We start from the raw sequence: 62,665 nt of genomic DNA, 5'->3' as shown, positions 1-62,665 counted from the left end.
TGATTGACATATTTCACCGGTGTTCTTTTTCAAATGTACACAAAGGATTCATATTGGTTTCTGGTTCTTTCATTATTAGATAACTGGATAATAGATGGTTCTTTTTGTAATCGATTTTCTTCTAGCAGGAGCGTGCGTTTTGTTGCAGATAACGCAGGAAACTGTAGGTGTCGCTTCTACTAGGAGACGAAACCCTGCGCTACAAAAAGCACTCAATTATCCAGTTGTTTTAATTGCAATTAAACTGAGTGCGTTCATAAACAATAACATAGGAACTCTGAATGCAGATACATACTTCGTCGGCAAAAAAATTATATTTTTGTGGGAATTTTTAAAAATGAAAAAAACAGACGCCCATCTGAGTCCTTTGCGTACATAGAAAAAGAATACGCGTGAAATTTGTCAATTACCATTAAAATCACCAATTCATTTCCAGCTCTTTCGACAAAAATGAACCCAAGCAGCATTTTTAGTCCAAAATGTAGGCCAAAGCGGTTGCCATATATAAGTATTTTCGTCACTATGGGATATTTACATGTTTTGACTTGTGATTCGAAATCCACGCCTCAGATTAAAAACAAATCGACACCTACTATGCCGCTTTGAGAGAATTTCACTGTTCCTATGTGGGCGAATATTGGAATAGCGGACATTTCAGGGTGAAAAAAGTCGATAAATCAAGTTCATAATTTCCCTTGGAAGTTATGTGTTTTCTTAATTCTGGACGATTTCTGGGATCTGAAAACGTATATGGTCCCAATGTTATGAATCGACACCTCACATGACGTCCTGAGAGAATTTCACTATTTATGCCCCCCATGGCAGCCATATTAGAAAGAAGAGGGGGTTGAGGGGGTTCCCCTGGCCCCTTATAGGGTATAAGCCATTGCAAGTCTCACATTTGCGATTTATGTCTTGAAATTTGGAATTTACGCCTCAAATTACATAGGAATGGACACCTACTATGACGTTCTGAGAGAATGTCACTATTTATGCCCTCCGCGGCGACCATATTGGGGGTAGGAGGGGGTGAACCCTGGCCCTCCATAGGGTGCAGTGGCATTGTAGACCTCCCTTGTAGGTTTTCTGACCTAATTAACATAAATGAAGACACGTCATTCGACAGTGAAAGGTGCATCTTGGGTAATTATCATTAAAGTTGAAATTTTGGCCGCCATCTTGGATTTGACGGACCCTAAGGGGTTGAAATTATTTTTCGACACCAGATATGAATTCTACGACCAAAATTACATATAAATGGATACCAAACTCGACAATATTCTCAAATTTTGGAATTTTGACCCCCGGGGCGGCCATTTTGGGCGCCATCTTGAATTGGGGGCACCAGCATCATTTTTGGACTTGACAACATCGAAAATCGGATTCTACACGAAAAAACGAAGAGAATGATGTATCATTCAAACTTTATTACACAAGCTGCTCACAGGAGTACATCTGCAACCACACTAGGCGTCAGGAGTTTGTCACCAGATGGTGTTTTTTGGACCACTTTGAGGGCCTAGATGAGGGTGATGGCACAGGCTAGAAGGCGGCAGACAAAGTTTTTCTAGTCACCCTGGGTATGATCTTTAATAATAGACTTGTCTGCTGAGCGTCAGGAGTTTGTCACCAGATGGTGTTTTTTGGACCACTTTGAGGGCCTAGATGAGGGTGATGGCACAGGCTAGAAGGCGGCAGACAAAGTTTTTCTAGTCACCCTGGGTATGATCTTTAATAATAGACTTGTCTGCCGAGCGTCAGGAGTTTGTCACCAGATGGTGTTTTTTGGACCACTTTGAGGGCCTAGATGAGGGTGATGGCACAGGCTAGAGGGCGGCAGACAAAAATTTTCCGTTTCAGTGCATGCAAGGCTATCGATTTAGGGGGTCAAAACACGTATCCCGAGTTTGTCACTCAAAGTCGTCTGGCTCTCGGACTATAGGGGAGAGGGCCGGCGGAGGAATGGCCTCCAGAATTCCACTCGATCTCCGCCAGAAAATGTAAAGGATTTTTTCCAGTACTTTGTTGATTCAAATGATAAAGGATAAATGTAATGACTATACTAGTTCCATCACAATCCTAATATACTTAATCGATTGAAAATACCCGAAGATATAGTTCAACTTTAAAGTTAGGAGTGAAATTAGACTCTTTGCGCATTCATTTTAATAAATAATCAAAATAATTATATTTACTAAAGTGACGAGTTGATATGACTTGATTTTTACCCTGTATATGGTGTTTGTCCAAATAACTGACAAAGGCATAGGGTAATATTTATGTCATCTTTGAAATTTTACTCAATACATTTTCCGATAAAAGCAACTCAAATTGGTCATTGAGAAGTTTTCATTTCCAAAATTCATTGATTCTTTTTTATTTTTGGACCTCTACTGCCCCTTTGAAGCTGAAAAATTACCCTGACTCCTTTAGTGAGGTGCCTTTCGCAGTTACCGTTTCCTTGGGACGGGGCGGGGCTCTCTCGTTCCCGTGACAACCATATACGATAAATTAGTAAAAACCGGCTATTCATCGGTAGTAAGATAATGATTAGATATAATTGCAATTGAACGACTTGGAGGACATTGCGCATTTAAGTGCAGTTTTAGAAAAAATTGAGATATAAATTATTTTAAGTAAAACAAGACTTAATGCATAGTCTGTAAAATTCGCTCCCACATTCCAATTTTTAAGCACCAAAAGTCAGTTTGAACTTTCTTTCACGCCATAAGGATCCACGTAACACAAGCAACGTGTATCGAAAATTCGAACACTTATAACTCTAAACAGCAAAAACTGCACCTTTGCGCCTTGTCCAATAGTTAAATTGGACAAACACGAACAAACAATCGAATAAGTGAACAACAAAATACTGCACACAATTTTCTTTCACTTATTTCTTCCTCTCTCAGTTGGTCCTAGAGGTCTACGAGGAGCACAAGGACTATACTTTATACTGCATTTCATATTGATTTAGTGAATATTTTTTCCCACTTTCGCAAGTGAGAATTTTCCCTGGGACAAATTTCATGAAGGCATCCCGTACAGACGAGACCTAAGTTGACAAAAATTATCATACTATATTATTATACATTATATTAAATAACAAAAATTGCCGTGTCCACACCAAATTCGCCCATAGGGGACAGAGATTGACATAGGGCTGACTATTGCATCTTGCATTTGACCAGGGGCATGATACGACTATTCGACCACGTGGGAGCTCGTGGTGCCTACACTAAAAATTGAAGGCGAACTGAAATGCCGTTAAAAGAATCTCGTCGAGATGAGGCGATTCAAACAAAAGTTATCAAGTGAGTACACACCTAATTTGCTGACGAAGACCATACAATTTTATGGGGGATTGGATATTTTATAATAAACATTTCATCGCCGCTTCTGTCCATTTTAGTTTCCTTGCCCCTTTGAATGATGACAAGCGGGACAATTTTTCCTTCTTTTTTTTAAACTATTCCAAAACTGTTTTGGAGAAAAAAAATTAAGAGTGAATGTTTCTAAAGAAATTAATGAAAAGAGGTGGCAGAAGGAGAAGCAGCAAGGAGGACAATGTATGTGATAACGAAAATTAGATGACGTTATCAACATGTTCTTCCGAATTTCCACACTCATGAATTCCCACTCAAAGGTTGAGTGAATTGGCAAATGAAAAAATAGTTTGCATGTTTTTTCTTACTTCCTTCCTGTTTATGCATATCGAAAAAAATACCGCAGCGGTAATGCCTTGCTGGATCAGATCCTTGATCTTCATTACTTAAATTTAAATAAACCGCCAAAAGCTAATAGGTATCGAGCGCTCTCTAGTTAAAAAATTAAAAACTTCAGATATGACAACGTGTTTGCACCAAAATCCACTGATAAGGATTCACAGTTGCATCAATCACCGAGATGAGCAAGCAATCTTTTTGTTTTGGTCAAATTTTTTCCTGATTTATTCTGAAAAACAGTTAAAAGTCGTCTAATTTCCTAATTAATAGAACAGATAGTGAATTTTTGCAGTATCACAATGGTTCTCGAAAGCACAATGATTTGGTGAGTCATAATTCTCTCCTATTTCTTGCATTTGAAGCTCTAAGTGTTGCAAATTTCTGTGGTCAGTAGGGTACTCTAAATCACTGATTTTCCGCTCCAGGATATACGTTTTTACCTCGATATTTTTGTACTAATAATGGTAGGAATTTAACCCACCTGCAACCAGACCAGAGGTACAGCAGGCATTGACTCCTTTCGCATATAGAATCAAATGTTTTTCCGAAGCGCTAGTCACGCCGTGAATCCCAGCTGACCATGATGAATGACGTTTTGAAGACAACACAAAGTCCAATGTTTATTCCAAAACTCAAGCCAGTATTGCTAAGCTTCTAAGGTATCTATTACCTCATCAGTAACATGACCCTTTGGATTATAAGTTCACATACCAAAATCAGTAATAACCGAACAACTCTGATGGCCCATCGACCTCTTTGTCGATTCATCTCAATCTGTCCATCTTTTTCTTTAGTCTCCACAGTGAAGAGGAATAGTTGATTAGAGATAACTTGATTCCAATTGGAAAATTTAAGTAAGGATAGATGTGCTTATTGTATGCTTGTGGGTTTCCCAGGGATTTTTTCCAGGGCAAGTCTTTTGCCAGTTGCACTGAAAAATTCATTTGTTGGGCAATTGAAGCTAAGGTGTCTTCCTAAATTTTAATCATTAATCAGAAAGCTAGATTTTTAGAAATACCTATACGTATTTGTAGCCTCTCTATGAAGCGCAAGCCAGATCAGCTAACCTATTTTTAGGAAGTGAAAAGGATGTTTCAAAGAATTTGCACTGAGGAAGATCCTGTTTACGCTGATTCAGCTATTTGCCCTTATGTCTACTTTAATCTATCCCTGGATTTTCTATGGGGTAATTACTTCCTGTATCTGATATGTAGTTATTGGACGTTAAATCAATGTCGAAAAGCTTCTCTTCAGCTTAGAGGTTATACTACCCTGCTTCGGACAAAGCCATGAACGATTGGTAGGACTCCTTATCACTCAACCGTTCTAAACTGATTCGTTAGAGCATAGTATTGATCAGTAAATGATAGTAGCAGTTGTTAGGCATTAATGATTTCTTTGGTTTATCCATTGGCTCAGTCTGTTAAAAAACTCAATCCACGAAAAGCAACAATGGTGAATGGGGCTGAGGAGTTAGTGAAACACTCCCAGCCATATACTCAAGTACTTGAGTAGTGTAGCCTAATGTATCGTGAATAAATCTTTCTGAAATCATTTGCAATACATTGTTTTTTTAATCTCATGTCTGATCTTTGTTTAGTGTTGACAATAGCGACTTCATGAGGAACGGTGATTTCATCCCAACTCGGTTACAAGCTCAACAGGATGCTATTAATGTCGTGTGCCATTCAAAAACTAGGTCAAACCCTGAAAACAATGTCGGTCTTTTGACTATGGCCAAGTAAGTCTCTCCTCTTGACTGTTCATTAGTTTAGGCAGTTTATTTTAAAAGAATTGTGTAAGTCAAGAAATATCAGAATTTTCTCAAATGCCTTATTTTTCCCGGAAATTTCTAAGTACCTATTATGTTTTAAAACTGTAGGTGAGTTTCTTTATTTTGTAAAAAAATATTCACTTTAAACTCAAACTGATGGGAGTGAGTGGTCTTCTTTTTTAATCATTTAAAGGCGGAGATGAATTTTAAAATACTCAAATCAGTTTGTCCCGTATGATTATATACCTTCCACCACTTTAAAGCATTTTATTTTGGAGGCATCTAAATTAAAAGCGAGATCACTTCTAAAAAATGCAACTCTGAATATTCATAGCTTACTTTTACCACTGACCACCATCATTAAGCTGTAAATTTAAGTTCAATATATCAATCTCAGTGTTATTGATGCATTTAGTTCTTTTGACAATGATTTCCTCACTCATTGCTTTTTTACCCTATATCATTGCCTGATTTTATCAAAATCATGTCATTTATCTCAATTCCTTGTCATTACGCTTAACTATTTTTTGAATGGTATTTTTTCAGTGTCAAAGTAGTCTCGTCTCTTACCTCTGATGTTGGAAGAATTTTATCTAAGTTACATCAAATCCAGCCTGATGGTGAAATCAACTTTTTAACTGGTATCCGAGTAGCTCACGTAAGTTCACTTTATCATGCTATATTACTTTTAAGCTGGAAAAAAATGGCACAAAAAATGGGCGATTTTCTATTTCTGGGGTAAAAACAGTTGTGTTTTCAAAATCTGAAATCTGTTCAAGCGCCGACTAACACTTTTAGTCAAATTTATCCTCTTGTCAAAGTAAAATTTTTAGCAACACTTTTGGAGATTTTACAGCATGTTTAATACATTTTACGGTCTAGGCCACATTTTCAGCTCTGGTGGGACATTTTGGAACTTAAGGATACTGAAAATGCCTGATCTCTTGATTCAAGGATCATAGTAAATGTGAGGCCATTTTCAGAAGTGATGGCCTTTTTTTACTTAATAATTTAAAACGTGGAAAGTATCATAAAATTTATTGAAAAATTGGGGAAAGACGATAATTTAAAGTACCAGAATAATCAAGGGCATGAAATTATTAGTTTGCACATCTTAATTTTGTTTTTTCTCATTTACATGTTTTCCCCCTTCTTACAGCTTGCTCTGAAGCACAGACAAGGAAAGAATCATAAGATGCGCATAGTCGTCTTCATTGGAAGTCCAGTCAATCTTGAATCTAAAGAAATGACAAAATTAGCTAAGAGGTTGAAGAAAGAAAAAGTCAATGTTGATATCGTCAGTTTTGGTGAAGAGGTAAAGTAGTAGTAAAATTTCCTTTCTTCAAATTTGTAGCATCAACAGATTGACCAGAAACAATGCATAAAAATCTATAGAATGGGTTTTAGATGATCACCCCTCTCTATGAATTTCATCCTACTCTTTGTTAAATTTAAGTAAATTAAATGAAGGGGGAACGTTTGACCCTTATCCCCTCCTAATTACCTTTGAATTCAATGGGTCTGTTGCAAACTTCAAACAGAGCCAAAACCAGAGTTGTTTCCCGAGGAATATTTTTCGAAAAACAACAAGAACATTCCCAAAGCCTAAAATTCCCTAAGATATAATTCAATACATATGAGTCATCCTGGTCTCACAATTCCATTTGTAACTTAAAATGACTGCTGTTATGTGAAGCAGTTTTTGGATTAATAACGAACAACATACAGAGGCCACTTATACAACATCTTGACTTCCCTGCTTTCAGAGTGACGTTTTGATAAAAAAAAAAAGTATTTTGCCGGCCATTTACAGTTTTGTGAGAGTTAGGGTTCCATCATGAAAGGGGCTCATGTGTATCAAATTAAGTATGTTCATGCCCCAGAATTTTTTTGAAGTTCAGATTTTGCTAATCATCTTGGTTTTCAAGCGATTTTCCATGAAGGAAAATGCCAATTTTCCCTCTTGGTGTAGTTTGAAACAGACCAATTCCTTCTCTTTTATTCAAGAACAGTTTTGGTCTTTATATGTTGATGCAATGATTACCAACTGAAAATTCATAAAAATTAAGTATTAATTAACACTAACATCAAACTTTCATGATTTAACTTTGATGAAGCATAAATGTGTCAGCTTACATTGCTACATATGTATGTCTACAAGGGATGAGCTGATACTTTCAGAATTTAAATGATGTTTAGCTCACTATCTGAGCAGATTCTGCGGAGATTCTTTCCCTTTTCAGAGATTTACCATAGTATTTTGAAACATAACTTTGAAATGAAATCCTTTTTAATTTTTCCAAGGCATAATTTCCTGTGTGATATGAATTTCTTTAGTGTTACTTGCCCCTTTATTTTTTGTAATTCTCAAATCCCTGCGCATGGATTCCAGCTTAAGAAGAAAATTCCAAAAATCATTTTTTCATAATTGCCTAATAGAAGATTTGATTCTTTGAGATTCAATATGAAAGCTTCTCAAACTGTAAATGTATGCATTATTTCCTTTGTCTATGTTCTAGATTTCTAATAATGATGCCCTTTCTGGATTTATCAACATTCTAAATGGAAAGGAAGGAGGTGGAAGTCACCTAGTCACAGTGCCCCCACCACATCTTTCAGATGCTTTAATTTCCTCACCAGTCATTCTTGTGAGTATCCATTTATTACTTGGTATTCAGTGGTATTACTGGTATTCGTGGTATTACTCGGTTTCTTCTAGTTTCAAGATACCTTACATTCATTCTAAATATTTGTCTTTCAACAGTTTAAAAGAGAAGATTCTTTTAGAAGGAACCACGCTTTTTAGAGCTTTTTAGCGGCTCTGGTGCTTGCACTAGAGCTGCTATTCCGGACGGTCCCAGCTGGGGAGTATCATTGGACCATGTTACATTGGAGAGACCGCGCGTTGGTTGATGGGAATCGGCGCCATTTTCTGCTGTTTAGGGGGGACTGCTTTTATTTTAATTGATATCTTTTTCCTGTGAGCGAATGCTATGTTGTGTAGTGTATTTTTGGAATCATGGTGATACTGGCAATAATTCAAAACGGGTCTGTGCTTTAATCTCGCACTGGAAAAAATGTACTTTACGTTTAAAATTTGAAAATTCAAATCTATAAGTTTTCGCGCTTTTTTCGAAGAATGCCGTGGTTGGAGCTTCCTAGTCATACTACTCGACATTGATAGCAAACAAAGGTTACCTAGGAAACCGTAAACGCGTAACAACTACCGTCGCCAGAGCCGCTTTCCGACGCGAATGCGTTGGAGCTTCCTGCTTGTTTTAACTTGTAAATGCATTACTTGCCATATTTTACATAGGTTGTCAAGGCAATACTAAAATATTGCAGTAGCCCCATTGTCAAATCACATCCAGAAAACTTTAAGACAAAACATTTTTAGTGTACCCACCAAAAACTTCGATGCTTGGAATAGTTTTTTATAGTTTTCAGAGATTTTTTAACTTCAATTCAGGATATTCTAACAGCGCACTCTGCAAATTTTTTTTCTCGCTCTGATCAAAACTTGATGTTGAAGCATCTAAATGCTCTGCAATAACTCTTAAAAATCTCTAGAGAATGTTTTTTCATTGAGAATTTTTCAGCCATTACCTAAATGTTCTGGTCGAAAAATTTTCCTTAAATTTAAAAAACTGTCTATTCCATGATTGTTTTATGCAAATATTAATGAATTAAGTTTTCTCTCTAAATTTGATGGGTGGCTACAAATTCAACTGTGATCCACTGAAAAATGGCAGAGAACCATCCCACCCTTGTGCTTTGCCAAAATCCCATTAGTAAGGTTAAAACATTTCAGGATGGACCAATGAGGGTGAATTGTATAAAATCTTGCTGTCTTGAATTATTACCTAGTTAAAATATAAGAATGACATTGATGGATTTTGGTCGTTTTTGCAGACTGCCGGCCTGAGAATCTGATATCGATGTTGGCAGCTTAAAATAAATTCTCGTGTCATCACAAATATGACAAAGAAAAAAATATATATATATTGAGAGAAAGAAATATCTATCTTCAGGGGAAAAAATTGTGCAAAGAAATATATATAACAAGGAATCTTATGATCTGCAATTGTCTTCATTGCATTGCATGCTAAAACGGTGGTAAACCATCATTTCTAAGGATTACATACAGAATTTGGAGGACACTGTAAAGTTATCCCTTTCCTTAAAAAAGGGTATGAATCATCAGGGGAATGTTTCTTTTTTTGCTTCAGAATGTGTATAGAGTGTCTCCTCATGAATGTTGAGATACTGTGAACTCAAAGTCACCAAAAATTGATGACTTTTAATCTTGCAGATACTCATTTAATTCAAATATTTACATTTATTTTATTTCAGGGTGAAGATGGTGCTGGTCCAAGTGGTTTTGGTACAGGCGGCTATGAATTTGGAGTTGACCCGAACGAAGATCCAGAATTAGCATTGGTATGTATCCAACTGAATCGGTAACATTATATTTAAAATTAAAAAAATATGCCATTTAATCTACGATTAGTAAATATGCCCGTTTTTACTCTATTTGAGAAAATTGATATCTTTAATGCAATATACATATCCACTTATTTTTTTTATGAATTTTTCATTTAATGAACATGATATCTCATCTAACATTTTGTTGGTGCCAAGCACCAAAGCACGCTATTAAATAAGGTTGTTTTTTCCCCTTTTAAATTGATATTCTCTTGAACTTTGTTGGTGATGAATATTGAAACCTCGTCTTTTGATAGAAAAAAAAAAGAAAAAGGAAATTATGAAAGAATACATTCAAAATTTTTGATTGGCAAACAAAGAGAGTTAGAGAGATCTTAGATACAGAGAGGTCAGTTGACCCAAAAATCATCATGTCTGCTAAGATTATGTCTTCTTAAAAAAAATGATTTAACTTTTCTACCTACAGGCATTGCGAGTATCAATGGAAGAGCAACGTCAAAGACAGGAGCAAGATGCGCGTAAAACAGAAACGCAGACAAGCACGGAAACAAATAAAGAAGGTTAGTTCTAGATGATTAGTTCTGGTTTATGGTTGTTCAAATTGTTTTAGATTTTTTTTATGTTTTATTATACATTGATAGATTATTCTAGACCGCACCAGAGATGGTTAAATTTTTCAGTTGTATAAGGTGGTAGCTTTAAGATTTTTATGGGAGTTTTAACTTTTGAAAGTTTTAAAAGAAAAAAACTTGCAATATTTTTCGTAAGAAAGAAAATTTGTTTCTGAATTTTTTCTATTCAGATTTGAGGGTTTTCAGTGGTCTAGAAAACCTGGAAGGTTCTATAATTTATGGTGACCCGGAAAAGTCATGTAATTTTGTGAATTGGGCACCAGCTCAGCAACTTCAATCGGTGCCATTGATAGAGTGCAAATATCCTCAAAGTGCCTTTTCTCATAAGTTGAACCTCCAGAAAGTGGAGATATTTAAATAGCAAAAGGCAGCATAATAAGGAGCAAAGAAGTTTAGTTTGATGGCCAGGGAATATGAAAGAATTCAAACATTTTGGAGTGAATGAGAAGTGTGGGAATTGTAAAATGAAGAAGAGTGGAAACGTTGAATTCTCAAGCATCATGCATGAATAATTTAATTTACTGTAAGCCAACCCAGAGAACATTTATGCTTTAGTTATTCCAAATTAGACTTCATTGATTTTAGCATTACTTTCAATGGTAGTGTTTTGCAACATGTTTGTTTGCAATTCTTCAGTTAGTTTGAACTAATTTTATTGTTTTAATTTTGACTTTTGTGAAAAGCTCAAGTAAATTTTGGTAGACCAAGATTGAAACAATCAAATTTCATACTATCAAGTGGAGTTTTTTAAATGTATTTTATGCAGACTTTTTTCTTTACAAAATTTTAGGAACCCAAAGTGAGTTAGAACGCGCTCTTGCCATGTCCCTGGATCCACCTTCTCCAGCTGCTGCAACTGCTGCCAAACCAGCGAACCCTGTGTCTCTTCAATCTTTGGACTTCACCAACATGTCTGAGGATGAGCAAATTGCTTTTGCTATGCAAATGTCAATGCAAGAGTCGCGTAAGTTTTTTTTGCTTCAGCTAGGAGCGCAGTTTTCATATCATAATTTAAGTAAATACAGTTCGATATCACATTTTGTCGGTGAAACTGCAATGGTGTGTATCTTTGGGAACTTGATTATTCAGCAGAGCAAAAATTGTTCGCATACCTATTGTCTATTAATATTACTAGACAGGGAATTAATTTTAAGGACTAAGATGCATTTTCGGGCCATAGCATTAGTTTAAAAAATATTTTTGATGAACTGTCAGGAAATCTAGTAGAAACATCAAGATTCGCGTTTTCGGCAGTAAAAAATTATACTGTATCTCAAGAACGTTAATTTATCATTACAGCTCTGAATCAGTTTTTCACCTATTTTGATCGAATCAAGACAGGACAAAGAGTACAATAGAAAAAAAAAGTGTTTAAATTTACTTAAAAGCAAGCTTTAATTCCAACAAATCGCTTCAAGTAGGCTTGATGTTGGGCTCTAATTCCAATGAATTTTTATGATAATTTTACTATTATAATTATGTAGTAATTATATGAGTCATGATATGCCCTTAATTTATCATTTCTTTGTTTTAATTTTGTGCAGAGGAACCTGCTGGTGAGTCCTCATCGTCGACTACAGCTGCAAAGAAAGAGGATGAGGAAATGGATTATTCTGAAGTCATGAGTGATCCCATGTTCCTACAAAGTGTGTTGGAAAATCTCCCCGGAGTCGATCCACAAAGTGAAGCCGTACGTCAAGCAGTTGACTCACTCACATCCGACAAGAAAGAGAAGAAGGACACGAAAGGTGGAGATAGTAAGAAATCAGATGATGCTGAGAAAAAGTAATATATATTCTTGTTTCTTTTTACATAAAATATTAGTTTGTAATTTTTAAATTAACCAATTCTACATTCATTCTTCATAAACATTGAAGGGCATGATTATGTCTTTGAATTGTTCATTGAAATCTTTACATGGAAGTTTTTTTCTGATTTCATCCTTGAATTTTTTGTTCGCTTATTTAATAAATTTTCTAGAAACTTCCTTTATTAAGTCATCAATTGAGTCCAGGGAGGACAGAAAAATAGTATTTTGTACCAAACCAAACTCTTTTTGAGGCAGGGGCTACCTGAAGTCCGCAGGATTGCATTGGATAAAATTCGGACATTTCAGTCCCCCATTCGGTCTTTTTTGTATCTTTTGTATTTACATAAGAATAAAAACTGTTCTATGAATGAGCTGTTAATTTGATATGTTTTTGTCCTTACCTTTAAAATTTGCTCCCCTCAAAATCGCCTTTCACATTTTCTTGAACTAAATTTAAAAAAATAAATTAACAAACAAACAAAAATTAAAGTACCGTTAAAGTGGTATGAAGTCTCTTTAATACTACCAAAGTTGAAGCATGTTTTCAGTAATAACAACAATGAACACATTTTTGTATCAACAAACGTCAGTGTATTTTATGAAGTCTGTATTTGTAGCAGCTCATAACATGTTGTTCTCAGCAGTATTCTTGCTATTAAAGATAGTATGTACTTTTTCTCTTGGACCTAGGATTGGATACAAAGAAATCAGCTTTTTGGCTGTTGTGGATAATGCTTTTTCTCTTTGATTTAGGATTGTAAAAAAAAAGCAAGCTTATCTAAAGTTGACGCTGAACTTGATATACTTGATATTTAAGTATTTAGTCAAACAGTTTGACTGTTTGCAAGTTTGCCAAACTTGCTTAGAATGTAGTCAGAAAGGAGCTAAATTCAGTTTATTTTGCCTTCAAGACCGCTGGGAAATTAGTATAAATTGAATTTATGTTTTTATGTGTGGCATTGTCCATTGTGGCATTTGGTCCATTGTGGCACTGTCCATTGTGGCACTGTCCATTATGGCATTTTAAAAGTGTGGCACCATAAGTGCCAAATTCCTAGCAAAAATATCAGTCTCAGTTAATAATGTTTCTCAGCCCTCTCAGATTTATCACTAATTTAGCATGATCTTGGCAAGAAATACACAATTTAATGATTTTTTAAGAGGTAAACAGAATCATATTGCGCCTGCTCAGTATGAATGGGGAGGAAAATTGATCCATATTATTTTAGAAGCCTGCACTTGTAGTAACTTTAACACCTCTAATAAATAATACTCAGTATTCAGGTTTAGAACTTTAAAAAATCCTTTGACTTTGTTTTAATAATTCTTGGCATGTACATTTCAACGTCAAAAGTACATCACAGCACACAAAAAAGTACAAAAAGTAACATTCAATAGTATATCAATGTCTGGATTCACTAGGCATTTTTCAAGTTCTAGGTACAAATTATTTGCTATCGATTAAAATATGCCCATATTTACACTTAACGTTTATGAGGAGACACTCAACAATGTTTCCTTGACTATCTGGGGAGATTTTCTTATTCCCCAAAACTGAGGAAAGTGTTTGAACTCAATAAAAGTCAAACTTTTTAATTTTACCTGAAACGTCTGGATTGAACTTAAAATTATGTCAGTAAGCCTACTTATCTATTATCACAGACTATGTAATTACTCTTGAATACTTTGCGACTGAGGATGTGTTTCTTTTGATAGCAAAACTGCTGGGTCAGTCGGTCTATCAGGGGGTAGAACTTCATTCGCTTGACTATGATTGTTGTTTTGATTTTCGGCAAGTCTATCTGATGGCTGAGACTCTGAGGTCAACGACCTGCCACTGTCTGATGTTTTCTCAGTCTTTCCTTGAGGGACTGAATTTGTCTCATGATGGCACCTTTCACACAAATATGGCTGGTTTGCACAGCTTTTCTCTGCAGGTGGCCTGTGCGCGGTCACCTGTTGTAAACTAGCCACATCTGGCTCATTATAGTTAAAAACAGGGTTGCTGTGGCCGTAAGTTATGTTCGGTGTTTGAAGAATCACGGTTGAATAGGGAGGTGGCTCAACATTTTCTCCTCTGAAGGCCATCACATGGTGTGAAGTTGCCACTGAGTAACTGGGTGGTAAATCTGTCACTCGAATCCAATATGGTGATAAATTATGTGCAGGATCACCCTGAAAAAAGAGGGGAAAAAATGCTTTGAATTGCCTACTGATGATCAATTATTTCAGTCTAAGAAGCAGTGAGAGAAATATTATTTATAGCAAACAATGGATGACTCATTAATGCAGGCTTCAGAGAATTCTAAAAATCTTGCTCTGATACGTTTTGTGCAATTTTGAGGACCGTTAACGTTGTAATACATTTATACAATGGATTTTTTGGAAAATTGACGATGTCCTGTTAAAAAAAAAAAAAAAAAAACACTAATTCTTAATTTACTTCATCGGCATAGCACGTTACGCCGGAATTAAGTTGAGGGTGTACGAACAAGCAACGCGCCCTTAAGTAGTATCGCACGCGACGAACGTGAAACTAATTTCATTATACGACCGGATACAACCTTTCGAGCTTCACAGATGTCCGTGTTGCATACGCACGGAGATGAAGGCGTTTTGACTCGCCACTTCACCCGCGGCGCAGCGACGAACAGTGGATCGAGTCAATGGGGAAGGTCGGACAAAATTTGGAAACTTTAAACTCTCATGACTCCGTTTATGCCAAACTTCGAGGTTCTAACAGTGGTTTCATTGGTTTCCTCATGAAATCGTCCTCTAAAAACACCCCTTAATATTTAAAATGTGACGGAATATACATGAAAATTCGCAGTTTCAGTCAAAAATTTCATGTCTGACCTCTTTAATTGACTCGATCCACTGTGCGACGACGCGCGACGGGTTGTTCCGCGATCCAAAATGGCTGGACGCCTTCAATCCCTCGTTTATAATATAAAGACATCTCTAAGGTACGAGTAATTGATCTACAAATCGTGCTCAGCACATCGCGAAATTGAAACTGAAGCACCATATATACTCGAATCCAACGCATTCATTCGCGAGAGATGTCATGGTGGAGATAAGTGGAGAATTGAAGGCGCTCGGTTTCTCGCTGTACAACCCGCCGCTGCACCGTGTCACACGAGGAGGGGCAGAGAAATTGATCGAAAAATAATTTCCTCTTATTTAAAAATGATTGGTGAAATCATCATTTTCCAAGTAATTAAAATTTTGCTTCCTCACTTGCGCAGGCGTCCTCACATGTTTTGATGGATCTCAGAGCTGGATCAGCCAGTGGGCCCCCATTATTGCGGACTATCTACGGGGGACCGCTCCCAGTAGGAGGGGGTGCGGGGGCCACCCTGGAAATTGTTTACAATTTTGCCACCAATCTGAGTAATTTTATGCAGGGCCGGATTAAGGGGGTGGCCATATGGGCGGCCCGGCGGCAAAATGTAGGGGGCGGCAAATTTTGCAATCTTTTTGAATGTAGGTATCAAAAAAAGAGAGGAAAAAATCGGATTCAGAAAATAAATTACAAACGAGAAAAGGCAACAAAATCTCTCATTTCTTGAGTGTGATTGTATAGGTAGTAATTACTAATTTTGTCGTCTTTCGGTGATACAAGAGACAACACCTTTAGTTAGTCGAGTTAAGAGAGAAACCAAATACACAATTTGACCTGGAACGGAGCGGTGAGGCGGTCGGCATGAAACGCATAGCGCCTACAAGACTGCATGAATACTGCACGCATTGCGTCAAACACACTGCGGTCAGCAGCAGTCGGCTTGAAACGCATAGCGCCTACAAGACTGCATGAATACTGCACGCATTGCGCAAACATGGGTCAGCAGCAGTCGGCTTGAAACGCATAGCGCCTACAAGACTGCATGAATACTTCACGCATTGCGCCAATCAGTGAGGTCAGCAGCGGTCGGCGTGAAACGCATAGCGCCTACAAGACTGCATGAATACTTCACGCATTGCGCCAACTGAGCGCGGTCGGCGCGGCGCGACGGTGGAAGTTAAAATTATTAACCACATTTATGTTTGTTTTTTCATAATTATTTGAAGAATTGAAGAAGCTGCGAGAAAGAGGAAAAATAAGAGAATAAGATAGAGGTGGGATAGGAGCATTATCGCAATCCATCGCACGATTACTCGGAACATATCTAAAAATTTACCAAACGGCCGTAGTAGATAATAATATTAACATCGTGTCTGTTCGCCCTCAATTTCAGCGTAGGCATTGCGAGTTCCCACGTGATGGTATAGTGGTATCGTCGTGAAATGGCAGGCTCACTTGGGACACATATTATGAGCATCATACCAAACGATTAGAGTTTATTTTGAGGTCATGTCTAATAGTACTCGAATAGTAGTCGAAAACTCAATTTCTGATTATATGGCGGTTAAACCCCTCTTCAAATAACCCTTTTCAATTATCATATTATGTCATGCAACTGATAGTTCACAATCGGTCATTAGAGGAAGGAAATATACTGACCTCTACAACAGAATTTTCGCGCGAATCTGTTTCCTGCGCCCAGAGGATGGGGACCTGCGTCGTGCAAGTGAATGTTGTGAGAAATATGATTGACACCATCACAATTCCCAGCCAGACGTAAGCATTTTGCTGGCACACGCTAATTACCAACAGGGAGCTGATTGTGATTGCCAGGAGGAACAGACCCATGCCAATGCCAAGGGACCATCGCCCATCCTATAATACCAACAGAACATGACCCATTATCCACATGCATACTTTACATTTTGTTTTCATTACCCTGGCCGAAGTCTAATAATACGTACCTTCGATGGGTCAGTTGCACTAGTCACAAAATTGTGGTTGAATAGTTTGAACTGGAAGATTAGTAAAAATTATATTGCGATCTGTGTCCACCGTCATACGCCTTTTTTTTTAGATGAGCTGTATTCATCCGTTAATATTGGACGTGAAAAATTGGCTCATCCCAAGTAGCAGTGATCGCGATAAATAGCAATTTTATCGGTTGATTATCGCCATTATATCGGTGGCAATATATTGAGGTATTATATCGCATTAATAATTGCTATATATTGCGATCAATTCGCTACACATTGCCATTTCTGGTTCGATAAAATCGTGATCAATTTTCGTGGATAAAATCGCCATTGATTGCGATTTTTTTTTCGAATAATTATATCGCCGATAAAATCGCAATGTATAGCGATTTTTCCGTTGAGAAAAGCTTCTTGGGATGAACAGATTTCATTTTTTATTGCTACTCTATATGCCAAAACTACGAAAAAACGATTCTGAGACCAGCGCGACTGACTCATAACGATGACATCGCAAAATTCCGCTCACATTTTATTTTGTTTTACCAGAAAAAGAATCACCTTTTTAGGATTTTAATTTCGTTGGGTTATCGTATCAAATTTTTTGTTTTGATACTTCCTCCTTCTTGCCTTTCCCTCTTTCAGTCTCCAACTTGGCGTAAAATGAGATCATCGTAATCTGTGAACCAAGCGCTGTCGATTATTTTATGAGTCTCTTCAGATGATTTGTATCATTATCATTTTTGCACTTTGAGCAAAAGTGTCATAGTAAGTTGGAAAATTGCATTTTTTTCAACTTCTTATGTAATGTTTTCCAAGGAGAATAAAGGTGAACTAAAGTTTCTGTCGATCAAAATGATATTGCCTTAAGATTCAAATCCTCAATCACCATTGCATTTGATCGATCTACCATTTTCATTACTTACAGCAGATAATTTTTACTACCCAGAACTGAGACGCTAAGCATAGTACAACCACTCGAGGATCGCAACTTCATCCCAAAAAAGTTTCATTATTTTCGGTGCCTTGAATTTAGAGGATAGGCAACATTCGACTCAAAATCGTGAAAACCGAAACTCCCTCGCAATTCCTCTTCGATTAAACTCTATTATATTCACGATGCGATTGCCACTGATGGTAATCAATGTCACTCTTTTGTTGTGCTTCAGAATCTGAACATGTGTTCCCCTACCTTTGGGACTAGTAAGTCGGAGGTTTACTGGACTAAGAAATAGCGGTCATTAGGTATTTGTTGCATCAGATGCAAAACACATTCCGTTCCTCCTTATAGATCTTAAGTATTAGTTTTTTTCCATTTCAAGATAGTTCATAATACTCAAGAAAAACATATTTATTGAGACTAAAATTTATCGCCACTTAAAAATGATGATCCGTTGTGGAGGGGGAGGGGGCGGACGGAGTTGCTCGCTCTCTGTATAGGGGGGCTGGCCGCTTAAATTGGCACGAGGGTCCGAAATTGGGTGTGATTGCCCTTTGGTTTGTGAATGGGTAATTAAGGAATGAATCCCTGCCTCATAAATGTGTCGCAAATTCGCGCAAGCGGGGATAAACAAAATAAGAAGAAAAAGTTAACCAAGTCCACGCTAACTCTATACTTTCAAACCCAAAAACAACCCATGAGGAACCCTCCGAAATTAGGGCCATGTATGATAATTGGACGTATTTATGCTAAAAGGAGCTATGTGCATAGGGTTTGTGTGTAACATAGTTCCTTCCAGCATACATACGTCCGATTGAAGCTGAAGTTCCCCGACTTTGGATTAATTATTGAAATTGATAGACAAAGGAGACGACGAAAATGGAGCGCGCCTATTGGTTGAAAAGGATGGCTGTCATTGATTAAGAGGGAAATGGACCGCGTTTAGCAGAAAGGAACTAGCTTTTGCCAAATTTAACCGGGCAATTCAATTTTTTACAAGAGAGCGTTTGTACGGATTCCTTTGAACATATTAAGGAATTTGTCTCGCACTATGCAGATATTACACTGAAATTTACAAAAAAATTCCGCACAAACCGTTTTCATGTAAAAAATTATGTCGCCCAATTAAATTTGGCAATAGCTGATGTGGCTTGGTTCCTTTCTGCGTAACGCGGTCCAAATTATGGACTTACCGTGAGGACTCTCGTGGGTTTCCGCATGAAAGAAATAGACTATAGTCTATAGACTATAGACTTTATAGTCTATTTCTTTCATGGTTTCCGTTAGTTAGTCTATTGCTTACTTCCTATGTCCTTTGCAACCACCCGCCTCCACCAGCAGAATCGCTCCATTTTCTATTAGTCTTCTTTGTCCATAGTTTTGTCTATAAATTTAATAATCAGCCCGATGATCAGTCAGGTCTGACCAATACGCAGGACGCCACACAGTGGATCGAGTCAATTAGAGAGGTCGGACATGAATTTTTTGACTGAAATTTCAAAATTTTATGTTTATTTCGTCACATTTTATGTTCATTTCGTCACATTTTAAACTTCAAGGGGTGCTCCTTGAAGAAAATTTCACGAGGAAACCAATAGGACCACTTTTAGAACTTCAAAGTCTTACCTAAACGGTGTCACAAGCGTTTAAAGTTTCCAAATTTTGTCCGACCTCTCCTATTGACTCGATCCATTGTGCGCCGTTCAAGTAAGTTTGACCGGGCGCGGAGAGGTGACAGAGTACTTACATTTTGAAAGTTCATCGTAGAATATGACACCCGCGGCGGCACAATGGTACCTTTGGATAATCCCACTAAAACCTCGGTTGCATCACACGAACAGCGATCCTCGCCAAGGCGAGCACGACACCAACCTATTCCAATACACACACCCGCGATTCCGCTCTGAAGAGCTCATCCTCTTATCTGCAGCACCGACATCTCCACTTCAATTAAATACAGTGTTTCCATTTTTCACGCCAAATCCACCCACTTCACATTGCTTTCAACGAAAACATCGAACGCGCCCTCACAAAAATGGCAACATTGAAACATTATCTTGGATTAATGGTATATATCGGTTGTGGGATATTCGGCAATGTAGCCGCGACTAAAAACTTCCTCTATTTACCTCCCCGTCAATCTAGCTGTCGGGGGAGGGGGGGGAGGTATGAACTTACGCACATTCCAATGTTGTTGTCCTATCTCTTTCTCCTATCCATCTAGATCCATCGGTTGATGAAGGACAGAGCGGAGAGCTGAGGTGAAAGTTTGACCTCTCTTTTTAGCTTAAATTATACTTTGTAGACTTGAGAATTCGACTTCTAGTTCGAGTGATTCACCACTTCGGCGCTAGTGTCATCGGTTTGAGTTAATGAGTCTTCTAATTTTGTTTGAGACATCAAGCTTTGAAACGTGACACGGCGAATAGCACATGCTGGGCTATACTTCTGTATTCTTTAAAGATACTGTTCACTCAGTGGAGCAAAAATAGTTCTTACTAATTACTATGTTGTCAATATTATTTTTTAAAAATTTAGGCTGCAAATTCGGAAATCAGGTACCCCTAGAACTCAGTTTTTGGCTGTTTAATATCAACTTCCTTTTGTTTTTGAGGCTCGAAGAGAAAAGATCTCGTTAACTTTTCCGGATTAACCCCTTATGAAAGAGAGAGGTCTATGTTCCCCGTCAAACGGTAAAAAACAGTTACAAGACGTAGTGCAGAAACTTATTCCTGCATTTGGATACCAACGTCGTCAATAATTTTTTGACAAAAAGTAAAAAAAAAAAAATGAAAATAAAAATAAAAATAAAAAAAAATGGCGAAAACATCTAGTTGATTTCAGAGTTGACATTCTCGAGTTGATTTCAGTGAAGACCAGTGAACATGACACTTTCTTGCGTTTCAACTTTCCTCAAGTTGAATCATACAGTTTGATTGAAAATTCTCACTGCATGCAGGATATTTATTCGATAAGATATCTATGCCGCTGCACTGAGGAGCCATGCCACGCCGTATGAGCATTTGAGTGTTGTCAAATTTCCCCCGATTGAAATTTTCTTTTCGAAGAAAGTTATGAATGCTTTTCCTTGAAATTTTCAGGTAACAATCTCTCAACGAGAGTTAGGAAACGCCAATAATTGGCCAAACCGTCTTGTGTTTCGGTCGCAAACTTGCTTCTCCGTGTTGCTTTCTTTGGTGCTGCGGCAGAACTTGATGCACCTTTCCGGTGGCCAGTGTTTGAAAATCACCTTTGACAGTCAGGAGCCATGTATGCAGCCCTCCACACAAGCAGCATTGCTTACTGGAGGATCCTGCCAGTTTAAGTGTGATTATTTTTGTAATTTTCTTTTTTGTAAAAATAAATAAATAAATAAATGTGGCCCATCAAGCTCGATTTTAATGGGCCATTGAAGATTTTTCAAGGGCCAAATTGACTTTTTGCCTATATATTACGGCGCAGTTAGTGAAAAGTTAGAATCCGGTGCCGTGCGTCCAAATTTAAAAAAATCATCGAACAGAAAAAATAGGATATTTTTTTAAGGGGAGGGTAAATTTTTAGGGGCCACGTTGGCGCAGAACCTTCTTTCTTAAGCGCCACGTCAAATTTCTTAGGCGCATTTGGCGCGTCGGCGCCTGTGAGTTTCGAACACTGCTGGTGGAAGCACTATACATTGGGAATAAAAAACACATTGGATCTAGAGTCCAGACTCTTGAAAAATTGACAAAGAAAAAATACTCTTGATTCAATCGGATTTTTGCTTGAATCAAAACGAAATCCGATGAAATTAAGAGGCTTGGTTCTTGATTTAAGCTAGATTCTGATCGAATCAAGAGCACTTTTTCTTGTCGATGTTTTCAAGAGTCTTGACTCTAGATCCTATGTGTTTTTTTTTCCCAGTGTACACGTAAATTAAGTTTTCGAGGAAGATATGGCGTCGCTGAAAGTTGGCATCGCCACCGCGGGATTACCCGGCATGCGACTCAAATGGTTTCCGACCTTGGCCGCTGCCATGCAAACGAGTGCGAGAACGAGTTTGGTGAGCCGATGAGCCGGGAAACAGGGAAATCATCCGTCAGTTGGCGACTTTGCGTCAAAGTGATCATGAGCCACGCGCGTCTCCTCCTCGTGCCGCTCCTCCTGGCGGCGATCGCCGGGCAAGGGCTCTCCTGGTACGCCACCATCTTCGACGAGCCCTCCTTCAAAGGCAACAGCATGGTCCTCTCCAACGGGGGCTGCTCCAACGTCCCCGACAACTTCACCCGGCTCATCTCCTCCATCAACACGTGGGGCACCTGCCTCGTCCTCTACGACGCCCGCGAGTGCACCGGCCGGAGCATCCAGCTCTACCCGGGCACCCCCAGCCACGGGGCCCTCGACGTTTGGAGCTTCGACAAAACCGCCGAGTCCATCGGCTCCTGCGACGAGTTCTGTGTCAACTGTGAACTTTGACCCCCCTAAAGTTCTTCCGTTGCTTCGAAATTGACCTCGGAACGCTCGTATTTCTCACCCCCAGCCACGGAGCCCTCGACGTTTGGAGCTTCGACAAAACCGCCGAGTCCATCGGCTCCTGCGATGAGTTCTGTGTCAACTGTGAACTTTGACCCCCCGCGAGTTCTTTCCCCGCCTCGAAATTGACCTCGGAACGCTCGTATTTCTCACCCATCTAAACGCACCGCGAAAAAATGGTCTGTGACGACATCCACATGATTTATTTTGCGAGTTATTCCAATCCGCGTGTGAGTGTAAAATCGCATTCGTGAGTATGTCCTGGTGCTTTAAATGAACGATCGTTTTCAACAAGTTGAGTGTGCACTGAATTACACAGTTTTGAAACTACGATTCTTCGTCTGTGAGTACGTAAAAATGAATACGATAATGACCTCTCTTAAAAAATTTTCTATTGAGGCCTGGATTGTTTTCCCGGGTCACGTTAAATCCATGACACAATCTCTACAGTAAGTTTCATAGCGTCTATGTAAGTCTTGAATCACTTGTTGAACACACTGCTCCCCCCCCTTCCCATCTCCTTCTCCAGTATATTGTATATATTGCTCCAGATCGACCCGCCTTTCCTGATTTTTATATCCTTGACCGAAGGGCTGCGTACTTTGGCTTCTGTGATTTTAGGGTTAACAATGAATTTAAGCAACAGTTTAAAGCTTTTCTTTCCAAATAATTTTTCATTTTTAAAATGCTATCATCCTTGCGTCGCATCAAAACGCACTTGTAAAACCATTGTAACCTTGTAAATCATCAATCACTTAAATAGATTCTTTAAATATTATTTATAGAATTGAAAATATCTCGGCCATATTGAGAGATGACGTGTTTGTTTAAATTACCTTTGCATACGAGTGTAACGACACCCCCCCCCCCCCCAAAGTTGCAATCTAGATTGTAGGTATCTCTTTCTGAAAAATTATCATTCTGGCCGACTGTAAGTATTATGTGATAGAATTGAATACTCTGAAATGACAAATTCTCTAAGCTGTGATCTGAAACGTAATTATCATTTCGTGTAAATATATTTATTTCCAATGATGTAAATACTTTCGTTTATTTATTTTTTTGTAACCATTTGGACATTAAGTTCTCTATACATTCACTTAAATGTCCATGCTCGTAGAACAAATGATAAATGAGAATATCAAATCATTTCAGCCTCAAAAATGTTTACCTCTTTTATACCTTTCAATTGTTTCCGTCATGTTTACCTTCGAGAAGAAGTAAGAGAAGAAAAACCAGGTACTTGATCATTCAAAGAGGAGAAAGAAATAAAAACCAACTCGAATCTTTGAATGGGTGGTTGCCTTTAAAAGTGTATGCCGCAGCTTCATTTAATAGGAATTTCAGACTTGATTTTGCAATAGGGTAACAACTATTTCTGACTGATTCATAAAAGCATGTATCTGCATGGGGAAACTATGGCACGTGTATTTTTTTCTAAAATGCACCAGGAATAGTAGTTCCTAATTGCAAAATGTAGTCGACTTGAGGATTGGAAATTCAAACCTGGTAATTGCCATCGGGTGTTGCTATAATAGTGCGACTGTTTCTCTTATTCAACGGGAATGCAGCGACTTGAGAAAAGAAACTCATGTCATGAAAATAAGATTAGAATTTAGAGAACATTTTTTAATAATAAGTTCATAAGACGAGGTCATTTCTTCTTCCGGTAATTTATAATGCTGAAGACTATGCACAATCTTAAAAACACATGATAGCCTTTACCATGTTTTGAATTTCCACTATTCACTTTACGAGACGATAGAATTCAAAATATCAATCTTTATTTTAACTGACAGCTTTTATTACCTATATTTCATCACATTTACAATTTTTATAAAATATCGTCACTTTCATGGTGAAAATTGAAAATCAAGTAACTCGATTTGCGATGCAGCAAACTTTAAACCAAAAATTTATATTCAGGCAAATAATTTAACCCTTCCTAATCCGCAAGATTTCAATCATTTCTTTTGGAGCAGCTGAAAATCTAATTTACAGCTTTTACGCATGTAAAATTTTTATGGATCTTTTCCAATATTTTAGTTCCTATTTTCTACTGGGACATAAAGTTAGGCAAATTTCACTACACTGCAATCGAGATACGTGTTTTTCTGCTTACATCATCGATAAGTAAGTTCTTGATGGACACCATCAGACGATTCTTTAGAGGGCCTATCGTACAAAGAAAATAATTCTAAGGCAAACAATTTTTCTTATCCTTTTTTCCAGTCAGTCAGAATGGAAATGTACGTTTACATCAGTACCATTAAAATTCATTCTTCGCATTAATTGATGAGTTACAAAATCCTGACGTAAAATGCCTCTCAAACAAAGAACCCTACAACAAAACGGCCAAATCGGCCTAAACACGGAATCCTACGATTTTCTCAGGGATGAAAGAGAGTCTTCCCAAGTATGACCAGTTTTGAGTGTCCGGGAAGATCCTTCTTTCATCCCTGAGAAAATCGTAGGATTCCGTGTTTGGGCTGATTTGGCCGTTTTGTTGTAGGGTTCTTTGCTGTTGCGATAAAAGTAGAGAAAAATGTCATAATAATTTGACTGCAATCGCACTTGAGTTATACGAAATTTTTACCCAGTAATACATCACATTGTTGAATCAAATATTTTCTATCAGTATATTCATGAAAAAATAAAAGTTATGATTGAAATAATGAGACGTTTGAATTGCCAGACTAGCGTCATATTCATATGAGACTAGGCAATAAACATTCTGGGAGAATCAACATTTTCTCAGACTTTCGAAATGTTAGCAAAATCTCCAGCTGTTATTAAAAAAGAAATTATTCGTAGAGACAATCAGTGAGAAGGAGCCAAGCCATGTACTTACAAGAAAATACAGGCAAAGTAGCATGAGCATATTGAAGAATAAATAACATTTGAAATAAGATATCAATTAAAATTGGGTCTTTTCTGTCTAAACACATCTTGTAGTTTTGATACTTCAGAATTACCTCTATTGGTGCTCGCACAACTCATATTGCGGCTAAAATTCAAAGGAATTCAAATTTTATATTTTTTGGTGTTTTTCAAATCACAAGTAAAGGAACTGCTCGAAATAACCGAGTATTTCTCTTTACTTACTCCACTTCGTATTTATTTTCTAGAGATGTCATGGTTTTCCATCCGAGAAATGTACATAATTCACCGGCACACGATGAATAAATAAATAAATGAAATGAAAAATGAAAATAAAGTTAAATAGATACATCGCTTAATATTATAAGACAAGAGTCAATCACAATTTTATTTGAAAAAGTCTAATTCCAAAAATAAATACAACTATTTTAAACACCTAAATTTGGCAGTTTCCAGTTAAAATCTTTGGCTTGCAAACCATTTAGTCATGAAATCTTTGCTCAAACATATATTTTTGAAACTAAATTCTTAAATAGTCTTGAATAGTAAAAATCATGACTTTCCAATTTCCCGAAAATCGTAAATTGCGTTATAGTTTTGGTTCTGAGCCAGGTAGGAACAGTTATCAGTTTTTGCAACAATAATTTCAGAGAGCTGGGAAAACAAAGAAGGAGCTTAAAAACAAAAATAAATAAACATAAATTTAACCATACGAATACGAGAGCTTAGTAAAAATAGAAATAAAGTAGGTAAAAACCTGCAACATTCATGCCATGAATGCCTTACAATTTAAGGAGGAACTTTAAATCGAGTACATATGAACATACAGTGGCTAAGAGGAAATAAATATTTATAAGTACGTATACATGTAAATATGTACACTCATTCATGCAAGTGCATACTCTCGTACCCTCAGATAACACAGTCACGCTTATAGATGCAATCAGTTAAACCAAGGTACTTTGTGACAGTTACCAAATTTTTGACATTGGGTTGCGCAATGAGAAAAATTTTCTACGTCAGTCAAACCGATCACAAAAAAATAATCACCACTTATTCCACATCGGCCGGTTTTAGTCGCGCTGCAAAATTCAGAAACCTAGGGAGTCGCCAGAATCTGTCTCACTTGCTACCTTTTCTCGGTCCCTTTTTGGGGTGAAAAACGTCATGAACTAACAGGCCTTGGAATGCGTTGTTTTTTTTTCAGTAATTAGAGATCTCAATAGAACTAAGGCAAGAGTCGAGGGTTGAAACGACCGACATGGAGGATCATCCCTGTGGGGTTGTGACGAACGAAGTACAAGAAGGGCCTATCGAAACGGAGCCTCGGGTTATCCGGAAGCCTGGCTTGTCTCGGCCGCAGATTCAGCGGCAAATGCGAGTAGATATCATGGTCCAGATCATCCGGGATGGGGTAGACCTCCGGGTCCTCTCTACCGACCCTCTGCGGGGACGAGGGGTAAGTCTCGACGTGGTGTCGCGCCCCGGCAGCATCCTCGCCGCAAGTGCTGAAAGTGTTGACTTGCACCATATCGGACAGGTAGAGATCGTTGGTGTAGCCGTTGAGCCCTCTGAGGTCCGCTTTCTCCGAGTCGAAGATGTCCTTGAGGCCCATCCGCTGGAGGGCAGACGTGACGTTGAGGACGGATCTGTGCGAGAATCTGGGGAGCTGGATCTCGAGGCCGGGCCTCAGGAGGAGACTCCTGAGGAGGCGAGACCAGCCGCCGCGCCTGTACGAGGTCTCGATGAGGCGCTGCTCCAGGCGGGCCAACCCGTCGCCGGGGGCCACCTGTCCCTGCTGACCGGGGAGCACGAAGATGGTGCTCACGACGGAGTCTGATCCGATGGAGACGGCCGTGGCGTCCAGACCGGGCTCGTAGCCGGCCAGAAATCCGCTCCTCCACACCGCCGCCGGCACCGGGACCAGCCTCCTCTGCCGCGTCGAGGGTCTCACCACGAAGTACATCTCCCCGTCTCGGCCGTCCGTCGATGCGAGATCGCAGTCCGTCTGCAAAAAAAAAGAAAATACCAAATGAGGGACTTGGATGACAAGGCGCATAAGTGCAGTTTTTGAATAATGGAGCACTGGAAAAAAAACACATTGGATCTAGAGTCCAGACTCTTAAAAACATCGACAAGAAAAACTCTTGATTCAATCAGAATCTAGCTTAAATCAAGAACCAAGCCTTTCAATTTAAGCGGATTTCGTTTTGATTCAAGCACAAATCCGATTGAATCAAGAGTATTTTTTCTTGTCGATGTTTTCAAGAGTTTGGACTATAGATCCAATGTGTTTTTTTTCCGGTGAGATATTCGTGATTTCAAGTGGACGTATTTCTGCTGAAAGGAACTATGTGCAAGTGGAAAGATGGGGTGTGCTCGTGTTGGGCTCGATAAGAAACAATATAAAAGTGGATATAGTTCCTTTTGAGAAAATGGAAAAGCGGGATTTTACATTAAATCAAGAAGGACTGAGAGCTACCTCGTGAGCCGTGGACATGTGACAAGAGCGTTGTGGACAGGGCTCATGAGTTAAAGCGCCCCGACGGCGAGCTCGTCGTCGTTGTAGAGCCTGGTCGTCACTGCTGACGTTACTGGCGCTTTAAAATTCCCATTCATTCTTATGGCCCGAGCTCTAACGAGCACATCCCATCTTTCCACGTGCACATAGTTCATTTAGCATAAAAACGTCCAAGCAGAACTAGTCTTGACGCATATTCTGCAAAAGTTCGGTCCCGAATTCCAATTTTCAAGCATCAAAAAGTCAGTTTCTATCATCAGAACTATCTTTCTGCCATAAGGATCCATTTAATTTCGAAACTTCAAACACGTATTTCTCGAAATAACCAAAACGGCACTTATGCGCCTTGTCTTCCAAACACATCAAATATATACTTCAGTATAATTCTTCACTTCAAAATGTGTCACCATACGCGAGGAAAGGGATCTTACGGTCAAAGCCGAAATTCAAAATGGACCACCTGACAAGGAGCTTCGAATTTAAGCATTTTGACACATGGACAAAATTTTGCAATAGGTTGGTTGCGCTGGTCTCAAAATCGTTTTTTGATGCTTGATTCTTGTCGATCGGCTACAAATATTAAGATGCGTCCGAACAAGAACTTTCTACGTCCTATGTTAACGGAGATATCGCGCTTTGAAAAATTCGATTTATGACGTCATACACCGCGGTAGTGCATACTTCGTTTCTTCCACTCTGTTTTCATCCGCGTTTCACCTTGAGCAAACAGTACAAATGTGTGTCTCACTGATTGATGAAAGCAGGGTGAAAGAAACCAAGGGTGTCACTACCGCAGTGGACGACGTCAAAAACCCGACTTTTCAAAGGTTGTCATCTCGATTAATATTGATTGTAGAAAGTTGCTGTTTGACCAAATCTTATTATTTTTAGCTAATCTACAAGAATCAAGGTTCAAAACACGATTCTGTGACCAGCGCAACTGACCGATTCGGAACAAACATTTCTGGCTCAGTTTAGAAACAACGTATAGTACGGTTTCAGGACATTTTGTCAACGATTTTTTGTCCAGTTTACGCCCACACGTAAAATAAGCAACAGTGACTTGGTCCAAGCGTTATATTTTAGTCGATATGTAAAATTATATTGACAATAGGGAAATGCGAAATTGAGAGAGAAGGAGGTGTTGTTATGGTTGCTCTTTTTCTAAATGAAATGTTATTACTTGCTCCTTTTAAATCATCTTTTTAAATTGTCATTAGTGAATATTTGGTTTTATTTCTATCCTTAAAATATTGAATGTACAATATACCTTATATATGTATAGGTACTGTTTTTAATTTTTTCTTTACGAAATTATCACTTCATTTTGAAAAAATTTATATTCTTAAAACGTGACAAATATTTGTAAAACCTTTTCCAAGCGACATTAATCTCAATGAGCCCCAGTTATGCCGACAGAAACTGCAAAAATGAATAAAAGAGGAAAAAAAAACCAAGAAGCACGGAATCTTTAGTTTTAACCTATTTGTCCATCGATCTTTTAGAGTCAAATACGTCAAATTTTGAGCGTTTCGTTGCGCTTACACCTCGCTGCAGCACAATAAAAGCACAAAATGTAAAAGAAAAGAATTAAAGTGCTTTGGAAATCATTAAATTTGACACGGAACCACCAATATTTAAAAAACACATATATATGATTATTCTCCTTTGATAAATTGATAAACATTTTTTCCCCCATCAATTTAAATGAGAATAATCAATGCAGAGTGTGCTAACATTTCAAAATCATGAGTTAAAAAACGCTGACTATGCGAGTATAAATATTAAAGCCGAACAGAGCGGAGCGGCGTGCTGCCAGCGCGAGAGGCTCACTGGCGCCTACAAACCTAAGTGGATACTTCACGCATTGCACAATGCTTGAAGTATCCACTTAGGTTTGTAGGCGCCAATGCACGTTTCGCGCTGGCCGCTAGCCCGCCGTGTGGCGGCGCCTGAATCAACTATTTCACAACAGAAGTGTAGCACAGTATTATACGAAATTGAACGTATTAAGAATGACAGGCATCCTTTATTTAAAAGTACAGATCTTTCCTCGCAAAGTAAATCAAGATACTTATCGTACTCAGGAAAAATCTAAGAGTCTTTAGCTGAGGCAAATATAGAGGTTCATCCGGTTCAGGTATAACAAGGTGGGAATTTCTTGAAAGATAAATAAGCCCTGTTACACCAAAGAGGTGCAGAGAGTTTTAGTGAATTTTATTTCATGGAATTGACGCTCCCCCATTTTTACCAAAACTCTCAACTACATATTATTCTCCGTTGGACCAAACAGACAAAACAAAAAAACAAGCAAACCCTCATTCTTCCAAGACATTATATATTTTCATCCAAAACGTCGTGAGCAATTGTCGTTTGTATTTACATGTGGGCCAATTAACTTAGGGTCTCAACTGGCACGTGGACCAAAACTCCCGTGTCGAAAAAACGCGTGGACGTAAATTACTGGAAAAAACAGGTGCGCGGACAAAAAATCGTTGACGAAATGTCCTATAACTTATAGTACCATTAGTTTCCCTTTGTACATAAGTGTTTTTGCGGTTGAGCCAGAAATAGTGATTTCTAATAGCAAAATGAAGTCTACGTGTTACCTCTTTATATTCCACGTAGAACACGATTTGCGCAACAAAAATTACTGAATTTGATTCCTAATCAAGATATCAACGTTTTTATCACTGGTTACGAAAAATTTGAATTACCCGCTCACGTGAAAAACAAGAGTCCACCCGAATCAAATCGCGCACCGGTTTCTCTATAAGAGAGAGTTGGTTTTCTTTTCCCACCCCAAGTTGTTCATAGTGTAAAATGTGCGATAGCTGGCTCGAATTGCAGACATCGAGGTGGCATATTTTCATACTGCAAAGGCCACAATTACCTTTAGTGTGCGATTCAACTTGAGTAGATTATGGTTTTTTTTAATGATCGGGAAGTTTGAATTTACGCATCAAAGAACATTCATATCTTGTTTACTTTCAGTTAGTTTCGTTGTAAAAAACGTGTCCTACGTTTCCGCATTTTTAATCATCATCCCTTTGTTTCGAAAGAACCAGAAATCGTCGCTCCTCCGACGTGAGGGTGTACCTCGATTTCCACATGAGTCTCAGAAAGCATGGATTTATACGTAAGACGGGGCTCACATGGAAATTGAACATATTTCTGCCAAAAGGAACTATGTCTCATGGGAAACCTATGCACATAGTACCTTTTAGCATAAATACGTCCAATTGAGATACGCTCTTAAGTCAGAAGAGTGACAAAATGTCGATGCTCAGCGAAGTTATTTTCGCATCAGACTCTGAAGTGAACGTATTTCTGCTAAAAGGAACTATGTGCGTAGGGATTGTGTGTGACATAGTTCCTTTTAGTATAAATAGGTACGTCCAAAAATAAAACCAGAGCAACGCGTAACGTGCAGGCGCGAAGCGCTGAAAAAAACTAAAGAGTGCTGAAAAACTAAAAGGAGCTTCCTTAAAATATTCTCCACCTGCAAGGAACGATCCAAGGGTTTTTTCTAGCACTAGGCCTTTTTCAACTTTATTTACGTAATTATATGTATGAGTCTGCTTTCATAGTTTTAAAAATCACAAATTTAGCTGAAATTACCTGGAATATGTTCGCTGCGAAGGCTGCCATTGGCGGTTTCAAGTTGAGACTGGACCCTCGAAGGTATTCGGGAATACGACCCAGAGTTTGGCGTTTAATCAAAAGATTTGTTCGCCGCCTCAACACGTCACCGATTGTAGAAAAGTTGACTTCCTCTACATGACCGTCATAGTATTGCTGCGCCCGCTCTTTGTAAAATTCAAGTATTTTTCCTTTGCTCTACAAGGAAAGAAAAAAAAAACAATATCACTTACAGGGTCTTTAATCATGCTTAAAAGTTTTTACAAGATCATTGCTGTGAGTTAGATGGACTGTTTCGAAAGGTAAGATAGACAGAGCATTTGCTACCTGTCTAAGAGAGAGCACTGCATAATCAAATTTTAATCCTCTAGGTTGAGAGTTGGGTCATCGGAATAGCTCCTACTCCTCGTCCTCAAAGCTTGTAAAAAATTCAATTTCAAGGGCCCTAACATTTGTTTCAATGAAGAGCAGTTGTTTTTATCTCAGAGGAGCTTACCGAGAAACAAAACAAAATATCTAAAAATTGTTGGAATGGTATGTGTAAAAATAAGTTCAAGGATTGAAAAATTTCATGGTACCCAGGTAAAGGTTAATGCGTATGTTACACCCCGTTGGCGAAATTGCCCAGTACGGAGACCGGATAACTTTTTTGTCCCGTCCATCCTCGTTGGCCAGTCCGCAAACTGACCAAGGCTCTTGCCTATTCCGTGAATTGGTTAGCAAGTCCGCGGACTGATTGGTCAAAAGTCTAAAAATTAGTTGGTGCCGGTAATTAATTTGGAATGCAATCCATAAGCTAATCGACGAATATCCCCCACTGACCGACCTTTGACGATTTAATTACTAGATTTTGAACGATCCAAAAAAGTATCAAAACAATCTATAGGCTACGTAAATCCATGTTACAACTTATTTTTGTACTTTTCTGAAAAGTTTTTCATACTTTTCGAGTTTTTTGAATGCTTATACTTTGCGTATCGTGGATGTGCGTGATGCATATTCATCAATTAGAGGCGTTATTCCGCTTTACAAGACTAGATTGAGTTGACAGAGGCGCCTTAATCCAACTATTCGTGTTTCACGGATGTGCGTATTGCATACTAAAAAATTGAAGGCACTTTCGCTTTCCTCACTTCTTATTCAGAGCAGAGATCCACGGGACTTGTCAGCTGTAGTAATCTAATGACAAAGTACATACTTAGGGAGAGTATTACCAGTTAAAGACACGAGACCAGAGCATCTACGGCCAAAAATCGAACTGGCCATTCTTGAAAAGACTTAAACGCCAGAAACGAAAACGCGATAAATACATTAGAAACTGTGATAATTGACTCGTTTTGAATAATGGATTATAAAATAATGTGATTAATTAATTAATCGCTTTAATGTTCCAGAGCTCTGAAACTTAGAACGGATCCATTAAAACTGTTTTTTATTGTTTTCCTCGTATTTAAAATTCTGGCGTTTACGTATTTTTCAGAATCACCGATTCAAATCGGCGATTATCTCAACTACGAATACTACACTGACAGTGAGTTCGCTACCGCGCGGCGCCTTGATGCAACTATTCGTGTTCCACGAACATGCGTGTTGCGTGTTCAAAATTGAAGGCACTTTAGCTTTTCTTACCTCTTCATCATTGCATGAGAGTTGTCAGTTGTTGCATCTGAATAAATGAGTGCGTGTAGAGGAACTATTGTCATCTCAATCATTTTACTTAAAAAAAGTGCCGCTCTCCGATTGATCAACAAATTTCATACAACTTTTGAAATTATTTCTGAACAAAGATGGATATTTCGCCGAGAACTATCCCCTTTCTGTTTGTTTCACACATCTCTCCCTCGATTAAACAAATGTCTGTTATTACTGTTTTATTTTCTCGGATACCGCATTTGTTAAAAAAAAACATATCATTTTTATCAAAAGCCCTAAAATGAATAGAAAAAAAGTAATTGTAAACTTGATTCTCGTGACCTGTGAATTCTTGTAAATTGAATTGGTTTTTATTTTAATACTTTTAAATTTCGTAAAAATCTCGAGAAATATTTGCCGTAAATCTGTTAGTGGGGGACATCCGTCAGTTAGTGTATGGTGCAACTGAATGACCCCGTTGGCGTAGTTCTCAATCTTTAGACCGGCCAGTCCGCAGCAGCGAAGACAATTTTGCCAACGAAGCGTAAAACATATTTTTAAGTTTTTAGTTTCTTTGTGAGATTTTTTGAGCTGAATGTGTTGTTTTTCTTATTTCAGTAAGGTGTCATAAGTAAAAATGACTAACCCAACAAGGCAAATGAGACAGTATCTCTCCCATAATTAAAAGAATATGAGAAAAAATTTCTGGAACGAAGAGTAAGAAAATTGGAGACTCTTTGTAGAAAGAATGATTGAAACTAATATTGAGCCATTGAAGACTAGAGATAAGGGTGTTTACTTGTTATTCACGAAATTGTTAAAAACTGTAAAAGACCTCTCCAAATAAAGAAAATTAATATAATGCAAGTTTATACGCTAGTCTATTTTATCATTAAGTATCTTGATCATCACATTTCACAATATCCGGTAATGTTTAAGATTTCCATAGGGAACCAATTAAATGTTATTCTTTTACATTTTCACAAGTATTCTGGAAAAAAGCAGGAAAAATTCCAATAGATATTGTTTAAAACTAAATCCAAAGGAGTAAAATGTTCCAAAAATGTGATTCATTATCAAACTAGTTACTTCGGCGAAAACAAAGGTGTATCAAAAATATGCTCCCGATACAATAAGATAATAAAATGTTGAACTTCAGAAGAAGAAAGGGCGGGGAGAAGAAACTTACCTTATCACTGTACAACTCTCGCACAAATGCTGCCGTTGAACTCCCAATGTTTCTAGAGTTGATGACCGACTCAGTTATATTCTGGAGCACTTGGTGAGGGTTGAATGTGACCATATCATCCAATCTTAGAACATCATTCATTTGGCCAGAGGTTGAGCCTCTAGCACCGAGGAATACCATGGCCAGCATTGAAGTCACAGCAAACGGCGACAAAACCAAACTTCTCGATGAAATCATGCCTTTACCCGTGATTGAAGTCCACATGCGGAACGACAGCTCATTGCACAGGTCAGAGAAGCGTCTAACATCATCTCCTAAGAAAGCTATGCTCGCCTCCAATCCCATACTCTCATGAGGAGCGGGGTGCAGTTCGACCGCTGTAGGTGGCGTGATAGGGCGGTACGCCCCAGGACCTGGAATCTTCGGGATGCTTGGCACCGCGCTGAAAGTTGGTTTCACAACGGGCCTCGATGCTGTTTTCTCGGAGACAAAATCGTTCACAGGTTCTTTCGCTGGCACAGGACTCGCAGTGGTAGTTGTGGTTGAAGTGGTTGTACTGGGCTCCGTTGTAACTTTGGTAGATGGAACCACTGGAGCTGAGGTCGTGACCGTCGTGCTAGTAGTTGTGACTTCAGGTTCCTTGATTGTCGTCTTGGTATCATCCTTGTCCAATAATTCTGTTCTAAATTTATTTAAACCATCATCGAGATTTGGGGGGATGGTAGTTACCTCTGCATACGATTCCTCTGCTTCGGGAATCGTAGTAGTCTCGGAGATAAAATCTTTTTTCGTTGTCTCGGTGACTGGCTCATTATACTCGGCTGTTGTTGTTAGTCCTTCTGACTCTAAATTATTATCGTCACTTGACTTAGCTACTGATTCACTTTTTTGTTCGATGATTTCGACGCTCTCCAGGTTTGAGCTATCCGACAGCCAGTTTTCTTTGGAGTCTGTCTCTTTTTTGGAACCCATCGTTGTGAGGCTGTCTAAGATCGTGGTGTATATTACTCCTTCGGTGCTATCCACGACTTCTCCGGCCGTTCTCTCGGTTTCCGCTTCGTCGGTCATATTACTGACGATTTGAGATTCTATCGACCCAGAGTGCTTCATCTCTCCTAGAACAGCGTTTGGCATAAGTAAGGCACCTTCCTCTAACGCCTGAACTAAATCTCTATTGAGAGTCGTTGAATTTGTTAAATGGGAGTCAGGGCCTTTGCTTTGTAAAAGAATGTTCGTTACCGCCGAGATTCCATCTTGGATGTGATCATCTATGGAGGAATTGGTGGTCGGTTTAATTTCAACCTTGTCCGTCACTGGGTCATCCATTGTGATCTGTGTGCTTTTCAAAGATGAGGTTTTCTCTGGAGAAGATGCAATCGTGCTCTTTTCGGTAGTGGCAGCAGTTGACGTATAAATTGTACTGCTGAGAGCATCACTCATAGGGTCATGCTTTAGACTGAGTGTCGAGAGCTTTTTCACAGCATCGTCTATTGAGCTGAAGGTTCCCGTGAATATTTGACCGTGAGAACTGATTTTCTCTGTGCTTTGATCCGACATCAACTTCGAGGTTGTTGCGGTGGATGGAGTCGCGGATGTTGAGTGGCGGTAAGACGTGGTATGTTGTTGTGTTTGTACCGGAATATATTCTTCAAACCTACTCGTAGTTGTCGAGGGAATCCTGGGCCGGGACTCTCCTTTCAAGGCATCAGTTGAAACACTGTGTGTTGAAGGACTCTTATTAGACAAAAATTGACTATTAGAAGACAGTTTCATTTGAGTAGGTCGGAAACGCTGGGTGGTATCGGATGAAATCTTTTGCAATCCTGCATTCTTATACGAGGGAGTTGAAGTTGGTGTATGGTCTTGCACCGAAACTTTCTGGAAACTTTGAGAGCTTGAAGTGTTTTTCAGACTTCCGAGGGTTGATGAACTTGGTGGGGGTTTCGTTATGTAGTTTTGATGACCGTTTGAGATAAATTGCGCCGCAGTGGTGATCTTAGATGACTGGGGAATTTCGGTGGTTGTTGCGGGTTCTTTATTTGAGTATCTTTGGCTTGACATCAAAACGCTTGATGTGTAATTTTGCAACGAGGGACGGATGGAATATGTGGAAGGTGTATTTTGGTACGAGGTCGTTGTGTTAGGAGAGCTGAAAGAATTAACAGATGTCGACAGGCCTGGCGTCCTATTCGTGGCATTCCTGAACATTGCCGTAGACATATACATTGGTGATGAGCCTCCTTGTTTAAAAATATTTGTTGGGAAAGGAACTCGCTCTAATGGAGGGTGACTGGTCAGGTTCATCTTGAGAGAATTGTTATGTGCCGCTGCAAGCTGAGCTGCTGCATGTTTGAGTTGTAGCGGTGTTGTGGGATAGTAGTATGGACCATGCAAAGATCCGCCTGGCTTTTTGACTGGATATTTGTATGTATACTGAGGAGAGAATTTGGTCGGTGGTGCTGTTTCGAGTGATGGTCTCTGCGTGGTAGTGGTGGTGCTGGTTGTCGTTGTTGTTGTTGTCGTTGTTGTGGTGGGTGCGTATGTAGTTGTAGGTGGCACCGGTGTCGTAGTCGTCGTTGTACTGCCCGTGGTTGTGCCCAATGTAGTTGTTGTTGTTGCAGCCGCTTTGGTTGTGACTGGTGTTGTATTAGTCGTTATTGTTGGTTTTTGTTGACTGGTGGAGGGTCTTGGAGTCACCCGAATCGGTGCATGTGACGCCGAGTCTCGCACAGCCGTTGTGTTGGAGGTTTTATTCAAAACTATAGGCCGTAGCACTGGTTTCTCAGTTACTTTTGATAAAGTCGGAAGTTTTGTATAAGAGGTTTCTACTTTCTGTTGCGTTGAATTTTGACTTCCATGTTTGCTTTTTAAGTCCAAAGTTGACCCTGACTCTGATGGCCGGGTGGTTGGAGTCGATGATATGGAGGTCGAGGCAGAGTTTGTTTTCAAAGACTGCTGCTGAGCTGAGGTAGGAGCAGTTGTTGATACAGCAATTTTCGTTAGTGGAACCGAGGGTTTCTTATAAGAGACACTAGGCTTCGATGGAGTCGTTACTGGTGAAGTCATCACATTTGTCTTGGGAGGTGCAGTTGTTGTGGTGGTTGATGTTGTTGTTGATGACGTAGTGGTAGCGGCTATGATCACTGTTGGTGCTTCTGTGGTAGATGATGCTGGTTTTCTTGAGGAGCTGGCCGTGGCACCGGTAGAAACAGACGGTGATGACGTCGCGGCAGATATTGTCGTGGGATTATTTCGAAAGTCTGCAGAATAATTGTATTGCACAATCCTATTTGAGCTAGATGAGAATGGTACATCATTTGTAGCGATTTTATTCGTTGACGAGGGTTGCTTTCTCGTTTGATCGATGGTTGATGGGTAAGGAGAGGAGACCTTATTTTGGAACTGCGAATGAGTGGTAGATGGATTAATTCTATTAGAAGTCGTGAACATTGGCTTTATTTTGGTGAAATTGTTGAACGTTGAAAGTTTATTATAAGTGGTGGTTTTTGTGAAATACGGTTGAGCGGTTGTTGTACTGTGCGAGATCGGTGCTGTTGTTACCATCGGTGTCGTATGAGAGGCGAATTTAGTAGCATACTTATCTGGTTGCTTATTTGAGCTCGAATGGTACTGAATGGACGTTTTAGATGTTGTCGGAACTAGAATTGTCGAGAGGTGATTCGTGACACTGGAAGGTTGAGCAGTCATTTGAGAAATAACATCTGATAATGATGCAGCCATTTCATCGTTCAATGAGATAGATTGTGTTTTAAATGGAGTAGAATAAGTTGTCGATGTGACTGAGGGTGACGCAGTTGATTCTTTCATGTAATAGAAACTCGGCGATGAGTTATGTATGGCTTGTAATTTTTCAGAGCTGAAAGAAGGATACTCTGGTTTTGGTGTCGTATAGTATTTGTTTGTCGTCGAAGATGGTTTTGCAGAAAAGGAGACAGGACTGAACTTCTCTGTGGAACTAACTAGATCTGTTTTGATGGAGGATAAAGGTGCATGGTCAAATTTATTTGAATTTGAGAGCGTATGCACGTATTTTTCAGTGCTGTGCATCACGTAATTATTTCTATCGGTATTTTGTGACTGATGCATTGGTTTTTCTGAACTGTGTCCAAAAGGCGTGTATTTATTATTAGTCGAACTTGAGTGTGTGTTTGTGTTTTGCGTGGATTGCGAAGTTTTGTCGGGGCTAGGCGTTGAATTTTTTATTTTATCTTTAATTGAGTTTGTCAAATAGTGCTTTTCTGAAGTTGATATTGTGACATAACTTCCCTCAGTAGATAAATTAGGTTGTCCATTATTTTCCACTAAGGAACTAGGAGAACTAAGGGATGAGAAATACTTATTTTCTGTAGTTCCTGTGGGGGCGTGCTGCTTATCAGTTGTATAACTTGAATAATGAAGTTTCTCAGTGGTAGGCGTCTGGTAATTTGAAAAGTATTTTTTCTCTGTGCTCGGGCCGGTGTAAAAATATTGTTCTGTACTCGGAGTCAGGTGTTGTATTTTCTCAGTTGAATGTGAAATATGGTTTTTATTCTTATCTGAAGTTGAACTGGAGGATATGAATCGATCATTAATAGTGCTCGGTGGATTTGAGTAACTCATCTTCTCATTATAAAAGTTTGACGACGTAGACTGTGTTTCTTTTTCGTTTAAAGCGTTGGAGACGCTGGGATAGTTATATTTATCATTCGAAAAGGTGGACGTGCTAGAGTAGCTCAATTTATCGTTCAAAGAGTTCGGCGGACTAGAGTAGTTCAACTTTTCTAAAGAATGATGGGAAGAAGTTGGTTTTTCTGTATTAGAAGAGCTGGCATAACTGTACTTGCCGAAAGTTGTGCTCGGTGGATATATATATTTTTCTGTCGTCGAAGAGGAGCCATATTTAATTGTAGTTGGCGAACTTTGGGAATATTTTTCTGTGGAGACCATTGGAGACTTTATCTCATTAATTTTAGTAGTAGTTGACGACACAGGCACCTTACCCGGCTTTTTCCCTGAAGATTTTATGGGCACGTTCTCGATTGGGATGTAATGAATAATCGTTTGCTGCGTCTTCTGGTACTTGTCATCGTTCGAGTCAAAATTTTCGGAAACCGAGTTCGGTGTTGATTGATAATAGCTATTTTCCGAGGCCATGGAAGATAGATCTCCCAAATGATTAATATCGGAGGGCGGCAGAGACTCGTCCGAATTATCTCCGAGTAATCCTGGCAAAAGGATGCTCCATTCTGGATTGGGATGAAGATCCATCATGGGTTTTGGATAAGGTTTCGATTGAGTAGCAGCTAACTCTGATTTGAGGACATTCTGAACGCTCTCGACCACTTTGTGAACACCTTGGCTGTTGGACGACGAGTCGAAATCGTTTGCGGCAATATGGGTTTGCTCGTCCGGCAGCGCTGCCATGCTCTCGTGATAATAAGTCGGAGCAGAAGCTTCGCCAACGATACCCTCGCTATCCCCGCCGGCGATTAGGCCTTGAATCTCCTCAAGAGTCATAAGTCTCTTGACCAAATCTCCCGTTTCGTCAAACGTGTAAAACTCGTAGCGATCAGGCTCCAGCATGTTGCCAGGACTCCCAACGATATTCGGTCGTGGCTGAACTTGTCCAGGAATTTCTGGAAATATCGTTTTTGTTCCGTTCCCATGGTCCATGATTACTGATACGGAAGTGACAACGCTAAAACATAAAACGAACAACAATAAATTATTTTATCAAGGCATACGCTATGGCTGTCAAAAACTTACTAATTTTCAAGCACTAGGTAATATTCTAAAGAGTTTGACTTTTGCTCATATTACTACGAATAGTTGCGGTTAGATTCATCAGTCATTTAGATAAAGAAATGACGATTTTCCTATCTTGCATGACATTCAATTTTCTAAATGAAATGATTGTGATAGAAGAGAAAATCTCCATCGAACACAGTTACAAAAATAAACGCTGAATTTTAACGCATGATGAATTCAATACCCGCAAACAACACACTTGATCATGACAAAAGCCATGAGGCGCCTTCAAATTGCTGAGATGCAATTTATCCTACCTACATGTAAAGTCAATGTTCTCAATGCTTTTTAAACTAAGCGAACCCAACTAATCGTGATCTGATAAGTCTGTTTAACTTTTCAAAAATTGAAATTTTAGTATATTCCTCTGTTCGAATATGAAAAAAAAAACCCACACCGCTCAATTTTGATGCCTTGCCTTTGAAGCCTTGTTAAAAGTTTCAAAACGTTAAAAAATCTTTTTCATAATATCTGACGCATAGACTCACCTGGATCCCAAAACTTGAGAGGAATCGTCGGAGTCCACCGACTTGGTTGGCTTTGGGGTGATGGACAAAGTAACAGGAATACATGCTAAAACCGGAAGCCACCTCCAAATTGTCATTCTGAAAGGGGAAAAAAACGTTCTGTTATGAAGAAGTAATACAGTCTTATTTTTTTTCCTGCAAAGAAAAACTTATTTTACTGAGAGCATCTCTTTTGTTCAGAGAAAACAATATGATCAACCTTCAAGGAGTGGATTCGGTAACATCACCAACATTGGAACTTAAATTTGCACGTTGAAAAAAGTTTGCTAAACCGCGGTCTGGAGACTTAAACGCACGGCTACAAAAGTTCACCCATCAGAGTTGGGCCACTCTGTATTAAAAAGTGTCGGCTCTCGGGTTTTATGACAAAAAGGCGCAAGAGATCAAATTGTCCTCGGTACTTACAAACTTTCAAAGCAGAAAATTACTTAGTTTGCCATTAGAAAGTCTAATATAAGGAGGAAAACAGCGACGTGAAAGGCAGCGTTAGACTAATTCTGATAAGAGCCGGCCTTTTGTATCCTATATTCTTCTAACTAATATATCGACGATGAAATTACCAGACCACGTATCTCGTTTTCGGCGTTTGAAAATCTCCGCTCCAATTTCATTTTTGTGAAGGAGAACAATCCACTGTCAACCCTCGAAGTTTTCACAGCTTTTTCTTCACACAGAGAATCAAAATCACGGCAGTTTTCAAGCATTGACGTTGATTAGTTGTCCATCTAAACCATGCAGTATGAAAGGAAGTCTCCGCCGTCGCAAACCGAGATACGTCGTCAGGTAGTTTCCCCGTTGATATTTCATTTATAGAATAGAGTATGACTATAATAATTTTTATTTCTTAGTTATATTCTTTAACAAAACTGTCCGATATCCACTTCCAAAGGCTCGTAGTTAATATCCTAATCTTCCAAAATCTTTTTATCCAAAAAAAAGAAAGAATATAAATCCTAAATCTACCGTATGTCCACTTTGAATGATTTCCATGACCCAGTATATCCCGGTATAGGAGGTCACGTAGAAGGGTCTCTAGGCGTGAAAATGGTGACGACTTGAATAAACAAATTACCCTATCTATTAAACATTTCCTTATCCCTACAATTCTTATAATATCAAGTATGAAATTTTGTCTGTAGATGACTGTGGGTTTCACATAAGGAATATAAGCCAATAAAGCAACAGAAGAAGAAGAAGAAGTAGAAGAAGAAGAAGAAGGAGGAGGAGGAGAAGAAGAAGAAGAAGAAGGAGGAGGAGGAGGAGGAGGAGGGGAAGGAGGAGGAAAAGAAGGAGGAGAAGGAGGAGAAGGAGGCGCAGGAGCAGGAGCAGGAGCAGGAGGAGCAGGAGCAGGAGAAGGAGAAGGAGGAGGAGGAGAAGGAGGAGGAGGAGGAGGAGGAGGAGAAGGAGGAGGAGGAGGAGGAGGAGGAGGAGGAGAAGAAGAAGAAGAAGAAGAAGAAGAAGAAGATGAAGAAGAAGAAGAAGAATAAGAAGAAGAAGTAGAAGAAGAAGAAGAAGAAGTAGAAGAAGTAGAAGAAGAAGAGGGAGGAGGAGGAGGAGAAGAAGAAGAAGAAGAAGAAGAAGAAGAAGAAGAAGAATAGAGTATGGAGGGAAATCTGCAGCGCCGCAAACCTAGATACGCGATTCTGCAGTTTCACCGTGGATATGTGACAGTACAGGAGCTTGGGTGAGTGCGATATTCTCGCTCTCGATAATTGAACGGGCCGGATCATTAAACACGGGGGTATTTAAACTACATCGACGCCGGCGCCCCCACCAGGAGGAGCGAGTGGTTTTCCGACCTATTTAAATCTGAACCGGGGCAAATACGCACATCTCCCACCGGAGCTGAATATACTCCGTTGCCGGTGCTGAACCGCAGGTCTGACCGACTTACTTCCATCGGTCCCTCATGTCTAATCCCCGATCCTTCCTTGACTTCCAAACCACCCACCTATCATTAGGCACTCCAACTTAAAAGATCACCATTACTTTGAACTCGGCTTCTTAAATTATAACATGAAAAAAACAGGGGGGGGGGGGGAAACAAGGCTAAAATACAGAATTAAAAACCCGAGACTTTTCGACTCAAAACTGAGTCATTTTCAGTCGGAAAATAACCTGAAATTATTGATGAAAGAACCTGAGACCTACATGTTTGTGGCCAAGATCCGAGAGGAGAGGGGGAAAAAAAATATTTTTAGTGTTGTATTATGGCCTTGTTTCCCGTTTTTCCCCCTTGTATTTTTCATGCTACTATGTCTCGGGCTGCTTTGTAAAATTTGTATCTACTTCTGAAATTGGAGATGACAATTCGTATTAAAATATGCAGCCGTAATGTGGTATTTCTGCCATAAATTCAAAATTTCAATAACGCGATAAAATATTCACTATTAAAACATGGGCGTTCTCCTCTGAGGAAAAGAATGCTGAAACAGGCAAAATTTTGATTAATTCTCTCCCGAGTAGATCAAGTTAAAGTGTTTGATTTCTCTGCCAAATTTTCGTGTAAATCAATCGAAAGCTTCGAATCCAAAACTCGGAGACATCCAGAGTGTCATGCTGACCTAATGTGCTCCGCAGGCTGATTGTTGACATTGATAGATAAATCCATAGACAAAGAAGACAAAAGGGATATGGAGGGATCCTATGGTGGAAGCGGGTGGTTGCAATGGACAAAGGAGGTAAGTAATAGAATAACTAACAGCAACCCAGGAGAGACCCTGTAGTCAGTCTATCATTTAGCCCCTTAGTCTGTAAGAACCACTCAATTCAACCAAAAGGATCGCTCTATATTCCCTATGTCTTCTTGTCTATAGGTTTGACTATCAATTCAAACCATCAGCTGGTCTACCTCACCTCCTTTAATTCGTTGCGACTTGCGCGTAGCCAAAGCATTAAAATGTCACAGGCTTGAGCCAGGTTCTATCCTAGCCGTTCATGCCCGCTTTTAAGGGGTTCAAATTTTTTTAACCTCGAGATTTGGTCAATGGGCCTGTTGCAAACTTTTGCTAGAGCAAAAATAAGAGTTGTTTCTTGTAGATAATGCCTCAAAAATCACGATGAGCGCATCGGCAAAATCTGAAATGCACTCATAACTTCACAATCTGCGTAAGAAATTTGCGTTTTTTTAAGCTTCCCGCTTCAAAAACGATACTACGGCACAGGTGAACATTTTGTTAGAGGAGTCGCTCCATCGTCGGCGATATTCATCATGGCCGACGCTTGCGCGTAGTTCCGCGCGTAATTCGAGGAGAGTTCAAGGTCAATCAATTCGGGCGTGGAAAATATGAACGTTAACACACCGATTGTTATCTGGTCTAATCCAGTTCAGGTGTTATCTCGTCCCTTCAAACGTGTTTTGGCGGATTGGCGTCGGCCATGATGATTATTGCCGACGACGGAACGACTCCTCTTACAAAATGTTCACCTGTGCCGTAGTATCGTTTTTGAAGCGGGAAGCTCAATAAACCGCAAATTTCTTACGCAGACTGTGAAGTTATGAGTGCATTCAAACTTTGTCGATGTGCTCATCGTGATTTTTGAGGCATTCTCTATAAGAAACAACTCTTATTTTTGCTCTAGCAAAAGTTTGCAACAGGCCCATTTAACCGAAATAAATAGCAATCCAATGGTATAAACCGAAAGTTTTTACTGTACGAGTAGTGTGTTCCTACTCGTTTTTACTGTGTGGGTGGCATCGGGATGATCCAAAGTAATGAACAAGAACTGGTTGAGAAAAAAGAAATGTGATGGATAGAAAGCAGGAAGCGCGATGGTTAAAGACGATCGGAGTCAAGGGGAAGAAGTCCACGGCGTGAGAAACAATTAGGGGCTCCTAATCGAGTGTTGCCCGCACGCGCGCACCGAACGGACCGGAATGTTGATTCGCGCCAACGGTCTTCGCCGGTGAACTTTATCATCGCGTCGCTGTCAGATCGCAACATGGCCGAGGGTCGGTAGAAAGAAGGGGGCAAAAAAATGAGGAGGAAAGCGAAGCATGTAGGATCAGAAGGTCACCAGGTCCAGTTTTCGAAATTTCAGGGAACTGCAAAAACTGTAACTTTTCTGTGGCTTGATGAATTTTTTGCAGCTGAAACTTAAATTACGGCCTATGATCAGTGTTGTTGGACATAAGTATTCCCAAAGTCAAATTCGATACTACTACAAAGATTTCTTAGAGGGAAAAGTTGTTTTCTGCCTCCACAATTCCACCTTTTTTCACCATCAAAGGGGAACTATACACGGGAACTATACTAGGGGGACATCATTGGTCTAGGGGTGCCAGCGAACCACGAATTACAAAACCGCACATAGCCGCTTAATAAATGCCATAGAGCTCCTTTGAAAAGTAAATGGTCTCTTTTTCGAGAGGGGGAAAATCATGTGGCCCTTCTTAAATCGTGTGGAAAAATTAAGTAAAGTTAGTTCAACGTAAAAGCAGAACGATTTCGGACAATTGGGTAAGGAGCGATAGTTTTTAAGGGTCGCATTCATAGTCGTTCCTTAAACGGTTCCTTCCCTGAGGCGGCCCCATTTGGTTTATATTGTGACTAAGGGAAGTTCAAGGATATCCTCAACATAACATCATAAAAAGGACGATTTTTGGAAACCCGGAGTAAAATTCAGCAGTATAAATTTGAAGTTTGGCGAAAAATGTCCTTTTTAGGATGTTATTTAGAGGGCCTCCTTAGGCACGGTATGAACCAAATAGGGCCTTCTAGGAAAGAAGTTGTTGAGGCTTTGTCTCCGCGGAACGTTTCTTGGAATTTGTCCCAGGGAAAAATCTCACTTGCGAAGTTGGGAACATTTTGATTTAGTCAATACAAACAACAGGACCGAGTAGAGTCCTAAGAGATACGCAGAGAAAAGAAGGAGAAATGTTGATTTGTTTAACGGGGAAAAGCCCAAAAGTTTCATTCCTACGATTTTAACTTGGGACGAATCCCATGAAACGTTCCTTGGGGACAAAGCATAAAGAACAACTGGACGTACTTCTGTTAAACGAAACTATGTGCATTGTGCATCAAGACATGCACCATGCACATGTGTTCGTAAAAGCTGTTCTTTTAATTTCTTAATGAAAATCAATCACAAATGAAAGAGCAATCACATCTAGCTCTTCTTTTTTGTTTTACTGAAAAAAGAAATACAAATTAAGGGCTAACAGTTCAGCTTAAGCTTATCAATGCATACGCCGATGCAATCTCTATGCCTTAAAATGACGAACACAATACCGCCTTCAGAGACTTAAACGCACGTTTAAGAAAAATGGCAGTTATTTTGACGTATTTCTGCCAAACGGAACTATGTGCATTTGGACATGAGCCCTGAGACCCATAAGAATATATGCATAACAGAGCTCACGTCATAATACACATAGTTCCGTTCGACAGAAATGCGTCCACCTATGAATATGAGCAGATACCTTGAACTTGAACGACGCCTCGATTTGGCGACGTTGCGTGTGCGATAACGCGGTAGAGCAAAGCCTTATGGGACCTGGAGCATGTGGCGGGCTGACGGTAGTGCGGGCGAGTTCGGCTGGAGATGCGGGTGTGTATTACCGATCCGCGTCCGCGCGACTCGGTGCAGCCGGCGCTAGATACAGTGTACAGAGTCATTACAAAGGCACGATTATCGGACTTAGTGTGTCACTAGTCATCTTGCGCGCCCGCACCGCGCCACGCCACGACCGAGCGGCGCCGCGCCGACTCCGGCTAATCTTCCGAACGGTACTCCACGACGCGCCGCAGATCCCAGCGCCAAGGCTACGTGTCAGTCCCGGCTGATTGTGAGACGAGGAACAAGTTTGAGGTTACCTGTTCCTCCAGCTGAAAGAGCACGAGCTGATTTCAGTCGGACACGAAAGAGAATGCCTCTCGAGTCAGGTTCTACCACCTCTTACTCTTGACAACTTTAACCTCTCAGCAGGCGCAGCTTGAGGTGAATCCACACCGGAACTGCGGACTGATTATTGAAATTGATTGACAAAGCTATAGACAAGGAAGACATGGGGAGTATGGAGCGATCCTATCGGTTGAAATGGGTGGTTCCTATAGACAAAGGGTGAAAATGATAGACTAACAGTCGGGTCTCTGGTGGGTTGCCGTTAGTTAGTCTATTACCCACCTCTTTTGTCCATTAAAACTACCCACTTCTACCAATAGGATCCCTCCAAATCTATTTTGTCTCCTTTGTCTATGGCTTTGTCTATCATTTTCAATAATCGGCCCGCAGAACGAACATTGATCCAACAGCTAGATCACCGGTTACACTTCGAATTTGGGGTGAAATCAGATTCACCACTCCGAGGCCTTTTCTTCAAAGGGCGTTTCATTGGATTTGTCCTGGGGGAACGCCTCCCTTACAAAGTTAAGAAAAATATTGAGTTAGTCAATACTAATCACAATGCTTACTACGAGTCCTTGTGGAGTCCCAGGAACAACTTTAAATAATAAGAAGAAATTTTGTTGTTTTATTTAACGGGGAAAAAGTTCAGAAGTTTCATCCTGCGATCCGAACTTGAGACGAATCTCACAAAACGTCCCGTGGAGACACGGCACAAGAGGAATGTTTCAGCTGGCGGCTCTGAAATTATTTACTTTTAAACAGTAAACTTAAGCTGAAAAGTATGCGAACGCAAAATATTTCATTTTTCACGTAAAAATTTTTCATCGCAATCAGTAGCATCAACAATGAAAGGAACAGAACAAGGCGCCTGTGAGCTCGAAATCAATATGATTTTGTAGTAGTTGAAATTCGCGATTACATTTCTTTTTTGTTACGCTCACCTATAGGCTCACCTTCTGATACGATTTGGGGTATTTTAGGGCTCACATTGTAACATACTCTGTCAGAAGGACATCTCTGACGTCGCGAATCCGTCGCGCTGAAGGCGCATTTAGCGCCTTCAACATCGTAGGAATACTTCAAAAGCTACACCATTTCACATATTTCGACGTGAAAATTGCCTACACTATGCCTGCCGAAGTGCACACCGTGTTTTGAGCCTTGCGTTGTAAACCGTTTAGCCTCGATTCACGGATCGGGCGATTGAGCACATTCTCCACCAGGGCCGAATTTTGTTGGTCCTTCCACTGTGCTTAAATCTAATTAGGTAGATCTCTACTGCACCTGAGTCCGGCTCTGTACCTCTGATTGGTCGGTGGTGCAGTTTGGACTCAGTGATGGATGCTGCACCTCCGTGTGAAAGGGCCGACAAATTCAGGCCCCTTTTCCAATTCTTCAAAAGGAATCAAGCCCACTTTTACATTGTTTCTCATCCAGCGCATCCCATCTTTCCCACCCGCATATAGTTCTGTTTCGTAGAAATACGTCCAATTGAGAAAGTCCCCGGGACCGTCTTAATAGGGTGATTTTCTGTGCCCCCCCCCCCTCCCCGCCTCTTTGAGAAGCGCTGATCTCGTTCTGTGAGAGATATCAAAAACATAGGAGAAAAAACGGGAAACAAGGCTAAAAAGCCTATTTGGACGTATTTCTATCAAACAGAACTATGTGCTTTAAGACATGAGTCCTGAGACCCATGAGAATATATGCATTACAGGGCTCGCGTCAAAATGCACATAGTTCCGTTTGACAGAAATACGTCCATTTCAGCCTTGTTTCCCGTTTTTTCTCCTATGTGTTTGATATCACCATTGTCACGATGTCACGGGCTGCTGAATTAGAAATTTTAACCTATGCTCTGTGAGAGTTAGAGCGTCGCATAGCTTTGATGAGTCTCTCAAGTTTGACTTTGAAGTGCATTGAACTTTCATGAGCGACGTTGGAAGAGGCCATTTATTCGCTTGGCAACGGAGGCACTTGCAGCGTCAAAATATCGCTCGGCGCCGGGTAAGGACGCGCGGGAAAAATAGGTTGAATCCCCCTCCCCGCCCCGAAATTAACGCTGGACGTTGCCGTGAGCGCCGATTTCTCCGGGCGAGAATTTTTTTCGGAGCACGCCCGGCCCGGCCCCGACTAGGGCGTTTAGCGGGAGAGTGGGCGATGGCGCGATTAAAAGGGACTTTTCCCGCGCGCGCGCGCGCGGTGCCCCAGATTACCGCGCGTCGCGTCGCAGCGTTATCGCTCTTGATCCGAGATCAGGACGAGCCAACGAGCGACCCGACCGCAGCCGTGGACGTGGACCACGGATTAGAACCGAGCGTTCACCTTATCTGCTCCTGTTCACGAGAGCCGCCGATTAACCTATTAAATCCAGGCGCCTCATTACAAGGCTTCGGGAAAAATTCGGTCTCGATAATGGCCGTCTCCGGGTTCATTATTGAAACTGATAGACAAAGCTATAGACACACAGGACAAAAGGAAGACGGCCAATCAGAGGTACTGAGCCGGACTTGGGTGCAGTAGAGATCTACCTAATTAAATTTAAGCACGGTGGAAGGACCAACAAAATTTGGCCCTAGTGGAGAATTTGCTCCATCGCCCGATCGTGAATCGAGGCTAAACGGTTTACAGCGCAAGGCTCAAAACACGGTGTGCACTTCGGCAGGCACAGTGTAGGCAATTTGCAAGTCAAATATGTGACATGGTGTAGCGTTTGAAGTATTCATACGATGTTGAAGGCGCTAAACATGATACGTTAAATATACGCGTAACGGCGCACAGTTTGAAGTATTCCTACGATGTTGAAGGCGCTAAATATGATGGACGCTCTTTCTGATGTGAATTCGCGACGTCAGCGAATTAAAATTTATGAGAGGTGCATCTTTTTGGCAAAAAACTCTGCAAGTGCTTTGATTTTGATAACATCGCATAAATTATCGCTCACGCATTGAGTTTTGAGTATATAACTGCAGATGCGTTAATGTTTTGTTGGAATTATCGGGAATACATATATTTTTTTGTTAAATTTATTTCGACGGCGTATTTTTGTTAAAATTACCGGGAACGCGGAAATATTTTTGCCGGAACTACTCCGAGCGTATTGTATAACAGTGTGTAGGAAAAATATTTGTCAACCGGCGAAAGCGTACACTAAAGAACTTTTTGCACCCTTGAGCGGATCCGAAGAGCCGTTATTTTGGTCACATTTTTAGGGGGTTTTCCTCACTGGAAAAAAAAAAAAAAAAACACATTGGATCTACACTTCTACAGTCCAGACTCTTGAAAACATTGACAAGAAAAAATACTCTTGATTCAATCAGATTTTTGCTTAATCAAAAGGAAATCCGCTCAAATTAAGAGGCTTGGTTCTTGATTTAAGCTTAAATCCGATTGAATCAAGAGTATTTTTTCTTGTCGATGTTTTTAAGAGTCTGGACTCTAGATCCAATGTGTTTTTTCTTCAAGTGCTCCTGTACCCATAGCCTCGAATAATGACGAATTAGGAATATCGGCAATGGTGGGTATTCTGGGATCGCGGACTAAAGTGAGCGGCTAATCGATGCAGTGCTAGTGCGGTCGTGGATCGGTGACGCGCAAAGCGCCTCCTCGGTCTATTTGGGACGGTCTGGACGCGGTCCTATTCGGCCCCTACTCCCCCCTTTCACCCCCCCCCCCCCCTGCCGGTGCCCCGGTAGCCCCAGATTAGAGAGTGGAGCGCGATCATGTGACAATAAGCGCACGAGTGCACCTATATTCGCTTCACTGCTTCATCGCCTTAATGTTAATCCGAAACGTAGACATCACAATCCTCCGACCACTCTTTGAGGAAAATCCGTGTTTTCAGATATTTTTTTCAATTTTTTATCTCCCCCCCCCCCCTTGATCCCCTTTCCACATTTCACAGCGCTTGGGGTCGTATAAGTATACCAGCAACTAAAGAAAAGTTGAGGTTAGTTGTGGCCGGACCCTGACTTTTGGGATCTAGCCACAATTTATTAGATGAAATGGCCGTTCCCCATTTATTCGGACTGCGGGCTAATGGAGAATTTGCAAGGGTCTGAAATTTGATGAATTTCCTGTTTAAGTGGAATCCTCTGAGTGAACTGAACACGAAGATACCCTTGATTCATAAATTGAGCAATTATTAGAGGAGATATGACAAAATAACCGATTCTGCTAAAATACATGTGTTTAAATGGGAAACGCCGCCAGATGACGTCACAAGGCGGCACATTTTCTCACTTTTAAATCAATTTTTCTCCAATTTCCCATGTCAGAAAAAAATTATGAAAAATATTGCGAACTCAGCTCATTAGGCACTTTCAGATGAAGCAATAAAAAAATTGCGTGCAAATTCTCCATTACGGAGTTTAAAGACAAAACGATGGACAGAAAAATTGAGGTATCCTATTGGTTGAAACGGGTGCGTTTGTTATAGCTAATGGGGATTAACCATAGGGTCATGGGTTTGTCATTAGGCTCTACCTCTTTCGTCCATTGCAACCGTCCACTTCCACCAATAGGATCGCTTCGTTTTCCCTTTGCCTTCTTGGTCTATCGTTTTGTTCATCAAATTCAATTCGCAGCGCGCTGGACCTCAACCCGAGTCGTGGCTGGACGGCAAAGTTTTTGACATGCATTTCGACCTAGAGTTTGTTAGTATCAGCACGAAATAAATCGTTCTGAATTAATCTCACTAAAAGAATCAAAACAGGAGTGAAAGCAAACTCACATCTTACGACGATGGCAACGGTTGGCATCGACCACTGAACAATGAAACCGCTTAAAAGGTCTGGCGATTTGTCAGTATCAGCTTACTCGCTAAAGGGTCGCAATGGTATGAGGGCTCCAACTTGAACTACGTATGACCCTATTTTATTGAAAAACAGGAGGTACTATTGGACGTATTTCTGTCAAACGGAACTATGTGCATTGTGACGTGAGCCCTGTAATGCATGTATTCTTATGGGTCTCAGGGCTCATATCTTAATTCACATAGTTCCGTTTGATAGAAATACGTCCTATTATGCACGTCCGCGGCAACCCACAGCTTCGCTTATCGCCTATACCTGATCTGAATCTAGGTCTGAAAAAATCGTCGGGCGTTTTTGCAAAGTGGCATTTTAAAGACGCGCTATCTTGTATGAACTCTGTGCTTGCCTTCATTTATAGCAGAGTTGCCGGGTGGTTGAATGCCAATCGATACGACTTATGTTTTAGTTGGAATGCCTTGGACTGATAGTGTCAACCGGCACCTCCAATTGGAAATCCGCTCTTGAGGTAGAAAAATGTAACTGTAAACATTTAGTGAATGATTTTTGGAAATTTTATTTGTAGATAATGACTCTCCTCGCACGTAAATTTTTCCGCGTTTTTTAAGATGGGTCTGTTGCAGGCGAGAAGTGGAGTTTAATACACTGAGAAAAAATTATGGTTGTAATTACCATATATTAGTGGTGTTCAATATGAACTCTTAATTATTAGTTGAAATAACCAACAATAGAGATATTTTTACCATTAAATGGTAATTTTACTACCGCACACTTGTAAAATTACGATTGCTCCAGTAAATATATCACAATTGTTTGTTATGACCACTACTAATTAAGAGTGCATATTAACACCACTAATATGGTAATTATAACCATAGTTCTTTCTCAGTGTATGGAGACTTTTTGCATTTTAGGTCTTCCCAACATCAGCTTCAGCACATCAGGGAAGTCTGTACCAGTCACTCCCCAAGACACGATTTGCGCTGTTCGTGTCCGAATTTCTCGCTTCACACTCTGCTCCCTTTTTTAAAACATTCAATGGTGATCAATTTGTTTTTTTTTATCCAAAGACTTATATCCTGAGGATGTACTTAAAATTAACATTTGATGGAGTTAAAGTGAAATTCGGAAGCTGCTGCATATTTTTTTTTCAAAAAAATTCACGATGTTTGATTCGTATCTTTTATTCGATACATGAATTATTTTTAAACATTTTGCCTCCAATGTGAATGCTGAAACCGATATCTCAAGGCGGTTCTTGATGCTTTCGTGACTTGAATTTTCCTAGAGTTACTGTCACGAAAGTTGCGAGTTAAGGCGGTTCAAAGATTCGTCTGAAAACGACATTGCATTGTAAATGACGAATCCTAAAATTGAATCAGTGAGACGGAAAACACACCAACTTGGTAACTTGAAAATTCTCAATTTTTATTGAAGACAGTCAGTTTCATAAGGATCATTGAAGTTAACGCATCTGTTCCAACTTGGACCTATAAAGTGTCCTTAAGCACTTGTCTTTAAGCACCAAAAATCTTTCTCTTAGACTAAGTTCCTACCGTCTGTGCAGTTTTGTATAGGTCTTGATTATTTTCACTTTTTCGAGTTGGTGTGTTTTTGTTCTGGCTGATTCAATTATTAGCTGCCCCAGCAAGACCCCTCTGGTGGAATTATTCAAGGTATATCTCATGTCTGGCAACCTCATTTCCCCTTTGCATAGGGTTCAGCCCATCTGTCGCGATGTCGTGTTTGCATAAAACACCCAGGATCTTATGGTAATTCGAACTCCTCGCGATTCGTAGGCTGTTTTAGACGCAGCTTGTGTGTCACAGTCGATACGGCGAAACAACCACACTGAGGACTGAGGATCTTAACTATCAATGTTACGACACGCTGGTGAGCACGCTTCTGCTTTCAAATGAAAAAGGTCGCGCCCACACCACTGACGCAGACAATCTCGTCCCTTTCCTCTCTTCCTCGTCTGATCACTGGAAAAAAGTCGCTTGGATCTAGAGTCCAGACTTTTGAAAACAATGACAAGGAAAAATACTTTTGATTCAAACATATTTTTGCTTGAATCAAAAGGAAGTTCGCTTAAATTAAGAGGCTTGGTTCTGGAGGTAAGCAAAACTGCGATTAAATCAAAAGTAATTCTTGCCAATGTTTTTAAGAGTCTGGACTCTAGATCCAAGCGACATTTTTCCAATGATTCCTCCAAACAGTGGAGTTTGAGGGTTGTTTTTTTCAACTCTGGCGACGAACTTGAGGTTAAAAGCTTTTCAGAGGACAGGATTTCTTGTATTTTGTTTTGATTAAAAATCCACACACTTTTTTACTCCAACTTTAATATTTGCTTTTTATGTTTAAAGTTACTTTTACATTCATCCTTTCATTTTAGCTTGAGCAGGTAGGGAAAAAAGTAATTAACTATGCTTCTCATGTAAAGTTAATTTAATGCAGCTATTAAACAAGTTACTTTATTGAGCAAGTTTAGCAAAGCTCTGCATACTAACCGAAAATCCAAAAGGGTCATTCGTAAAACAAGTAAGGGAGCGTTCATAAATTACTTAATCCTCTATGGTGGAGAGGGAGGTAAGAGAGGGCCTTATTTGCAAAGGAGGGGGCAGGGGTTCAGTGTCAGCGTTACACAACTTACTCTGTTGGAAAAAATACGCAAAATCCAAAATGTATCATTTTCATTTCTTTGATGCTATTTGTCACACTAATATCATTATAAAAATTACTTCAAATTTTATCCAGTTATATATACAACAGTTTCCTACGATATTTGGAATTTTCAGGGGGAGGAAGTCCATCAAGCGATACGTAAATATTATGGGGATCCGGGGTTAAGGGGGTCCAAAATGCCGGAAAAGTGCGTTACGTAACTTATGAACGCCCTCATGTTAGCTGCGGAATTTTGCTTACTTTCTTCACGTTGCGTTTAAGTCTCCAAATCTTTTGCGCACTCCAGCCCATTGTCCATTAATTTCTTACATTCGCTCGACCCTGTGCCTGCATGTTACGAAGGTGAGGGGCTGGGGAGGAGATAAAAATGCCGAAAAACTACGTGATTTATGAACGCTTCCTAACACTAAACACACACGTAACACACGTCCTGGTTGTTTTATGTCTCCTCTAGCCTTGTATACCCATTTGTTTTTTGTATTTTAGTGTATTTTATTGTTGCCTAGCACTAAATTTGTGATTTCTCGACTCCCCTCTCGGCTCTTCACGGTTTTCTGACGTAATCCTCCGACAAAATGACGTAAAGCTCACTTCAACCCCCCCCCCCCCCCCCAAAGCGTCAGATATTTTAGGAACGGCCCCAAAGGTCATCTTACAATTGAAATTATCAGTTGATAAGAATCCGTGTTACGAAAACTGGAGAATATCGCCTTAAAGGCTAAAAAAGGGGTTAAAGCCGACGCCCCCCCTCCCGATGACTTTTGAATTAAGGATACATGACTGCATTTCCGCGTCAAGTTTTCGGATCACGCGAGGGCCTGGAGCCTCAAAAGATAGAGGCATTGACGAGATCAACGGTTTTCATCGCTCGTGGCAACAATGGGTCATGTATATCGATGACAAACGAGTTCGCTCCGCCGGATTCCATCGTGCCACCGCCGTCAAATAACTCGGAAAATAGACATTTTACGGCCGAAATTCGCACAATCAGCGTTGCGCCCGGCATAAGTCAGGTAACGACGCTAACCCGAGCACTCGGCTCGGGAATCGTGTTCTTGCCCTACGTGAGCCGCTTAATTACGGAATCCTCTTTCGCTATTTTTGGCCTTCTCGCACGAGTCCTCCCAAAAATAGCTCGCTCAAATGGACGTTCATATGCTAAAAGGAACTATGTTACATCCAACCCCTATGCACATAATTCCTTTCAGTATAAATACGTCCACTTCTTAAAAGAGCACTTTCCGACGTTTAGGAACTGGCGAGGAACTCCGCGGTGCGTTGAACCGTCTCTTGCTGTGCTCGGTGATCCAACCCGATGAATTGGATGTATTTCTGCCAAACGGAACTATGTGCATTAAGACATGAGCCCTGAGATCCATAAAAATGTATGCATAACAAGGCTCACGCCATGATGCACAATAGTTCTGTTTGGCAGAAATAGTCCAATTGAGCCGGAGTTGAGATCTTATTGTTGCAATTACCATCGGAGTACCCACGGGCATTTCCGTTAAAAGTGAGATAAAAAAAATATTTTTGTACTCATCACACCCTCTCAGAGTTTTTCGCTTGGCGATTAATTAATCGAGTTATCAACGATTGATCAAATGTCTTTCGATTTGATTCTTTAAATTCTCAATTAACCATAAATTAGAATTGAATGTATCAGTTACGGGTGAAATAATACATTCAAATAAATCGCTGGAGGAGTTTCTTAAGAACTTCGTCAGGTGATCGCAAGATGCAAAAATTTCTTCAGAATGCCTAAATTGCGGAATTCATTTCGTTAATGCAAGGTCAGTAATTATTATTAATAATAATGAAACAAATTGAGCCGAAGATTACATCGGCGGATCCAGCAAAGTGGCAATATTGTCTTTTCGCCATTTAAACATATAGAAATGTATCGATTCTTGGAGAGGTCGGGTGCTCCCACAAGAATCGATATAAATGGAGGAAATTCCGTGTTGCCAAATTGCTGGATCCGCCTCTGGACACAGAGATAGGAACACTAATAACCTGATTTACGATGGATGGCGCATAAGTTGGAACATGACCAATGAAGCTTAACTGCTCACGCGAAACGCAGTCCTATTCCGCAGGTAGCATCATTGACGTGATGCCACCTGATCCTGACCGGTATGTTCCTGACCTAGCTCACTTAGCTTATTTGATATGCTGAGCACACAAAAATGCGGACGAGTGAAATAGACATGACGACAAGTCCTTTAGTCAAGTGGTGGTCTAACAACTTGATCCCCGGGAGGTTTCACGTTTTACTTTCCTATCCATTCGTTCAAGTCTCCTCTAGATGGCGTCGTGTCACTATTCACTTTGATGACTTTATCTTATACTCTTGCCTTAGTGATGGTTTGCTCTCATGGATTATTATCCTCATTGCATTTTTTCGATTTACGATCGCTTCGAGGAACTGGACGAGTGACCCCTTCTCTCAACTCAGATCCTCGTACTGTACTCTCATACAGAGCAAGGCACACAGGAAATCGGTGAAAGTAACTCGAAAGTCGCTATCTTTTGAAGTGATGTGCAGCGGTCCTATCTTAAAGATGATTTCCTCCAACTGACTAGCGAGTATAACTTTCATCCATAGAAAAATGTGTGAATGGTAAATGTTCACGCTATATTATTTACTGTTATATCCAAGCTCTTTTAAAATAACGCTTGATGTAAAAATCAAATCTCCAGCTATTTTAAAAGGATTCTCTTTTGCATGCTTGAAAATCAGACCTTCTCAGAAGTTCACCAAGGTTTTACCAACATTTACAAATGTTCTAAAATTGTGATAAAAATGTAATCATCCGTGTACTCTAGACCATATTTATATAAGAACAAAAATAATAAATACTCTCATATTCATCAAATCATTTCAGGAAGTGGGTGTCCTCATGCATGTATTCTGTAGTTAGCCGTTCATTTGTCTTCTTGACGTGCACTGGAAAAAAAGACACATTGGATCTAGAGTCCAGACTCTTGAAAACATTGAAAAGAAAAATGACTCTTGATTCAATCAGATTTAAGTTTAAATCAAAGGGAAATCCGCTCAAACTAAGAGGCTTGCTTCTTGATTTAAGCTTAAATCTGATCGAATCAAGAGTATTTTTTCTTGTCGATGTTTTCAAGAGTCTGGACTCTAGATTCAATGTGTTTTTGTTTCCAGTGTGAGTATTTACCACAATTTGGTGACCATGGGATAAGTCAAGCTACGAAGTTTGCCGATCGGCATTGAAAAGCATCGATGACGCAGCATTTATATTTTATTCATGTTTGACAAGAATCAGAAGTAAGAGGGAAAGGACGTGCGCTTTATTTAGTTTATGCCGCTAGGCTTCCACGGTATAAGAATTACTTTGAACAAACTTAAAGACTTAAAATAGAAAATAAATCGTGTCCCGCTACAGGGTTGAAAATTTAGCTAAATTAGGATCATATTTCTGACTGCAATTTTGTCTTTTTGACATATAATAAAATGTTTTTTCCACGGCAGCCAACACCATTAAACCAGGATCGCTTTGGTGGTAATCTAGTGTGCTAGCCACTCGATAGTCACAACCTCTGACTATGGGCAGGAAATTAAGAGTACATAAGTTCGGCAGGAAGCTTTCTTCATATCCCGATGTCCCAGAGCAATTTACGGTTTGGGTCGATGTAACGCAAAATTGCGTCGAGCGACCAAGTCCTTTGGGTTGATCTGACACACAAAGTGTAACATAAAGTAACACTAAACACGGAAATGTTTAACCGTGTCGTTCATCGCAACCTCCTGCTTCCACCATGGGATTGCTCCGTTTTCCCTTTGGTTGTCGCTTGGTCCATCGTTTTGTATGTCAATTTCAGTAATCAGCCAACAGTACTGTGAGGCTCATTCGTAAATTCTACAAATTGAGGGGCTTGGAGGACAAGACGTATAAGTGCAGTTTTTGCTATTTCGAGAAATACGTGTTTGAAGTTTCGAAATTACATGGATCAATATGGCGGAAAGAATGCTCAAACTGACTTTTTGATGCTTAAAAATTGGAATTTGCGAGCGAATTTTCCACAGAATATGCATTAGGACTAATTGTACTTGAAAACATTGAAATCTCAATTTTTTCAAGAACTGCACGTATGCGCCTTGTCCCTTAAGCCCCTCAATTGGACGTATTTCTACCAAACAGAACTGTGAGGCAAAGATGGGGTGTGCTCGTGGCGAGGTGGATAGAACGATGTGGTCGGTGGGCGTGATTCATTTTGGTGAAATAGAAAAGCCGGATTTTAAATTCAGCAAGTAGAACTATGTGCCAACTGATTGCAGGACTCATGAGCCGTGGGCATGGCAAAAGAGCGTTGTGAAAAGGGCTCATGAGTTAAAGCGGAAAAAGGGCGACAGAGGAGACTGTTTCGTTGCCGCTGACGTCACTGGTGCGCTTTACTATTCCCATGCATTCTTACCGTCCGAGAATTAACGAGCACACCCAATCTTTCACACCCGCACATACAGTAGAGTCTCGATTATCCGCGGTCTGTGGAGCGGACTTGATTTTTTTTAATTTTTCGAGAGAGAACATTTTTCCGGAGAAATTCGGGGTCATTCCTCTCCTCTTTGGAAAAACCATCTTTCTATTTGTGCGCGCACGTGCAGGCTTCCATCGTCACCCGAGTGTTAAAAATGAAGGTAGAAAAGGGTCGTAGCACTTTCAACTCTTGGGAAAACCTGATTCTTAGTTAATAATTATATTCTTTTTTAGTGCATGGTAAGTGTCTTTACTGATTCCTTTAAAATACGGTCTTTCCGATGACATTTTCCGGCCGTCTTGCGTAGATTCGGATTATCCGCGATTTTCGATTATCCGCGATTTTCGGTTATCCGCGATTTTTGATAATCCGCGCTTTTCGATTATCCGCGATTTTCGATTATCCGTGATCTTCGATTATCCGCGGTATCTCCGGTCCCAATTATCGCGGCTGATCGAGACTCTACTCTAGTTCTGTTTGGTAGAAATACGTCCGATTGTGAGTCATTTAATACATATTTTCGTATATTTTTTCCACTTGGCAGCGCGGCTGGAGGACTTGGAGAGGATCGGGAGCTGAGGTGGGAGCTATCGGAACGAAGTGATGACAGCATTGCTATTACGCGGCGACATCGACAGCAGAGAGGGCGACTGACCCACGGACATGGGCCCGGGCGCCGCGGCTCACTGGAGAAGAAAAGTAGGCAGCCAGCTACTCGAGAAGACACACAGACGTAGAGATCCCTCCGGCAACGCCACATTTTACTCCAAACACCCAGATTTTCCGTCTAACTCTCCCATGCAACCGAAGAGAGAAGTAGATGCAAAAATTGTTGTTTTCCGAAAACGGATCTAGTAGCGTCTCACACTGAAAAAAAAGATTGGTAGAGTTGGATTGCATTTTGTATAAAGGAACCACTAGCATTGCAGTGATGCTAAGATTGTGCAACTTCATCCTTTGCAATAAAATTGCGGAAATCGTGAAAAACTATGAAATTTAGATGGTAATTTTTGTCTTAAATTCACAGTTTTTAGCGAGTAAAATAGAAACTATTAATGGATAATCGGGTTTTTCCTCCGAGACAAAAGAAGTTGCACAGTCCTAGCAGCATTGCGATGCTAGTGGTTCCTTTTTGCAAAATGCAATCCAATTTACCTACCTGCACCAGTACATAGTAACGCTTACCTTTCTTCTGGCAGAATTGCCTCTGAATTGACGCTGTGTGAAATACAGCGTGAAGGAATGGTAAATTGTACCAATCTTCAAGTCGATTCTACCAGATGAACGGTTACCTGTGCCAGTATATAGTAACGTGTTACCTTTTTTCTGGCAGAAGCGACTTGAAGATTGGAAGAATTTGCCATTCCTTCACGCTGTATTTTATACAGCGAAAATTTAAAGTCGATTCCGCCAGAGGAACGGTTACCTGTACCAGTATATCGTAACGTTTACCTTTTTTCTCTCAGAATTGACTCCGAACAGACGCTGTGTGAAGTACAGCGTGAATGAATGGTGAATTCTACCAATCTTTTTTTTCAATGCAGCGGCAAATTTTACACTCAAAGAATCATCCGTCTTTTACACGCTCTGCCGACAGGGAGCGCTTTTTGATTTCAACCTGCCTCGTGAGTTCTAGTGTGCTTACTCTGCCGTGATATAGCGAAGAGAGCAGTAAGTACAAAAATGAAATCTTGGGAAAACGGACTCAAAAGCTCCTGACCGGAAAATTTTTTGAAAGAAGCCTCCGTTCTTTCTCAAATTGCCACTAATCGTCCGAAAGACTCTTAGATATCGTTTGGATGATTAAAAATAGACTGCTTTTATTTCAATTTCATAAAAAGGGTATTTTTCATTTTCATGTCAGGCTACTGGTTGGCAAGACAGCCGTAAGTGGTATCTTCTGCATTGCTTTCGTGGTTGCGTTTTGGACCCGCAACAAACAAATTTCAGGCTAGAAACTGGCAGAAGAGGGTGGCACCTTATTTGAATCGGTGAGAACGAAAACACACCACCTCGGTAACTCGGAAATGCTCAATGTCATTAAAGACACTCAATTTTCAGGAAGGTCATTGAACTTAACGCATTTGTTCCAACTTGGACCTTTAAAGTGCATGTCCTCAAGCATATGTCTTCATTATTTTCATTTTTTCGAGTTGGTGTGTTTTCGTTCTCCTTGATTCATTTGAAATCACTGTTTTCATTGGCTCTCTGGCGGAATAATGTCACTTACTGTTGTTTTGTCTGAAACTACGACATTTTCTGTACACTTACGGCTTTCTCATATGGACGTATTTCTACCAAACAGACCTATGTGGAGGTGAGAAATATGGGGTGTGCTCGTGGAAGCTGCATAAGAAGCAATGTAAAAGTGGGCGTGATTCCTTTTGAAGAATTGGAAAAGCGGGATATTACATTCTATCAAACAGACCTATGTGCCAACTGAGTGCGGGATTCATGAGCCGCGGGCATGGCAAGAGAGCGTTGTGGACAGGGCTCACGAGTTAAAGCGCCCCGACGACGATCTCCCCCTCCCTCGAGTGCGCACTATCATTGCCGCTGACGTCACTGGCGCTTTATTATTCTCATTCACTCTTACGGCCAGAGAACTAACGAGCACACCCCATATTCCTCACCTCCACATAGGTCTGTTTGGTAGAAATACGTCCATATGTCTCGCTCTTATACAATTAAAACAAGTTGCCAGGATACCAGGTTGATAGCACGATTGCTCCCTTAGCAAGAGGTATTTTAGTTGTTAGTTGTGGCAACTTGGGCGACTGCGATTGTGCTGGCTGCGGCTGCGGCGACAATCGCATCCGAACGGCGACGACGCCGGCCGGGCCGCGGGCGGGCCGCGGCATGCCCAGCTACATCGCGTCGTTGTCGCGCGTCGTGCCTCCTCCGGAGGGAGCGGGACACCCGCGATGACGCTCGCTGCGACAACACGAGGTTACGAGACCGGCCACAGAACTGTTGGATCAAAATCAATGTATCGAATCGCATTGCTAAGGTATAAAGGTATAGTCGATCGAGGTCCTTTGATAATGATTCGACAATCTACCCGGAGACCAGCGGACTGATTATTGAAATTGATAGACAAAGCTATAGACAAAGAAGACATGGGGGGTATGGAGCGATCCTATCGGTTGAAATGTGTGGTTCTTATAGACTAAGGGAGAAAATGATAGACTAACTGTCGGGTTTCTCGTGGGTTGCCGTTAGTTAGTCTATTACCTACCTCCTTTGTCCATTGCAACCACCCGCTTCCACCAATAGGATCTCTCCATATCTCTTTTGTCTCCTTTGTCTATAGCTTTGTCTATCAATTTCAATAATCGGCCCGCAGATGGGATAAAGCGTCGCGCCAGTATCCTAGAGTACCTAGGGAGGATAGGTATCCTCATAGGTGCTGCCTAGGTGCCTCATATGTACCTAGGTGGTAAATGGGGAGAATATAAGGATATGTTGGTAATTTTGAGGTTAGGTCATGGAGCTCTTCGGCAGAGACAAGAGACCCTCCACTGGCCTCTAGGCGACAGGTGGAAGCTTTTACTTTCGGGGATTTAACACTTCCTTAAGGACAATGGAGATGTTGCATGTGTGAGGAATTTACGATTTGACTGTTGATTCTCATGTAAAAGTTCGCGATAAACATGATGGTGCCACTGGTTTTCTCTGAAATCAACTCCCAAGCTCAAAAAATGCTCTCAAGTTGAGGCCAAAATGGAGGGGATATCACGCTATTCTGAAAGTCCACCTCTACATCAAGACGAACTCTCCATGCAAAGATAGGGAGCAAGTACATTGACTGGGCTGCCACTTTATTTGGGGACTCAAACAAGTTTTCCAAACTTCGGTATGTTTGCAAAGGGGGTAGTTACGAAGTACCCCCTTTGCCATATACACTTTGGAACTATTTGCACTGATACACTCTTTTCCAATCATGGCGAGGACACTTGGTTTGCTGTTGAGAGATCACCGTCTTGACGACACGGCGTA

At 40.2% G+C, this 62,665-nt stretch overlaps 4 protein-coding genes across 4 annotated transcripts; 2 read left to right on the top strand and 2 right to left on the bottom strand.

Annotated features, from left to right (window-relative positions):
• Positions 1 to 3,876: 3,876 nt before the first annotated feature.
• Positions 3,877 to 12,755, top strand: Rpn10 (regulatory particle non-ATPase 10). Its single transcript, XM_019060150.2, has 9 exons — positions 3,877 to 4,050; positions 5,326 to 5,466; positions 6,046 to 6,157; positions 6,659 to 6,814; positions 8,019 to 8,147; positions 9,853 to 9,939; positions 10,412 to 10,505; positions 11,368 to 11,541; positions 12,122 to 12,755. Exons 1-9 carry the CDS (start codon positions 4,025 to 4,027, stop codon positions 12,364 to 12,366), a joined length of 1,164 nt encoding a protein of 387 aa, XP_018915695.1. The 5' UTR covers positions 3,877 to 4,024; the 3' UTR covers positions 12,367 to 12,755.
• On the bottom strand, positions 12,351 to 20,075 carry LOC109043095 (uncharacterized). Its single transcript, XM_019060151.2, has 3 exons — positions 19,893 to 20,075; positions 16,892 to 17,107; positions 12,351 to 14,562 (listed from the first exon to the last, which is right to left on the bottom strand). Exons 1-3 carry the CDS (start codon positions 19,905 to 19,907, stop codon positions 14,059 to 14,061), a joined length of 735 nt encoding a protein of 244 aa, XP_018915696.2. The 5' UTR covers positions 19,908 to 20,075; the 3' UTR covers positions 12,351 to 14,058.
• A 2,042-nt stretch (positions 20,076 to 22,117) lies between these two features.
• On the top strand, positions 22,118 to 23,695 carry LOC140225997 (uncharacterized). The gene has a single exon (XM_072306093.1). It carries the CDS (start codon positions 22,133 to 22,135, stop codon positions 22,595 to 22,597), a length of 465 nt encoding a protein of 154 aa, XP_072162194.1. The 5' UTR covers positions 22,118 to 22,132; the 3' UTR covers positions 22,598 to 23,695.
• A 726-nt stretch (positions 23,696 to 24,421) lies between these two features.
• Positions 24,422 to 40,199, bottom strand: LOC109043179 (uncharacterized). The gene is made up of 3 exons (XM_072306092.1): positions 34,519 to 40,199; positions 31,677 to 31,895; positions 24,422 to 27,542 (listed from the first exon to the last, which is right to left on the bottom strand). Exons 1-3 carry the CDS (start codon positions 40,189 to 40,191, stop codon positions 26,763 to 26,765), a joined length of 6,672 nt encoding a protein of 2,223 aa, XP_072162193.1. The 5' UTR covers positions 40,192 to 40,199; the 3' UTR covers positions 24,422 to 26,762.
• Between the last annotated feature and the right edge of the window lie 22,466 nt (positions 40,200 to 62,665).

The sequence above is a fragment of the Bemisia tabaci genome, chromosome 1 (assembly GCF_918797505.1).
Source record: "Bemisia tabaci chromosome 1, PGI_BMITA_v3".
Classification (NCBI taxonomy): Eukaryota; Metazoa; Arthropoda; class Insecta; order Hemiptera; family Aleyrodidae; genus Bemisia; species Bemisia tabaci.
Note: the sequence above shows the minus strand (reverse complement) of the source record. Positions and strands in the feature narration are given on the sequence as shown.

Bases quoted from the DNA above. Each gene is read 5' to 3' on its own strand.
- LOC140225997 (XM_072306093.1), top strand. From the start codon at position 22,133: ATGGTTTCCGACCTTGGCCGCTGCCATGCAAACGAGTGCGAGAACGAG.
- LOC109043179 (XM_072306092.1), bottom strand. From the start codon at position 40,191: ATGGACCATGGGAACGGAACAAAAACGATATTTCCAGAAATTCCTGGA. The intron at 31,896-34,518 runs GTAAGTTTCTTC...CTTTCCTTGTAG, and splicing joins GAGAGTTGTACAGTGATAAG to AGCAAAGGAAAAATACTTGA. The intron at 27,543-31,676 runs GTAATTTCAGCT...TTTTTTTTGCAG, and splicing joins TCGCAGCGAACATATTCCAG to ACGGACTGCGATCTCGCATC.
- Rpn10 (XM_019060150.2), top strand. From the start codon at position 4,025: ATGGTTCTCGAAAGCACAATGATTTG. The intron at 6,815-8,018 runs GTAAAGTAGTAG...TCTATGTTCTAG, and splicing joins TCGTCAGTTTTGGTGAAGAG to ATTTCTAATAATGATGCCCT. The intron at 8,148-9,852 runs GTGAGTATCCAT...ATTTTATTTCAG, and splicing joins TTTCCTCACCAGTCATTCTT to GGTGAAGATGGTGCTGGTCC.
- LOC109043095 (XM_019060151.2), bottom strand. The intron at 14,563-16,891 runs GTCAGTATATTT...CTCTTTTTTCAG, and splicing joins GCGAAAATTCTGTTGTAGAG to GGTGATCCTGCACATAATTT.